Below are 72,089 nucleotides of genomic sequence, written 5' to 3'. Positions count from 1 at the left end.
TGTTATTTTTCACAATCGGCAGAAGCCAGAGTGCACAGCATGTTACGTATTTCAGATTAGGTCGTGTCTGGGCTGGTGCGTGCGATTCTGTGTGTGCGCATTGACTCACAACACAAGGCCCTGCTCTGAGGTCAACTCGAGTTACGAGTTTCACTCCTCAAATCACTCCATAACGACACAGTAACAGCAGCTATAGAGAATGCAGGAAAGGCCACCATGGAATCCACAGGGGAGAAGAACAAACGAAGGACGTGATAATACGGTCCCTAAACCAAAATATTAACTCTCTGGAAATGGAGAGAGATCAAGTTACAAGTTTTAAAAAAATAAAAGAAGCAAAGGAGAGGCCATCAAATGATTTGTCAGGAAGCGAAACATCTTTCTAAACATAATGGTCATTTAGTTAAATGTTAACTAAACCAAAGATAAATGGAACTAAATCAAAGATAAATCGATCGGGGCCGGAAGCTCCTGGGTTTCCCATTTTGTTAGTCTTGTGAAACACAAGAAACCGTCAGCAGACTGACGGTTATCCCTGCTACACCAAAAAGAAAAAATAAAATCGAATGCACGTATATCTCCACGGTCGGGCAGTTACAATCGCCATTAAAAATGCAGTGTATGTCAGCATAAAGGTTCTCAGCGAGACGAGAGCCTTTGTTCTTTGGGCTCCATGTATATGTAAAATCGTATCGTCTTTCTCTGTCTGACTTATTTCACTTAGCATAATACCCTCTAAGTCCATCCATGTTTCTGCAAATGGTAAGATTTCATTCTTTTTATTGCTTCATGATCGAACAAACAAAACAAAATAAAAACAGACTCATCTCAAAAACAGAGACCAAAAAGATGGCTGCCATATTGTGATAGGTTTGCACAGTGACAGATGAGTACTAGAATCAGTAGGGTGATCACATTGCAGGTATAAAAAAGTCAACTCGCTATATTGTGCCCCTGAAACTAATATAACTAATATAATATTGTGTACCAACTAAATAAAAAATTAAATTAATGACATTTCTATTAAAAAAAAAATTGAGAACCTTTGAAACAATCAGAACGTTTGCACATATGGGGCTGGCCCTTGATTTAATCCTTCAAGCCACTGTCCAGAAACTTGCCTGCCCTACTCTGGGTCTCGATCTCAAAGAATTGGCATCATTCCTTTTGAGAGAGCATCCCACTTTAGTCTGACTTTCGCTACCAATGCCTCACCATTCATATCCACCAGACTTTGGAATTCTGAACCCTCAAGAAATTGCCACCCCGCAGGAAGTTCTTGCGCCCTCCTACCTGACAGGCCTTCGGTTTGGGCTGGAGCTGGATGCCACATTGGTATATGCTGCCAGCCTCCTGTGGAACCTACTGAACTTCTTGGTTGATTCTTAAACTTCAACATCAGCTAGAGAACCATTAGCCCTGATGCTCCTGATGAGCAGCAAACTTTGCTTTTGTAGCCTTCAGTTGTACTCCCCATGTAATCCTGCGGCCACGTCGACGCTGAGCGTACTTGCTGAGTCCCTAGATAAACGTCTACGTTGGTCAAGGGACTGAACCTCAAGACCAGTGTTTCAAAATCTGAGGTAGGAAGTGGGGAGGGCGATGGAGAACGATAAGAATCACTTAGCTCTCAAGTGAGTTTGGACAGTGAAAGGGTTGAGAGCTAAGCCCTGCCCAGGGTAACGGGGCTTCGAAGACCTGTGCTCGGTGCTGGGCTTGTCCTACAGGAGAGGAGCGTCTGCCGTCGAGCACCTTGACTGCCAGTCCAGCTTCTCCCCCTACCAGCCATGGGACGGTGGACAAGATGCTGAACCTCATTGTGCCTCCCTTTCCTCATCTGTAAAGTGGAGGCAATAATTCTTATGCCTCTGTCCATGTAAGAATGTCCAAACCTGTAGATAATTTTTATAAAAATTTATTTGAGCCAAACAGTGGATACACCTGGAAGCAAGATCTCAACAGACAGATAAAATGCTTGTAAGAAAATGACCGTTTGAAGCTGCAGCTTCTTTTATGCATTGGGAATTAAAGAGGGAATCTAAGAAACGAATGGAGGTGGGAGAAAGCAGGGCAGGGATGGGAGTACAGGAGAGTTCACGAGATTACGCGCTTGCTTGAAGGCAGTTAAGCTGTAGAAGGAAGAGTCTGAAAGGCGACATTTCAAAGGTGTGTTAACCTAGATGCACAGACAGGATGGACAGGGCTTGCTCGCGGCCAAGGTAAACCTTTTCCTAAAGAAGTTATAGGCCTGGGGCGCGACTACCCACCATGCCCTGCCAGGTAGGAACTTATGATCAGATCTCCCTGAGAGGGTTACTTTCCCTAGAACCCCCTTTTTGTCCACAGCCCTATTTCTTAAACCGCCGTCTTTTTCTCTCTAGCTACTGCTTCCTCTCCACGCTCACATCTGAGAATGTACTGAGATTGCTCCAGGTGTTCTGTATAAACTGTCATCTCTCTGTTACACACAAGGAAGCTAGACTCTGAATAGTTAAATAACTTATTAAAATCAGCTCACCAGGGAAATGCAGAGCTGGGATTCAGATCTGAGCCGCCTGTCTCCAAAGTCCATTATCTTTTCACGAGGGTTATCTTTCAGTCCCTGGCCTGTTTCAGCCAGACTTCGAGCTTTCCTTTATTCTTGTCCTTGTCATTCCAATGCACTTGGCTGTATTTATATATTCTGGCCAGACCTTGCAGCATTCATAAGAGTCTGGAGAGGTTCCCTGCCCTGCACAGAGGATCCACACTTCATCCTCCAGCCTCAGGTGTGGAGTGGGCACCCTGGATGCAGTCAGGACCCCGCCGATCAGAAGGGTGACCTCAAACGTCCAGGAGAAAAGTTCAGCTGAGGCTGCGGGCAGCCGTAGGAACTCTGGCCCTTTCTTAAAGTTTGAGCCCGTGGACCTCAAACTTTGGTGGGCACATAGTCGCTGAGGGAACATGCTAAAGAAGTGCGTGCTCCATCCTGCCCAGAGAAATGCTGATTCAGGGGATGCTTTCTAGTGTTTAGTGTGGGAGTCGTGCGCTCAGATTCTACCACAGGGCTTCGATTTTAGTCCTGGCCTCACCGCTTCTTAGCTCTGTGACTTTGGACTGATTGCCTGACGTTTCTGTGCCTCGGTTTCCTCATCTGTAAGTGGAGATAGTACGAACACGCCATTCCTGGTTTTGCTGAGAGAAGTAATGATATTCATAACTAGGAAGCGGTTAGCGTGGTGCCTGGTACATAGTAAGCATTTGATGAAAGTTAACTGTTTTTGCCGATACAAAGTTCCTGAACCTCTTTCTTGGGCAAAAACAAAGCTCCCATTCAGACTTCATCTTCCCCAAGACCTGCAGAGAAGTTGGGGTTCTGAGTTCTCCCTCCCTGCTGCTGGCAACCATGCACTTTCCACAGGCCGCCAAATCAGTTATTTTTTGACCCAGTTCAGTCCCAAACTCTCTAATAAGAAGTTCTCTCTGAGAGCTGCCTAGGTAGAGAACCCCAAAGTTAAGGCAGAGATCCTTCACTTTTTAACATCAATAATTAGAGAACTCACAGTTCACAAAGATTCCAAGGCCACGTTCCTTATTCACAAGTGCCACATCCATTCGCCACTACTTACTTCTTTACTAAGCAATTCAGTTTTAAGTACCTGCTGTGCGCTGGGCTCTGTGCTAGGTGCACATGCATTGGTGAATACACAGACAGTACCCCTGCCCCACATGAATTTATAACTTAGTGCACTCTAAACCAGCATGCCGACAGAAACAGTGTAATTGGAAATTGCGATGAGTCCTACGATGGCTAAAACTAGGGGCCAGTGATAGGGAACAGTGGGAATCCATGCAGAAGGGGAATGAAGGGAGAGGCACTCTGAGGAAGGGACACCTGACCTGAAGGCTGAAAGGGGACCAGCCAGGCGACAGCGGTGGCAGAGGGCAGGAGAGTGAGTGTTTGCAGGAACTGAATGGAGGCTGGTGGGGCTGGAGCACAGCAGGGAGCCGAGCAGTCAGAAGTCTTGGTCCCAAGCGAGGCAGGCGTTGTCAGCTCTGCTAAAGACCTGGGGCTTTATTTTTTTTTAAAAGAAGCTTGTTTTTTTTGTTTGTTTGTTTCGTTTTATTTTTTTTGTTTGTTTGTTTTTGTTTTTTTATTTCTGTGCAAAGAAATCTCACCCAAATCTCACTGGTTCCCATGATTAAAGAATTCATGAACCAGAGGATAGAAGGGAGAGGGGAGGGGGGAGGTTGACGGGGTAAACGGAGTCAAATATGTGGTGACAGAAAGAAATCTAACTATGGGAGGTGAATACACAATGTAAATATACATCCGACTTACTGTTAAAATGTACAGCTGAAACTTATGGGATTTCATTAACCAATGTCACCATAAAAAATTAAAATTTAAATTAAAAAAAAAGTAAAACAAAAATAACAACAACAAAAAAGAATTCATGAACAAAACGCTTGCTCCATACTTCCCCCTCCCCTCTCCGCATCCTTTTAAAAATGGTGTCACCTTATCTCAGGCCTTAGCAGAGGAGGCATTCACTTACCCGAGGCCCTCATCCTCTGCCCCCAAACCATGCAATACAGGAAATCATTTTTCTTGGACTGTGGTTATTGGGAGTGTTCCACATTTTTCATTTCTCCCATTTAGTAATCATTGAACGTTTGCCTATGTAGTCCTCCAGCATCAAACCTACACTTCCAGGTAAAATGAGAGCCTGAACATTAGCTCAGAGTTTTGACTTCTGGTAAAATGGAACTCCCAGAGCCCTAAGTAATTTTTCTTCTCTCTGCCAAACTTAAAGACTAGATTTGAACATCTCGTGAGAATTAGGTGTGTAGTAAGGCTTTCGAAGAAGACCCGATGACTAGTTTCAGGCCAAGACATGGCAATGGAGACCCCCTGTGTTCATTTTGAGTAATAGCAACCACTGTGAATCTTTTTTTTTTTCTCCCATCTAAAGGCCAAGGTCATTCTCAGGAACTTTATTTTTTCTGTAATTGGTTGCCACCTTTCAAGAACAACTTGTAAACAAGAAAGTCAGCTGGAATTCAATGGTGCTAAGAAGGAGGACCAGTAATAAACCGTCTTTCCCTCGCCTTGGGCCTTAGTGTCATCATCTGTAAAAAGGAGTAAGTATGAACACCTTTCCTCACTGCCCGGGGGTCTTTTCCATTGTAAAATCCTAGGAGCCTGAAAGGAGAAATGGAGATCTGGGTTCTAGTCTTGCCTTTGCCTTGCCTTTGACTTGGGTGGTCTAGTCACTGACCCTCATCAGGTCTCAAGGTCATGGAAGAGGTGGAGGATTGAGTTTGGTGCTCTCTTGAGCACGTGTCAGCTACTTTAAACCTGTAACTATCAAAATTTCCGTCCAACTTCACATGCTTGACAGAGTCACCATTGCGACTTATCCAAGTCGATGGCACGCCCTGAGCTTGGCTCTCAGGCTGGTGTGGCTCCCATAACACTGTGGTCTCTGTCCCCCAAAGAAAGGATGTGAGTAACAAAGGCCAGTCAGGAACCAGAGAAGAAAGATTCAGACACGGAACCGTGGGATGCAGCTTGGGCTTTCAGACACCACGTCCTCAAGCAGCGCCGGGAACCAGGTCTGGGAGCTGCCTGCCACTACCTTTGCCTTGATGATGATACCCAGTCTTTACCTGCCAGAGATGAGGGGCCTCTGAGTGCCTTGAAAGCCTCTGAGACTTGTTAGTTTTTAAATTTCTGGTCTTCTAGCCAGTCCAGCACATCAAAATAGCTAAAATTTACTGGGCATTGAGCATGTGGCCAGTAGTGTTTAAAACACTTTATACGTATTAACTCATTTAATCTTCACTACAACACTCTGGAGACTCTCCCTATCTTACAGATAAAGAAATCTGAAGCCCGAAGTTAAACAAATGGTCTGAGACCACACAGCTCCTGAGGGACATTCGGGTCCCGGTGGTCAGCTCTGCACCCTGGACCCTTGCTCCACCTCTGCCCACCCCGCGGCCCCCATACCCTCACCCTCCACAGCTGCTGCAGCCTTGGGCACTCAATGCAGACACGTGGAATGATCAATGTTGAATTAATGTTTTAATATGTCAAAATGAAACTCATTTCAAGATCCCACTGGGCTCCAGATGCTCCTAGCACCTTCCCCTGCTTTGTGAACCCGAAGGGATTCGAGGCCAGCAGCTCTCTCCCCAGCCCCTGGATGGTTTTTCCCCTCTGTGACTACAGAGCAGTCCTGGCCACTATTGGAAGGGGGGCCTCACCCGCAGCTCCAATCCTGCTCGTTCAGACTTGACAGGTTTCTTTCCCAACTGGTGACAAACACCGGAGAGCCTGAGCCAGAGGACACTTGTGTGGCACTGCTCAGTATCGGTCTTTTGTCAAAGCACCCTATGTCCTCTTTCGGTGGTGACCCAGGAACTTAGGTCGCTATCCGGCCACACGCCTCAGCTCTCCACCCTAGAGCGAGCTTTGCCTTATGGGGCATGAACCACACAGCATTCTCTTCTTCTCCATCCACCTCCCCAAAGCAGGTCCAATCTCCACTTCATTTCCATTTCTGATGGACGGTAGGGAAAAGACAGGAACTGGTACATAGTTAGTCCTTACTATGGACACTACGCTAGCTACTTCGAATATCTTAATCTTTATACATGGCATTATTTGTACTCATTTTACAGGTAATGAAAGCAAAAGCGCCCAGAATGTCTGCATAACTTGCAAGTTTTAAGATAACCAGGGAGTAGCAGCACTGGAATTCGAACCCAGATAAGTCTGGGGCCAAAGTCCATGCTCTTTCTACCCGATGCTGTCTTGAAAGTGTTCACTTCCTGTTGGCCTCCTCTGGGCCCCCAGAATCACCGTTTGGGCAAGGAGTAAGAGGATGTGTTTTGGAAGGAGAAAAAACAGAAGTCAAGGACTATTTCTTCATCTGTAAAACAGGAATAAAAATAGTTCCTACCACAGAGAGTTCTTAAAAGGATCGACTCAAATAACCCAGATAAAGAACTTAGCACTGTGATTACAAAAAAATAAGCACTGAGTGCTTATTTGCAATCCCCCCAACCCCCTACCTGGATTGCAGGTGATCTCATACTGGGCTTCCCGCAGAGAAGCTGGGGGGAGGGCAGGCAGGCATTTGGAGGTTGGAGGCAGCTCAGCATACCCCCGTGGGTAAGAAAGAGGCATAACTTTACATCCAGATAGTCTTGGCCTCAAATGAACATAATTTAAAATCATATGCTGACAGCAAATATTTTCTGAATAGAGAAATTAATTACTCTGATTCAGATTTTCAAATAAACTGCCTGAAATCAAATAGAGAAAATGCACCAATACAAAGAGAAAGCAATAAATAACAAGAACACAGAGCACTGAAGACATTACGTATCACAGTAAATAGGCCTAACTCTTAGGCTAAATGCAAGCATTTGATTAAAAAAGTAAATGCCATAAAATATGTATTTCATTTTTCCAGCATATGACAGGCTATTCTGTGAAGGTAGGCATTTGCAAATTTATGTTCATAAAAATATGGTAAACCGGAAAGAAACATTCTTATTAAAGGTTTTTTTTTTTTTTTTTTTTCCTGGTTACGGAAAGAAATCTAACTATGGGCAGTGAACACACAATGCAATATATGAAAAATATATAAAAAATGACTTTAGGACCAATTTAATTTAAATTCAGGTTTAAATTCATCTGGCACATACTAATGGCTAATAATAGCTGGCATTTCTGAGCTCTCGAAATGTCAGTGGCCTTGTTCTAAGACCTTACTACTCATTTACAGTCAGTGCTCAATCAATAATTACCAAAGGGGTGACTGTATAACGAAGGAAGGAAGGAAAGGAGGAAAGAAGGAAAGAAGGAAAAAGGAAGGAAGGAAGGAAGGAAGGAAGGAAAAGGAAGGAAGGAAAGGAAGGAAGGAAGGAAGGAAGGAAGGAAGGAAGGAAGGAAGGAGGAAGTGACCTACAATCAAGATTTGGGACTTCCAGCATGAATTTCATTAATGTACCATTCTTCCCAACCTTGCTTCCCTACCTTGAGGAAAACTTTAAACCAAATTACTCACTAGTAATTGGAGACTAACAAAACCACTCCCCACTGCCTTCTTTCTGCATGAAGAAGCGTTATTATATTTGGCAAGGAGAATGGAATTTATATCGGATTACTCAGGTAATCATCATTAAATAATAAATATGTACGCCAAATTTAAATCCACCTCAAAAATTGATCGCTAAAATGTCTAAAGACTTCAACAACTCAGAACAAAAAGAACATTAGTTGAAACAAAGGGCGTTCACCCCTGCAGGCAAAACCAAGGAGTATTTCGCTGTCAGTCAGGTCTTATTTTTGCCCTTGGTTAACATGAGATGAAAAGAGGGACTGATAGTATGATTTCATATTCTCACTAGTGGAAAATAAAGAATCCCTTCTCTTCTGTATCTGTAGACGTTGACCACATTGAAGATGGAGATTAGCTGAAAAGAAAAGAAAAAATGGAAGCTCTCTTCTGACGTCCAGACCCTTTCAAAATGGTACTGAGCATCTTGGCAGATCTTGCACATGTCACCTTAAGACTGGAAATAGAAGTCTGCTTCTTCTTTTATTCCAACACTTAACCCTTTTTAAAATTGGGACTTACAGGGCTGTCTTTAAAAAGTATATGGGAAAGGGACCATGGTCAGAGGTCAGAAAAAAAAAAAGGAATTAAATGACTGATTCATATGATTCGATGTCATATGAGACTGCACCTAGATGTCCAACCTTTTACAGCTCTACCTACCACGCCACTGCCCTCCCCACTGGGTATAACTAGTCATCATGCTAGTTCCTCTTCAATCACAGTGTCTCTTAAGCCAGAAGGCATATATGGTGGGGCAGAGGAAGGCCCCGCCTCTCCTCTCCAAACCTTTTATGCTCTAACACAAATCATACGGATCCTACCTCAGCGGTTGACTCATTCCACCATCTTGCCCATGTCCTCTTTGATAACTCTCAGAACTGCAGACACAACCCCTAGGGATTCTTCACTGACCAATCTAACTAGCCTTTCACTGACCATCTTCACATCCAACTCTGTGCTCCCCACTCGGCCCAACTAAGGACTCACCTCTAAGTAAATGAAGCTTCCCAGGAAGATGGACTTCCATTCTACTGAGCTCTGTATATTGCCCTAAAGACCCTGGAATTTTAATGAAGATCCAGATAGATTAATTATCAGTAGTCCCTGGACACCAAAGTTTCAGCTAACCATTTCCCTGTTTCATTCCATCGCAGCACAGTATAATGTCCAGAAGTGCAGGGATTCACACATTTGGTTTATTGCTATATCCCTAGCATTTGGTTCAAGCCAGTGCCAGAACCTAGAAATGGGAAGAGAATATTCAAATGAATAAATAAACAAATGAATCAATATCTACCCTCTTGGAAATTCTGGTTCATCGATGTTCTACATTTTCATTTGACTGTTGAAGTCACCAATTGGCTCTAAGTAATAACCCAATTTGCCTTCATTTCACCAGAGCTACCTTGAAGAATATACTGAGATACTTTTTTTTATTTTCAATGAATTAACTCTAATGTCCTTGGTGCTAGAAGAAAGGCAACTTGGCTTCAAGACTTACTTGAAATACACACACTTCCTTTTACATACCTTTCCGTATTTGATTTCTAGACACTCACTGTAAACTGAATGCTTTCTGAGATAAATTCTGTAATGGTATTTTATTTTCTGAGATGTATCTGGTTCTGGTTTGGTTTGAGACTCAGACAATAGGGGCAAATCAATCCAGCATTAGAAGTGTTCGCTGCCTTCATCGAGATGCAAATAAATAGTTTAAATAGGGAGACTAAAGAGCAAATGAAAAGTTTATAGGAGCACAGAAATAACCTCAAAGCTAGGGTGAATTTTCCTAAATGTGCAATAGGTGCTGAATTGTGTACTATTCTTAGTTAATATATTTTAACACATAAGACATTAGATTTTTTTAAAACTACCTTTGGAAATCTGAAAAATATATGAAGCTTTATCCTTACCCTCCACCTGATACATTACTACAGTTTCAAATGCTTCAAATTCACACAAGTATAATCTGAGTATTTGTAAACGATGGTTAAAGTTTTTCAAAAAAATATGGAAGGAAACATGTAAAAGAAGTACACCTCACACTGCCAGATACCAGCCACAAAATTAACTTTCTCACATAATTAGGACTGAAATTTTTTTTACTATAATTAAGTATGAAGATTTGAGATAACACTGTTAAAATATACACTTCTTAATTTTCATTTATTTTTAAATTTTCATTTATCCACTTTCATAATTGTGGTTGAAATGTAGCAGGGAAAAAAATCTTCAAATAATTCATTATAACTTTGTGACTGATGTCAGGTTTTATGAAGACCAACAGGTTTTGGGGGTGAAGGAGAAACACAAAATTGTTTAAAAGCGCTCAGACTCAAACAATAAAAGAAGTCAGTAAGAAGCAAGAAATAATTTCTGAAGACAATTACTGTACATAATTACTGGTGAGAGAATATAATAGTAGAGAAACTCCCATTTACCGTATCAACTAAAATGAAAAACAAAAACAAAAACAAAAAAACACTTGGAAATAAATTTAAAATGAAATGGGCAATACCTTAGAGGAAAATCCTAATTGTCCTGAAAGACACAGGAGTAGATTTGAACCAAAGGAAACATTCTGTTTTGTATGGCTAACTCAACATTATAAAGATGTCAGTTCTCTTTAATTTATAAATTTGTTATAAAATAGCTTATCTTAATAAAAATGCCAAGACATTGTTTACAGAACTAGGTAAGAAGAAATCAAGTTTATATGGAAAAATAAGCATGCGAGAGCAGTTAGAAAACATTTACAAAGAAAAGCTACGACATGGGACGAGCCCGGCTAGACACTAACTCATACTATCAGGCCTCTGTAACGGATGCGGGTCAAGCACTGTGACGGGAGAAAACAGAGCAGGCGAGTGGCGTATCGAGTCTAGAAACAGACCCGAGCACGTCTGGAACGTGATGACAAAGCTGCTGTCTCATTCATTCATTCATTCATTTAAATAAGTGGCGCTGGGACACCATTTGCCATTGGTCAATGGATTTACCATTTGAAAAAAGATAAAATTAGTTTCATATGCCGCACCACAATGAGAGTAAAGTCCACGTGAATCAGGGATCTAAATGTAAAAGAAAGGCAGGAGGCAAGGGGAACAGAAGGCACCAGGCAAGTACTGCAGGAAAATACGTATAAATTCCTCCTTAACCTGCATATAGGAGTTTTCTAACAAGAACCAGAATCCGGTTTTTAAAAGATTGATAAATTTGACTACATAGAAAAGTTGTTTTTACTTTAATTGCAGGGGGAAAAAAAAACCCCACGAGGTCAAAAATCAAAAGACAAACGAAAAACTATTCATTTATTCAACAGATTGGGGAGCAAACCTACGTGTGTTTCTTCCCATCCTTTTGCAAAAAAAGCATTTGCAACATATAGCATAGATAAAGGGCTATTCCACTAATATATAATGAACTCAGAATTGAGGTCAAAAGGATCAAAACACCTGCTAGAAAAATGAACAAGATGCTCTGAACGTTCTGGCCTCACTCTTGGTAAAAGGCAATGTCCTCCCAGGCCCTCCATGACCCAGCACCCCACTCCTACCCCCCCGAACTCTCGCCTTCTCTGCCAAAGGCTCCCCTGCATGTCTGACACTCACCCCATTGCAGCCACTCTGGTCTTGCTCTCCCCTGGACACAGCGAGCTCTCTCCTGTTCTGGAGCCTTTGATCTAGATGTTTTCTCTGCCCGAACCTTCTCCTTGACTCCACTTAGCTGTCTTACTCACTTCCTTTGAATTCTTTGTACGTGTTATCACCCTGATCATGTTATTTCTCCAGGTGCCCCACCCACGTGCACTCTCCATTTCTGGTAATCTGCTTTTTTCCTCCATAGTAATTATTGCCTTCTATCATACTGTATGATTTATCTATTTATTAGCTTTATTGTTTATTGTCTGTCTCTCTCTGCAAGAAAGTAAACTCCACAAGAGTCAGGATCTTTGCTTTGTTCACTGATGTTTTTTCAAGAATCTAGAATGCTTATAAATGATAAGCACTCGATATTTTTTCAACGAATAAGTTGTATTGTGTCAATAAAAACAATATATATAATACCCATCACACATAGTTATATTTCAGTGCTTGGGAAACAAAATCTCCTAATTTGGAACACTCCATCTCTGGGCACGGTGCATAATTTGCATTTACATAGTGGGTAAAAACACTGAAAAATTCAGTGCCTGCGAATATGGCTAAAAATCTGAACATGCTAACTCTAGAGTGGGTTAGTTCAAAACCAAGTTCAATATGGCCAAATGAAAAATCTCAAAGAAAACTTTGAAGTAGCTGTAGGGGGATGATCTCGGGGGGCAGGGACATGGAGGAAGTCTGAAGAAAGATGAAGACCATGACCCGTTAGCCACAAGCTCCTAGAGTATCCTTATGGAAAATGGCTTGTTTCGAGGAAGCTCACATGTACCCTATGTCGCTCTGTTTCCACCTTAGTTCTCTTGCTTGGGGCGGGGGTGGGGTGTGCTCTGCCCCGTGGCTCCTAGGTACGGAATGAAGCATCTAGTGGCCCATTGTTTAGGTCACTGTTGCTGTGAAAAAAATCACTCCACACTTAGTAGCTTTAAACGATCATTTTATTTTGTTCACAATCTTGGGAGTCAGGAATTTGGGGAGGGGTCACGTGGGCGGGCAGCCCTGTGATGGCAGCCGCTTGTTGGCTGGGTCGACAGCCATCTGAACGCTTACCTGGGCTGGACATCACCTGGCGCACTCACATGGCTGGCAGTTAATGCTGGCTGTCAGCTGGAAGCTCTGCTCAGCTTCTGGTCCCAGGTGGCTGGTTCCCCTCAGAAAACCAGGTGGAAGCTGCATGGCACTTTTTGATCTGGCCTCAGACATTGTACCGTGTCACTTCAGCTATATGCTATTAGTGAGGCGCTAAGGTTGGCCCAGATTCAAGGGAAAAAAACATAAATCCCACCACTCTGTAAGAGGGTATGAGAATTTGCAGAAGAATTTGAAAACCACCAAACCCACCAAACATGAAGCTGCAAAGTAGAGTTGTCTTCAATTAAGTCTTAGGATGATCAGACACCCAGAACTAGCGGTTGCTATCTTAGAAACATCTCATCACGTCCTTTGTGTGCTTATCCTCTGTAACCTCTCTACGCTTTCCTCTGAGTGCTCCTTTTAGTCTCTGCAAAATGTTAACAGTAGCTGGGCAGGTGGAGTGGGGTGGGTGGAAATGATGGGGCAGGGCGTGACAGCCACTCAGTGGCTTCACTAGATTCACTCCCTAACAAATGCACGTTAAGTTCCTTTCCATTTATGTACAGAGCATCCAAATTGTACACATACAAGCACCGTTATTTATTAAGTGCCTGTTATGTGCCTGACACTGTGCTCAGTACTATCCTATATACAAATTTGATGTCCTCATAGAAGTTACAGGGAGGAAAACAAGAAATGTAGCTAGATAGGAGTAAGCAAGGAGCATCGCAGATGTCGAAGGGATAATAAGGGACCATTTTAGAGCTTGGGTTTCTGCTGTGAATGGGATGGGAGCTGTGAGGCTTTTGTGTACAGGAATGGAATGTTCTGAGTTGTTTTAACACCTGTGCTAAGATCAGGGAGACTGGGATACTAGGATGATTCGGTTGACGGTGGGCTGGACCACGGTTAATAGCTGAATGGTGAAAAGTGGCTGTATTGGGACGCATTTTGAAGGTAAGACCAATGGGCTTGTAGGTGTCTGCAAGCTGGCCTATGTTTTCAGGACACATTTGCAACTTGGGATTCATGTGATAGATTAAAAGCAGATGTGACTCCTGCAGCAAAAGATATTAGATGTCATGTCTGACAATAAAATACAAGAAATACAAAAGTACATTAAGAACTTAGAAGTACAGCCCCCAAACCAGTTAAGAATTTTTACACAAGTAAATCCAGAAAGGAACAAATTTCTGTTTAACCATCTGCTTTTATTTCTTCCTTTCTTCTTTTTAATACTACACAGGGTTAACTCAAACAGATGTTCCTACATAGTTATAGAAGTTGCTCTCCAATGAGTTCCTCTAACTCCAGGTAATGGCTCGCTGAAGTGCACATAACATAATTTTTTACGTATTTAGCCTAATATGGCATTGTCAAAGGATGGGAAGAAACACACGTAGGTTTGCTCCCCAATCTGTTGAATAAATGAATGAAATGCAGAAAAGATTTAGAGAATCCAAGGGCTGATAAAGCCTTCAAAGGTCGAGCAGGTCTTATGTGATGGCCACTGAGGATGTAGACAAAGGCTTGTCCCTGCCTTAGAGGCTCCCAATTGTGAACCAGAGCTCATTAGCAGGCCATTACCATGCATGCGTCTCAAGTCTCGCCATGTGAGTTAAAGCATGTGGTGGGTCCAGGAGAATGCTTAAATAAACTTGCAACATTTCAAAATATATTTCTTTCTATGACTTAAGGTACCTTGAATTAAACAAATCATGAGATCAAGCAAATTATGTTATCACAGAATTAACTAAAGAATCCACAACTATTGACCTGGTTGTTTACCTCATCTTGTCAAAACTTAAAAGCATTTTTTAATAAGGGAATGATGCCTGTAATACCAAATATTACAATCATGTGATTGGTTTGTAACTTTATTTGTTGGGCTTGATTTTCATGGTAGTGTCTACAGGCTATTGACTACTCTTAAATGTTAGAAGAAGAATAGATGACAATCCCTGTTATGAGGGCAGATTTAAGTAATAGTCCCTTAAGAATGTCACGAGTTCAACAGTCATACTTTAAAAGAGTGATTCCTAAGTTATTTCAAATTAATTAATTAATTAGCTTGATTTTGGGACACCCCTATGTTCTTTACTGTGAATTAATATAATCAGTTTCAGATAAAAATAAAGTTCACTAAGAGAAATTTTTTATAACAGTTTAAAATTACTTAAAATAGTAGAGTATCATAAAATACAGATTAAGGATCACAGCTCTTTAGACTATATGGGAAACAAATAATTGGTTTGTAATAAACTTGGCATTATGTCATCACAGAAGCCACATATCAGTGCCACCATTGATTCATGATGCCAGGAAAAAAAATAGTGAATAGAGTTCTCATGCCCCTTTTGATCTTAAGCTCTAGAGTGTGAGAAAATCTGCCACACTGCCACTGCTAATGGTATAAAGAAATTCCTATTACTTAATTTTCCTCTCGAATGTCCAATTCAGAATCTAAAATTTCTTCAAATATGAAAGAGCCAGATGGGAACTAGAAATAGGAGCGTGGGCTTTGAGGTCAGGCAGACCACTTCGGTTTTTCTCTTGGGCTTGACCTGAGAGTTATATCTCAGGCTCCATGCCCGTATTACGAATGGTGAGACCGAAATCAAGAAGTGGCCCAGGACGTCATGAGAAATCGCGCCCTCGGTATGAATGAGCTTCCTGAGGGATGGCTTGTATGGGAAGTGAAAAGAATGAGAGAGAGGTCTCCGCACAGCCAAGGGGACTCGGAGACCGAGTGATGGATGGGAGAGAAAGCTGTAACCCAAGCACCTGCATGACCGACCTGAGAACGTTTTTACAGATGGATGGTCAGCTTGGTGAAACCTAAAAAGGGAAGGTCAGAAACAAGAACTTGCTGCTGTGCTTCCACCTTCCAAGTGAAGAGACCAGCTGACTCTCCAGCAACCTCGGCGGTGACCACCTCAGGCTGCTGTGACGGCATCGAGGTCATCCAGCCAAACTTTCTTTCTGTGTCCTTGTCCTCTAAGCAGCCTTCCAATGACAACTTGGGTTCTACCTAGACTGTCCTACGGAAACTGGGGTCTGCTTGGCAGACAGAATTCTCGTTGTAAATGAATAAACTGGAATTTTATAAATCAAGACACTAAGATATGCCTTTTTATTACCTATTTATTCAAAGGAATAAATTCAAGTGTTGGTAATGCTGTCAGGATATTAGCAATAAAAATTTAAAAACTTACAATGTGCATATTCTTTGACCTAGTAAATCCCACTTCTAAGACTTTATCCTAAGAAAATAATTGGAAAAGTGGGCAAAGATGAACATAAAAGCATACTGAGTTTAGCATTTTTAAATGTTTTGTGTTTTAATTAAAATTACAAATACTCTAAAAATGTATAACCTAATTTCAACATGGAATTGGTGAAATAAGTAACAGTTTAGCCACATAATGGAACAATGGACTACTGCTGTGCAGGCGGGATTATGCAGTAGGTAAAACACACACGCGCATACCCCTACCTCAGTGGACTAACACAACGGACTTATTTTTCCCTCATGCAAAGTCCACTGCAGGTCCAAGGGATGGTTCAATGTCCCACTTCGCTATCAACATGTGCTTCGGGACCACTGTGGAAGAAACGGTTGTGGCTGAGCCTCTCACCTGCAATTAATGCTTCTGCCTGAAAGTCACCGGCTAAAGCAAGTCACATGGCCTGACCTAACCTCAAAGGGCTGGAGACTGGCAATCCTGGTCAGTGCATGCCAGGACGCACAGGGCTAACTACAAATGCAACGTGGAGTTCTATTTTCTGACATGGCAAACCTATCGAGTGGGAAAAAAAAGCATGGCCCCATTAAAAATATATCCCATAAGTGTGTGTTATATATGTATACATGCATTTAAAAAGACACTGGGAATATAGCGTTAAGTTTAACAGTATTTTCCCTGGGTGGCAGGACGGGAGATTTTTAAAAAATCATCTTAGAGTCTCATTTTTTGGTGAAATTTCCATGCATACTTCTATAATTAAAATGTTTTTTCTCTTTAAAAAATAACAATAAAATAAAAAAATCTTTTTATATTTTTTGGTATTGTCTTTTTATTTTCCTTTCCTTTTTATTATAATAAAAAACATTATTTTGATGATGAGAGAAAATAAAGCTTTATCTTTTTTTAAATAGCACGGTAAACTGCCATTCTGATTTCTAAATCGACTTCTCAGTTAAGCTGAGGAAGCACTTCTCCTAGGTCAGAACCACCCCATGTTGACAAAACAGCTGCCGAGGTGGAGACGAGGACAAGATCACGGGACCCCCTCGTAGCTCAGCACGCTCCGAGAACCTCCGAGAACCTTGGCATCCTGAGCAATCTGACTCCGGGACTTCACAAACTTCAGAAGAGAAAATACCCACTTTTCTTATATAAAACACTCATTCCACACTAGCACATTAAAGCAGGTGGTGTGGGGAAGACATGTGCTTTCAACTCAGACAGACAGACAGACAGACAGACAGGATCTTTCCTCTTGGTTTTCTCAGCTGTAAATGAGGACAATGATGCCTGGCAGAGGAATTGCTAGGATTGGATAATATAACATAGGTAGAGCACCCAGCACACAGAGGATGCTAAACACTTGGTGGCTACTATTACCGCCCTGTGTCCAGATCAAACACAACAAAAGCTAAATTAAGCAACAGAGTAACAAGCGAGGAACATTTTATTGTATGCATATTCTCAAAAAAACAAAACAAAACAAACAAAAACAGAACCCACATATAGGAGAAAAGGACAGTCTTCTAGCTCTCTAGGAGAGGCAGGGCACCGTATCTGATAGAAACACAACCAGTATTAAGATAAATAAATGTGCTAATCAACATTGCCCTGCTTCCCCAGTCAAAAAGGCTATAGAGAAAAACGCTTTATTGTATTCTAATATAAATTTGTTGCACAATTAAACTTCAACTTGCTCATAGAGTTACTGTATAATAAACTGCAGAAAATAGAGTTGGCATTCAACAATCTGCTCACAATTAACAAGTAAGCAATAGACACTGGAATAAATATAGCATGTATTACTTATTTGTTAAATCTCACATTTATAATGAGCAGATGGTTTACCATTAATAGTAAGTGACTGGTTTCTTACATTTTAAGAGACACCAGATCCAGTAACAGAAGTAGAAAGTAATTTAAAGAAAAATGATTTTAGAAAATATCTCCTTGGTCTGAGCCAGTATAATGTTTATTATATACGTAAGCCAGTTCAACAGTTTAAAAACGTGGAAGCTAGCAAACTGAATTCTTTAGGCGGAGAGCAAAGTGGCACATTCTAAAGCAATATATCTTGTTTATATCCTCTACGCAGCAGGACTGAGCTAGGGCATAGCAAACAGAGATGTAAAATGAGATAAATAATGTGTCCACTAACGCTACAGGGGTATTTCTATCATTTGCACTAAAAAAGGGCAATTTAAAAACATGTTCAAAATAAAAAAAAGTCATTTTCTTATCCCATACATACTAGATCTAAACACAAGGATCTTCTCTAACATTCTGTACTTTTTAATCCCTATTTGTACAGATCGGCGTAAATATTCAGGAATGGAAAACCCAGCAACTGTTACTTAAAGAACTATTTTAAATGACCCGTCTGGGAGTAATGCAGTCAAAATAAGGCAATAACTACAGGGCTAGCTGTACTTTCCTTATGTGCCTAGTCGGTAAAATTGAGAAAATAATTTTTGTCCACTTCTATAAAAAATATTACCCCCTTTGCTACCTAGTGTGTGACAGAGACAAGACAAGCCTGCCATGTGTGTTTTCAAACAGATAAATGATAAGAGGCTCGGATAGAGAGAAAACTACACTGAAACATTCTTTCCTTTTCTGCACACCACACTAAACAAGTCTTCGTTTCCCCCTTGATTTGTATCAGCTTAACCCCTAGGTGGCGCTGCAACAACCTTACGGTCTCTAAGGAATCCTGGGGTTTTTCATTAAAAAATTTTAAAAGTAAAAATGTTTGAAAGCTATGGCATATTCTTGGAAGCTGTGATGTTCTGCTCAGTCTATCACAGACATTAAACAAAAAAAATCACATTTTACAGAATAAAGGAAAACAAAACCACAGTTCAGCACTCTTCCACGTGGCAAGGAATTGGTCATATTCTATTTCCCTTTTAAGACCCCGTAAAATCCCCAGGATAGCACCTTTGTGTGGGCTGAATCAGTAACTGAACTCAAGCTGACATTCAACACTGCCATTTAAAAGTTACCATTGCTCAATTTTTCTTCTGGACTATGTTAGTAATGCACATTTTCCGAAAAGCACAGAAATTCTTAAAGGAAACATCTTTTTCAGGTGATATGACACAAAAATTATAAGGAGTGACAAAACCCTTGTCTTATTTCTGAAGGCAAGTCAACTTTTAATGCAGATCATTCTAAAACAGGATGTGACTGACTGACCGCCTTCCCTTTCCTTAGTATTTGTATCACTTGGCCATTAAGACATCTTAGTTTCATTGCCTGTCAAACGCTATAGTCCCTCTTAGCTGTTGTAAAAAAAAAAAACCAGTTGTGTCATATAAAATGACTATGTGGTCTTGATATGACCCCAACACAGTAATGCAGTAGTGAGTTTTTATCACTATCCATTAGTAAGACCAACAAAAATACTGTTGCTATTTTTAAATTTGTCCTTAAAACAAGTAGGCCGGTCTCCACTCCCTTACACAGTCCTAAAGCAATAGATACATGTTCTATTGTTAAAAATAATCACACGAATAAATATTTGAATATTAAAAGTAGGTTCTTCACTCCCCCACACACACACACACCTCTTCCCCATCCTGGTAGTAAGTGGCCAAAACCCTTTCAAACACCATGTGACACAACAGATTTTGCAAGTTGTTGTGAAAGCGATTCACCAGTTGGGAATTACTGTGCAGGACCTGGCTAACGATCGCTGCTCTGGGTTACCCACTTCCTTCTGTGGGACAGTAACAGTATCAGTTAGCCTATAAGTCAACATAATTTAAAAAGCTTTAGAGTTCTTGTTGGAGGGGTATATTAAATTGCCACAGTATCACAGGGGTGCATCTTGGACCCAGAAATACAATGTGTCGGTCAGGACGGGGCTGTTCCATGGAACAGACTGGTCATTGCCCGTCACACTCACGCTGGGAGCTGGGTTTCCCCTTAGTCGTTACTAACTGCCATGAGAAGAAGTCAGGCGGCTTGTGTGACTCCTGGGGTAACAGCACCATAAAAACGTTTTGTCTTTAGAACACATGTGGGGGGTTAGGAAGTATGTGGGCTGTCTCTGACTACACAGAAATGTCACAAGTCACAGCAACTGTGAGGGTCACCCATGGCAGACTGACCAGCAGAAGCAAGTGAAGCGGGCCAGACACTAACTGCAGGTAATGGCGCTACCTGAAGAGAACAGGTATCTTTAAGAAGTCTGTCATTAACTAAGTATAAAGCACAGTCACATTCTACCAGTACATAAGGGGAGACCTCTGGGTTCTTAAGTTCCTACTGCACCCCTCAAGAAAGAGAGAACGAGGCATCCTTCCCCCCATTCCTGCTCTGACGGCAGGGAGCACGTGGAGAGCCAGCGGGTCTTGGGGGAAGTGTGTGTGATCTGCAACCGCTTTAACAAAGTTCTAGGCATTAAGTCAACATTTCTTCTCTAAAACTCCCAAGAGGACAATCTTGGAGGACACGTTCGCTCGCTGTCCACGAGGAAGTTTCGCTGAAGGAATTCCGTTCCTCCCGGAACCACTACAAAGGGACCTTCTCCATATTAGTCACTCCCACAGGTGGTTCCACAAATGCCCGAAACACACCTTTCCGCTTTTTTCCTTTTGAAAAATGTTGCTCTGTGTTTAAGTGGCTCCTGCCGGTCCCCGTGACGGGGGCTGTGGCGCCACAGGGAAGGGCTGCGTTGGCTGCGGGCTGCCGCTGGGAAGGTGCAGACCTCACCAGCGCCCGGATCAGTGTGGAGAGAACCCGGTGGCCAGACTGCAGCCCACCACAGGCGTCATGTCCCAGATCTGCAAGAAACAAGATGCGGAGAAGGCAGCGCTGGTCACCCGGGCTACGCAGGGAGCCAACCTTGAGACAGATGTCAGTTTCACAGCTGAAGAGTGGTACTGAGTATAAGACAGTTACTTTTGGTTTCTGTTGTTAGCAGCCCAGGGACTTAACGAAAAAATGTGTGGTTACTTCTTACAAGCAGGAAGTCCTCTGCGCGGGATGCAAGGAGCATTAACATGCGAACGAGTGATCAGAGCGAGGGGTCAGCTAAGGCCCCCGCCAGCTGGGGAGCTGGAACCCTGGGCTACCTCAGCCGGACAGCGACAGGGGGGTGCCAGGCCCTGACGGACAAGGCAAAGGGAAATGCCACGGCGGTGAACAAGGCCGAGGGGAGGTGAATCACAAGCATGCAGTTTGTTATTCATTGCTCTCTTTTTTCTTTTTTTCACTCTTTCCTTTTTTGCAGAGAGAAAGGTTTATTAAAGTAAAATGATGCGCCAAGTGTTACTCAGAGTTTTCACCTGGTTATACTATAGGATGCTTATGAAGAGGGACGGCAAGCCTGCCAATCAGAGAGCGACACTGGACTCGAAATGTCTTATACCCACTACAGCGAGAAGACAGAGCAATCTACACTGAGATGCTAATTGAGACAATTAAGCAGGTTACCTTTACAACTCGATCGGTCCCACAGGTCACCATCAGTCCCCTAGCAACGTCCATGGACATGTGGGAAATGTTATGTTTTCCTTCATGAAAGGTTGCTAGAGAAGTTCGACTAACAAAGAGAAAAGAGACCATTTAAAACACCTGGCTGTACCTAGAGCTAAGACACGTTTCTTAGCAACATATACACAGCTGACCCCTGAACAACACTGGTTTGGATCCACTTTTACGCAATTTTTTTCATTAAATATGTGCAGTACCGTAAATGTATTTTCTCTTCCTTGCGATTTTAATGACATTTTTTTCCCTAGCTTACTTAATTGTAAAAATACAGTACATAATACACATGACATACAAAATGCGTGCTATGTTATTGGTAAGGCTTCCAGTCAACAGTAGGCTATTAGTAGGTTGTGGGGAAGTCAAAAGTTATACTCGAATTTTTGACTGCACAGGGGCTGGCACCCTTAACCACCCTCCTCCCCCCATTGTTCAAAGGTCAACTATACATATAATAAGTGTTAAAATTTGCTCCCCAAAATGTGGCTACACTTTTGAAAACTAGCTTTATAATTAAAGGATGAAGAAAGCATGACAAGTTGCAAGACTGTTTTATAAAAGATTTAAAAAACTATTTTTTTTTTAGTGGAAAGGTCATATGTCCCTAAACATGAAAACAGAAACCTTTAGCACAGAAGAAGAACTGCACTGTGTGAGATCATGCGGCGTGGGCCCAACATCCATAAGAAGGGGCCGGGCTTCGCCCAAACTTCTCTGGTGTCTAGGGAGCAGCGCTCTCCTGCAGCGCTGGCCCTGGCTCTGCTTCGAAGCCCACAGCCTTAGCCTCCATCGCAAGCTCACTGACCGACACCAATGGTGCCCTCCAGCTTTCCAACTCGGGCCTCTGCCTGGGTTTGCCCATCTACTACTTTCAAAAATGATTCAAAGGGAAGGAAAAGAAAATGATGGTTCTGCCTTGATGGATCTGCCTGAGTCAGGACGGAGTGAGGAGCAGACAGATCTGTCTTATGTACAAATAGTTATTTAAGAACAGATTGCTAGATCCGATTTTGGTGGAAGAAAAAACGTTGGTCTCTAGAGTTTTCCCAGTAATTGAATTTCCATGCATGTGTGAGCCCAGGTAGGAGCAAGGGATGCTTTTGGAGAGAGCCAGCTCAGCCACTGCATCAGTGTGCACGTGGCCTTGACCGTGCACAGCACCAAGTGACATGGGCTCAAGACGGTACACCTGACTGCTGGGCTGGTCCTACCAACATCATTCCTTGCAGTGTTTCAGAGAATTTTGTCTTAAGTCATGAAGTTAGGATGGAATTTTTCTTTAAAAGTCATTTATGAAATTGGGAAGAGACAACAGGACACCTGTGTTGTTTCTCAGGCTCACTCTTCCCATTTCAGACGCACAGTGAGACAGGAATGTGCAAACACTCACTCCTCCTCTTTGATGGAGTCGTAACAGGAATCACACATCCGGACCTGGAACTCGAAGCCCATGATGGGGTAACTTGAGCGCTTGCTGCTGCACTTCCCACAGACGGCCTGCCCGCATTTCCTGCAGTGATGCTTCCGGACCACGGGAAGGAGGAAAAAGAGGGGTTGAACTTCGCTTTAATGCACACGGTTTCCCTTTAGAGTAGGGGAGTGGGAGTGGGAGGGCTCGCCTTGAATTATAACCACCCCATTTCAACGCAGCAATCAGCACACAATGGTAGACAATTTCAACATTTGTCAAGGATTTACAAACAACATCACTTTATTAGTCAAGTACAGCTTTTTGTTCATGTTCTCTGTCGTGATGTCACAACAAACATTAAAACCAAGTTTAAGTTCAACCAGAAGCCTAAACTAGAGATTTGGGGCAGGAAAAATCTATTCCTATGTCAAAGAAAAATTTTGAAATGAAGTTTTAAATGTAATATACCTTCATTAAGAAACAAATATCCATAACCAAATGTTTTACTCTTTATTTTAGTCTTTCAAACTGTGACTCTGGAAATAAGGTTCAAGAACATTCCAAAGTAGTCCACTTATTATTACTTATTTTAACATATTTTTTGGCCACTAAAAGTTTAGTGGCCTGTACATTTCCTCTCACTCCTATTAACTCATAGGAGAAAAATTCATTTCTTTGTCTTTCCTTTAGAAGTAGGAATGAGTTTGCCCATCAATTACAACCCACTAGTTATCACCAGACATGCACTGTGAGAACTAGCTAATGAGAGAATTCAGGTGCTACTTCAGAGTATTAGCCTGAGTGCTACAATACTCCTGGCATTACCTACCAGTCTCATACTAGACCTTGTTGGAGAATAGCTTTGTAAGTAAAATCAAAGAAAGTTTATCAACACACACAAACTTTAGGCCAATCCTTCATAGAGGTATAACCAGTAATCAAAGGAATAAAATCGGCATTCTTTTTTACTTACCTGCACAAATTCATTTTCAACCTGAGTGAGTGGCTACCTTCAAGGCTGCTATAGAAATCTATATTTTTTGTAGAACTTTAGTATTACGTGAATACCTAGTGATAAGAGCATCTTTGAAATCTACAGGCTATTTGGGACATGTTTCTTTAATTTATAAAATAAAAAATAGTACTCGAAACATGCTTAATCAAGATATTCCTGGTGTACTTATATGGTACAATTTACGAATCATCTAAAATTCTTAGTGTCAGAGTATTCCAGGGAGGAATAAATCGTTACTTTCTGTTTGTGAAAGTGCAAGGCTTGTAATTATATGCCCTAATTCATTCTAATTTTGTGCTTAGCTAGTAGAAACACTTTAATAAGTAATAGTCATAAACTGAAAGATCCGTATCTATTTACAGACAGACTCTCGGGTCTTCTGCGCGTCCCAGCTCTCCCAGTGCGGGGTGAGCAACGGGATGGTTAGGTAACAGTCTCCCTGGCCCCAGGGAAGGTCTTGCTGATCATTAGTCACACGATGATAGTGATCAAAAAAAGCAGGAATGAACAGCAGTTATAGGGAAAAGTGATGTCAAACAAAATGAGAGATTAATTACACCAATAATAAAATACGTGATTAACTCGGTGTGAGTCACTGCGGGCTACTTACCTGCCGCAATCCCAGTGTCTTCGTGTCCCACATCTGCTTTATATTCCAGAAAAAGGGCTGCTCACATTTCTGACACGAATCACTTTCTAACCACTGAGGAGCCTGGGGGAAGGGAAGGGCAGAGCCAACATCAGTGCACCTGTACACCTATACTGATGTTTCAGAAATCATTCAGCGGTTCTAGACCTTGCTGGGGTTAGCATTTTTTTTTTAATTCCTCCATATAGTATCGCTGTTGCCATATTCAACACTGTTTGTGTTCTGAGTAATCTTTATAATTTTAGTAATGTTTACAGGATCGTTCGAGTTTTAATCAATAGATTAAGAGGCAGTAATTCCATTTTAATTGTGAATTCTTAGAGTTGTCTTTCTATATTTCTTTTTTCTGCTTTAAATCTATATTCAGTTGAGTAAAAACCTATTTCTTACAAAATCTGGTGAACTACCACTTAGGAAATCTTGTGAGGTCACAAGATAACTAACAAGAGAATTCTGGGTGGGCAGCATCGTGTCAGACAGATTTGCCACCGCCCACCTCCCAGCCCTCCCCAGTGGGGGCCCACACAGCTGGCCCGCAGACCTCATTCTAGCAGTGAACTCTCTGTACTTTAATTCTTTATGCACATTTCTCCCCCCACCACTAACCTATGGGATTCTTCCCCCCACCCTCCACTAACGTTTGAGTTATTCATTGGTCTTATTCACCTTTATATACATATATAGCCTGTCATACAGTAGGTTCTCAATGAATTTTGGTTGAAACAGGGAAACTGAAGTCTCAAAATTACTTTCTTGAAAACTCAGAAAATATTTCTCTAAATAAGACATTACAAATTGTACTTGATTACAAGATGAACCTGTCAAAAGCCTATTTAACCTCAATCACTTGTTATTATATACTTATTATATATGGAGAATAAAAATAGTAGAAAATACAAATTTCTACAAAATTAAACCAAATGAACATTATAAAGTAATTCATCTTCTCTTGATCTTGAAAGTTAACACTCAAGAAAACTATATCTGATAAGAGGGGACGATAATAGGAGAATCACAGAAACTGAATTATACTGACCCTTATAAAATATGCGGCGAAGATGGAAAACTTTACAGAGATCCAAAAGGGAACTCTGGTGGTTTAAAGCAGGGGTCGCCATCCTCCGGGCCACAGACCGGGTACCGGTCCGTGGCCTGTTAAGAACCAGGCGGCACAGCAGATGAGTGGCGGGCCAGCGAGCGAAGCTGCATCTGCATTCGCAGCCGCTCCCCAGCGCTAGCATCACTGCCTCAGCTCCACCTCAGATCATCAGGCGTTAGGTTCTCATAGGAGCACCAGTGCCTGGTGCCAAAAAGGTTGGGGACCACTGGTTTAAAGGATGAGTGCCCCCTCATTCTTTGTTTCCTATTGCAGCAAAAATTCCTTAGTATTTTAGATGTGTCGCTAGAAATATGTCTACATATGACAGCCATTACAAATGCCTTTCTTTTGAGGGGGACACTCGCAAATAAAAGGAAATGGGCTGACAGAGAAACGAGGTTTCTTTACATAACTGGGGCGATGCTGGGAATGAGAAGGGAGGATAGAGAGTGATGGAGATGTGTGCCTACGTGAGGAAGAGCGCTGTCCTGATGTGGGATTCTTCCTCATTTCTGTGATCGATGGGAGACGGGAGGTGGTTTGGGAACACTGCCCGTGACAACATCCCTGAGGGATACAGATGACGCGGCAGGTCCTGCTGCTAACAGCATGGGGGTGTTGAATTGCGGCGGGGAGGAAAGCAGGTACCACCGCCTAGTCTCGTGTCTGCGACACAGGCCAGCGTAACTTCTACAGTACCACATATACAGGGAAAAGTCACGTGGAACAAAAAACAGTGCGAAATGCACTGACAACAGCAATATTCGAGCATTAGTACACATCTCATAAGGTTGTGAGGATTAAATGAGTTGACACTGTAAAATGTTTGCATAGTGCCTGGTATACAGCAAGGGTCATAAGTGTCCAGGCAGTGTGCCGAAGGTTTTATAGGCCCATTCCACTTCATTTTCATCACAATCATAGGAGATACAGAGCAACATCATCCCTATTTTACAGGCAAAGAAATGGCTCGGGGACTGAAGCAACTGTCCACGGTGCGTTAGTGGATGGAGACCCAGGCGTCCAGACAGCGCCTCTACACTTGTCCACTGTACTCCACACAGATTCTGTAAATAGGTCCTAACCATTCCCACACGCAAGGGTCTCTAAACATGGTCCTGCGGAATGACGACCAAGACAACTGTGTCCGCCCTCAGGGAGCATAATTCCGTCTAGGGGTTTAGCAGAGAATATTACTTTGCTGAGCTGGAGGGCAGAGGGGCACATGGAAGAAATACACTTAAAAAAGTTGAGATAACAAACGAAAAACCAAAATCAGAAATAAACAGGCTTTTTGGCACACATTTTAATTAAGAAATACCCGTAAGTTTGTTTCTTTTAACAGGATTAAGTGTCATGCTGAAACTATGATGAATCATCCTATTATACACCTATTCCTTAGGGAGACTTTTGTTTTGTGCTGAGAAGAGCAAAAGAGAACATTAATCAAGTATTCTGATCCAGGCAAAGATGATGCGGCAAGAATCCACCTGCACTGCGAATCTACTTAGCACTAATGTATAAAATACCATCTACTCTGCCATCGACCACCTTAAAATAACATTCTCTAATTACTGTTACTTGTTCATTTGGGTTTCATGCCTACAACCCCAAAGAAACCCCTCTACTTATGATCTGGCAGAGAGGCGAACTTGCTGCCCACTTCCGAGTGTGGTGCCCACAGCCACAGCGGGTTGGACACGCCCTAGTCACATCTCCAGGGGACGTAGAAATTGGAGGCAAGCATTGTGGGGCTAGAGGATCTGGGGTTCATCCTCTCTGCCCTTGCCTAAAGAAGTCCTACAAATTGTACAAAACTCTAACTCAGAGTAGTCAAAATCTTATAGATTATAGGCTGCTTACTTTGCACTAATATTTATTCAGCTAATGAAAAAAAAACCCTACTAAATATGATGCATCTTTTTGGCGCAAATTGCTTTCCCACCAACACTAGCAACCATTGAGACAGACAAGCCAGTAGAGCAAAATATGTTCCAGGCCAGTACGCATGTGGTTTGAGGTAATCTTCCAAAAGCAACTAAAAGGAAGAGAACCGCCCACACAGGAAGCACCTTGAATGATAGAACTGTCTTTTCTTTCCCCTCATGTACAAATAAATTCCACAATCGGGTAACCTTGAAGGTAGAGATACTGCTTCTACTTTCTAACTATTTTTTCTAAAAGGACTTACCAAGGATAAGAATAGTGGATTGAAATTCAAGTTGTTAAACCCTTGGAAGAGCCACTAGCAGCCACTGGGCTCCAAAGGTCCCCTCTCTCCTGAGCTCCCCACTCCCTCAGAGAACTGAAACATGACAGGCCAAGAGTCTAGAAAACAGAATGGTCTACTAGCTGTTCCTGACGTATGTAACTAGCAGTTGGTAAATACAAAACAAAGTTCGATAACTCTTTCCAGAGAAAATATGACACATTCTGTACTATTAAGCCACTGTTACATATGTTTAATAACAAATTACTCTAAGCCCTACTAAAAGATTTTAGAAAATTCAAAAAGTAATTAACCAGTGAACACACGTAATCAAGATTTTCTCTATTCGACTTATCTGACAAGATCACTAAAAAACTAGCAACCAGAAGTTCTCCATATTATGGAGTGCATTTTATTATTTATAGGGTAGTATAGTTCCTTTACCAGATTACGAGCGTCTTGCAGGCAAGAATATTTGTGTATAGAACATGGTAAATATAAGACTGGAAGTGAGTAATGTCACTATTTTTTAAAAAACAGGTTAAACCCCCTTGATTACATTTTTGTGGTATGCAGGTTTATTCAGCTGGAATCAGACTCACGAGCAATCGGAGGCGACCCGTAGCAGGCATGCAGGGGACAGTGGCAACGGTGCATCTACTGCAATGCTGCACAGCGCGCTGACCTGCACACTGAGCAAACTATGTGACGTCAGGCAACACAGCATTGCAATGCAATGCAGTATCAATAAGCCGTTTTTGATGTATATTCACTAAGTTTCCAGATTTTATGGTCGCCCTGTAGGTGCTCAATTAATGTTTCTGAAGCTAAACACTAAGTCTTTAATATCGCTCATACTTTCAGATCTTCTCTGGAATCAACTCTTTTGCTATCTACGTCACAGGCTATCAATGCCATTTGGAAAAGAGAGATAACATCATTGCTAGCAAAGACGAGAATGGAAATTCTGACTGGAAATCATGTGATAACATCTATAAAAAGCCTTAAGAGTTGACATACCCTTGGCCCAAAGGGTCTATTTTCAGCAATTTGTCTGAAATAAATAACTGAATAATCACACAATGACAAGGTCAAGAATGTTCACTACGGCATTATTTAAAATAAGGAAAAAGGCAGATTGTTTGGATGATTAGAGTGCTTGTCTAAAGAACTGAAAGGACCTTAGAAGTCACGTCATTCAGCCGTTTCCCTTTGTGGAAGAGGGAACAGAGACTTAGGGAAATTGAGGCACTTGTCTAAACTAGGGCCCACAACTAGTTAGCAGCCCGAATAAGTCAGAGCTCAGATCTCCTGAAAAGAAGACTGTCGACATGGACTCTGAAACAGAACTCCGTGGAAAAGAGAAGAGAGACATATTTTTCCAGAAAACGCCAGGCACCCAGCTACGTCCCTGTGCTAGCCACCGGCGCGCCTCTCAGTTTGCGCACCAGCTGTGCTGTGGGACCACACGGTGCAGTCCGTTCCCTGGCTATGCTGGAGGCTGTCTCCAGTGTCCCCTCAGTGTACTTCTCAAGGCTGAAAATCAGCCTAAATGCTAACTTCTTGTCACTGGAGAAACTCAAATGAGCAGAGGACGCAATGCAAAGTGACGCACAGGACTGTCTGTACCGTGGTCAGCGTTTACAGCGGGCAGGGTAGAAGACCACGCGGGTGCTTGGAGACATCTCCTGGCCAGCCCTGCCTTGGTCTTTCTCTTACCTCCTCTCTGCTAACGTCCATGTTCCACACCGCAATCCCACCGTCCGACGAACAGGAGACGAGCTGCCTCGTGAGTTGAAGGTAACACAGTGACTGCACCCGGTCACTGCAAGCGACACACACAACAGTCACTTGTCTTGGTGGGGAAACCAGCAACCGTCTTCATTTAGGCTCAACTCTCTTTCCTGGTTAGAATCAGCCACTGGCATTTTATTGCTCTTTGGTATGGTAATTTGGATTCTAGCATAAACTACCTGACAGTCTACAACTTACTGTACAGAATAATAGTTTCTAGGAAGTAAACACTACTTTTAAGTCAGTCGTTAAGAGATGTAGTCAGAGATGAGATGATACTAGAGTTTTCTAGACCAATCACCATGATTCCCATTTCAGGTGTACAAGATTTACCTGCCTGTCAGAAACAAGGAACAAAGGAGGCCTAACTCCCTCACTGGCACACAGTCCTAGGAGCGAGTAATCACACACTGCGGAGGCTGCTGGCACACACGCACGCGCACGCCCCTGCCCACGCACACCGGTGGGGGGTGAGGGGAAGAGATCGGCCCCTCCCTGATGCTCCGCTGGTGCCCGCAATGCAGTCTCCTGACCTGCAGGCTTGTGTGGACAGCCCTTCCTTGGCTGCTCACAGTGACTGAGGACAGCCTAACCAACAAGGAGGAAAGGCTTCCTTTTTCTTTTAAGACTAAGTGGCACGAGCCTAATGTCACAGCTCACGAATATGACTACATCAAATCACACGTTACTTTGCAATGAAACATCTTTGAATTTAAGAAAATGAGTTAGACATCCAGTCCGAGGCTGGCTCAGTAGTGCATGACACGCAATCTTCCATGGTCAAAGTCGGCACCTGGGGTCCCTGACCCACGTCAGCCTTAAGCAGACGTTTCCATGGGGTGGCTCACTGGGATGGAAACGTGGACGTGCTCCTTGACTACGAAGACCCTGTGCCTTTTTTTCCCTTTCGCTACAGAACACCAGGCACTCAGGGCTAACAGAAAAACAGTCAATAGTAGACTCGTCAAATGGCCGTCTCCAAAGTACTAATGTCTCCCTTGCCTCGCCCAAACTCAGATTCTCCCCCACCCCCGTGACCAGTCACGCACTGATGGCCCTGGAGCAAGAGTGTGCGGCCTTTCCTTCCGCCGATGTCCCACATGATGATGCTGTTGTCAGAGGCTCCTGAAAAGAGCAGCCGTTGGATAGGGTCCCACCAGAGGCAGGCGATGCTACCTGGGGGTGAGAGGGAGACAGAGGTGGGGTGTTAACTATAACCGCACATTGGGACACCCACATTTGACAGCTAAGGCTGAACTGGCACCGGCTGAGTCTTTCAGTAAAACTGTATCTTTGTTGTACAAAGGCCCATTCAATGCTTTATCACGAGTCACAAAGAAGACACTGCACATTCATGATCCAGAGTTGTAAGGTTAGGATGTTCAGCTGTATATCAAACTGAATGCAAAGATGTTTAAAGAAATTTTTCCTTGTTTTGTACCATAAAACTATGAACAGCTATACATGAAGGGTTAGTTTAGTAAAAGCTTTTGAAAAAATAGCTGTTAATATTTAATGAGAAAAGGCAGTTAAGATTACTTCAGTCATCTTATATAAGATAAAAATCTAGCTTATTCCAGGTCTCTGGGACCTTGTAGGTGGTTTCACCCCAAGATGACTATGTTTAGGAAAATTAAATTGTGTCTCAAAAAAAAAAAAAAAATTTGTAGGTGCACCACACAATTATGCCAGAGAGTTTAGGTAAAAATCCAAATCTTACATTTTGTACTCTATATTGGCTAAACTTATTAAATTTGATACCCTTGAGAAATCTTTCTTTCTACAGATTTCTCTTCCAACAAATCTCTTCATTGTTCCATTGATTGTTGCTTGTCTATAAAAAATTATTAATAAACCTAATAAAATTGAACCAGTCACACAAGCTGGTAATATTTTTGGTGGTATATAGAAAATGGATGAAGCCATATTCAAAAGCAAACAACAGAACTGGTCTCTCACAGAAACAACAAAAGTGAATAGAAAAGTATTTTGCAAAACTGGCTTCAGGGATAATTTTGCATGAATCCTGGCCTTGTTTAATCCTGTGGCTCATACAGCCAGAGGCCTAAAGGCAGATAAAATAAACATGGTCTTTCTCTAAGAACTCAACTCAGTGGTTACCAGAACCTACTGTCCTCAGCACCCGGGAGAAGACTGAAGAACCTGGGTCATGAGACCATTAGTTACAGATGGAAACTGGTGTCTTCAAGGGCTGTGCTTTCTTGCCCAAATCTATTTTAACTTACTGTTCTTCCTTTTTCTCTTTTTCTCTACAAGGTCCCTGATATGACAGACTAGATTTCACCTAAACAGATTGTCTAGAAAGCATAGAGAGCATTTAACTTGTTAAACTTAAAACATTTTCATAAAAGTCTTTGATTATTTCAGTAAATCCTCAATTCTTCAATCTAAACCAGATGGCCACCAAGTTTCTCATTTGTTACCCAATACAGCCAGTTGAGTTTTAAAACCCTTCCACAGAGGCTCACCAACTCACTGCCCTGAAGAAACAATGAAATGCCACCTGGTCATTCTCTTCCCTCAGTCCCTATCCTGGGAGGTTTCTCAAGCTGAGGCTGCACCGAACCGGATGTTTCTCCTAATTGTATTGATCCACCCGGCCTTGTTCAGCACTCTTGAAACTAATCAATTAAAAAAAAAAGAAATAATAACAACAACAACAACATTCCTCTGAAGCTCTTACCATCTACAGGAAAATTTAAAGGCCTTCTGAATATAATTTAAATGAAAAAGGTCAACAAATTTGAAAGCAATCTGGAAGAGATCTTGACAAGACAAAACCCATCCGAACACCCTACCTTCGCTAAGTTTTCACTCTGTTTGAGATCTAAATCCCCCATCTCGCCAATCGAACTGAAATCTGCCAGATCATAAGGAGCTGATCATTCATGAAACCACGGAGCTGAGAACTAAATCTGGATGCCCAAATAGGTGGAAAACCTGTGGGTGATTACACAGCCTACCTTCATGTCCTTTGAGGGTTGTGATGACTGAACAGGTGTTCTGTTCAAGCTTTAGCAGTGTGATCTGTCCAGAATAATCACCGACGAAAGCATACTGGGTATCAAAATCATATCTGTGGAGAAGCAGTCAAGGATCTAAATCCATCTCAAAGTAGAAAATGTGTACTTTAACCCATTTCCCGTTTGCCCTGAGAACATTTGCCAGCAATGCTTGTGGCTGCAGCGTTTACCCCGAGATAACTCGTGGATTATAGTCCCAACATCACCCCCAAAGTCTGCCATGAAATATCTGGCTTTTATTATTACTTTCGAATCACTCTAGTATATCAATAGTTTTTGGAAACAAATGACATCATTCCATTTACATCATTCTGTTTTTAGTAGTAGTATCTCCATTGATAAAATATAGTCATTCTCGATCGCTGAAAATGTCAAATCCTAGGAAATGCAGCATTCCTGCGCGTGATGTTAACATTGTTCTGGAACAGTTGTTAGCTAAAGAGTCATTTAAATCCGATTTATGTACATATTTCTGTTACATTAGGATTAGAGACAAGTTCTAGAAATTGTTTAGAAATAACTCCTAGAAGAGTTATTTATGTTTTATTTTCACATTGAAAACTAGATTTGTTTCAGCCTCAAAGAGCATGTTTATGTAAAATTAAATTAACACTGGCAGCGAGCCATACTTTTTCTAAACGGGAAATAAGTTAAAGAGAATACGTGTAAACCTAAAACTGTGGAAAGGAAACTCCTAACTGAAAACTATGTAATATATAAATATTGAAGAAAAAATTGTAAGCTGGAATTATTGGAAAAATTATTATTCATTTGTTCAACAAGAATTCATTGAGTACTTGTTACTATCCTAGAACTTGGCAATAAAAAAGATAAAAGCTGATAGAAAAAGACATGAGAACAAGCAGTTATAATCAAATAATAATAAAGTGCAAAAAAGTAAAATAATAATGAAAAAAGCAAGAAAAAACAGAAAATGATTATTTATGAAATATATCTAGAAATAATATAAAACTGACAGCACATATGGACACGAACCCATCTTTCTTTTGGCTTAGATGATTCAGCGTGAAGTAAAAAAGATGGTTTACTTTAAATTGCTGTGAAAAGTTTCACTTTAATCATCCAAAAGACTCTTATTTGGGGCAGTAGTAAATTTCAATTTTAAAAATATATGAACTATTGCTAACAACTTATTACTTTCTCAGTCACTTTATGACCAGAGAAATTTGTGGCAAATCAGAATAGCATAACCACTATTTTAATTCAAAAACACAGGTCCGAGCGAACACCGCAGGCTGGGCCACGACAACTGTGATTCTTCTGTGCCATCTTCTCCTGATCTATATGAAAAGCCTAATACCTAACAGAAACAGTTCTTCAGCACATGATACATCTGAATATTTTCCCTTGTTTTATTCTACAGTGTATGGTACAATTTAAATGCTTATTTTATATATCTTATGTTGTGCATTCATTTGTAGTAAGCATCTGTTATAAAGGCTTTCAATGGAAAAAAATTTTTACTACAGCAGATGCCCAATTCTAAAAGAGAAACCACTGCGGGGTATTTGCCTGTTGCTGACAGCCTTGATCTTGCCTTCATTAAGATACACAGCCACCACAGATAGACTTAAGCAAGGGTGAGCTCTATATGAAACAAATTCTATTTAGTAGTAGAAAGTTTTTAAAGCAGCAATTTCTTAACATTTTGGGGGATGCTGAGGCATCTCTGAGAGTATTGTAAGGTTTATGAACCCTCTCCACATACAAAAAGCTATAAAACTCATTGTAGCCCAGTTATAAACTCCAGGGTAATAACCCTTATTATATTCTCTTGCAGTGTCTGCTAATAACCAATTACTAGAAGATCAATTAGTTTTTATTTCTTTTTTTATACAAAGAGTCTTTTCTTTCACTTTGAAATGTAATGACAGAAGGTTGCATTAATAAAGTTTAGGTTTTCCAGGATTTTGTATTAAAAATGTCATTTAATAATTATTTTCGATAAATCAATTCTATATCAAGAAAAGTAGATACAGAAATTCTTGGATTTTATGTGAAATATACAGGAATCATTCAGTCTTTGAATCTCAATTAACAATTTATGATCCGATTCAAAACTAACTATAGGGACAAGGAGGCCCAGGGCAGGCGAAGGGCCGGCCCTTGGAAGGATACTGTAAACACGAAGCCCAGGACGTGAAGAAGTGCCTCCCGAGCAGGTCCCCGTTCCGGGTGCACATCCAGCTGACACACTTGTCATGGCCGGTGCTGACCATCCACTCTGTGGCCAAGCTAAAGATAATCGCAGACACCCGGTTCTGATGCGCTGTAGGAACAGAAAGGAAAAGTCTGCAGCCTTCAGGAAGAAACGTGACCTTCAGAATCAGGTCCCGTGGGGTGAGAACTGAGGCTGAGCTTCTCAACTTGGGTGGCCTGGAGACACACGGTCTGCACAGCCCTATCGTGGAAATGCCTGCCTCTGTGAACAGTTTCAGATAATCCGCCCTACCCCAACTAGGGAACGTTACTTTGCTCTTAGAAAATCCTTCACCACCAATGACTTCCATATAGAAAGTCGCAGTCTCTTCTTAAAACAGCAAATTTTTATTGTTTATAACTTTAGTGTTTTGACCCTTTAGAAAATATTGGCATTGTAAACAAGAGCACTTACAATTTTCTGAAATTAAAAAATAGTGTAAGTATTTTGTTTCTGGAATAATTTGTGTGTAACTTTTTATTATTTATAAAGACAAAATATTTGTAAAGTTCTGTATTCCAAAATAATAGCTGACAATGAGAAAAGTATTTGATCTATGACCTAAATTGTGGAATATCTGTGTTTCCAGATCGACTATAAGGCACACTGGGGCAGTGATCTGTCTTCATCTGGTACAGGTCCTTGCATGCAAGCTGAAATAAATGCCTGGTCTGATGAATGAAGTCAGAGGCTAGAGAGAGAAGCCTCCGACCTTGCTCTCAGCTATACAGGCAGCTTCAGAAAAATTAAGGAACTCTTTCTTATAAATAAACCGTTAAGACATTACAACTCCCTGGGTATATGAGCAAATTCATGAACAGACACTCATCAAAGATGACAAAGGGTTAACGTTAAATAAAGCTTAAATCATTTTTAGCTTGAGAACTGTTATGACTATCAAACTGGCAAAAAAAACCCCACAAAGACCACTATTGTCAAGACTCAAAGAGCAGGTACTCTCAACCACTACTCATAGAGTTGTAAAATTTATACTATTGTGGGAAGGTGTTTGCAAAATACATCTAGAGCATTAAAAAACTTTTTAACATTTAACCCAGTTACTCCACTTTTATGACTCTGTCTTAAATAGATGTAGAGTCAGAGTAACAGTCAAGACACACACACGTATAAACATATATATGAAATACACATACATATATATACGCACACACACACATACATATACACTGTGTTTTTGTGTGTGCTATCAAAAACTGGGAACAGTACACATGTTCAAAAATAGAAGAATGGTGAAGTGTGATAGATGTACCCAATGAAACAGTATACAAGATTTTAAATGTTAATAAGCAGGAAAAAGATGGTAAATAACTCCAAAGAGGTGAGAGCCCCTCACATAACTGGGGTAACAAAACTAAAAAGTTAATTTGAACCTAATTTTTCATAAGAGGAGACGTGCTAGTTTTATGTATGCAGATCTATGTATAAATCTGCAAGTGAGTGAGTATTGTAATTACCTGGGTAGGTCTTGATAAAGTTCATTTTATTAAAATCTTCAGAAACGTGAAATTCCTAAAAGTAAACATATGCAACAAGAAAAACAATTATGGTTTGAAAAATAACAGGAACTTAACTTTCAAAACAAAGTAAAATACAAAAGTTGCTATCACCAGACTCGGGACTCCAGATTAACTATACAGCAACAATAATGTGGGATTGTTTCTTTCATCAGACCTGTCCTCGGGCCACCTTTTCCTTTGGGGACCAGAGAGCATTAAGGAAGCTCGGCATTTCTGTCCAGTTCTTCCTCCACAAGCGAGCACTTTGAATTCCCTCTCCTTCTAACTGCAAAGGAGGCATCTTGTTAATTTTTCTCTCTTGGCTACACCAAAAATTCAAGATGACATATATAAAGCACAATTAGAAAGACCCATTACTAACAGAGTTCTCAGCTACAGTGAAACATAGGGCATGTCAGTAATGTAAGGGGAGAATCATACATATTTAATATACAAACTCACAAAAAAGGCAAATGAAGAGACCGTGGGTTGTTTTCTTTTATACGCTTGTATTTTCCAATTTTTTATAGACTATGTAATACTTTATAACTAGGAAAAATTAAAAGTATATACTTCTTAATGAAAAAATGAAATTCAACATAAAACCATTGTTCTCCATCTTGGTTTTGCAAAGTATAAAAATGTATTAGCATTTTAGAGATACTAATCTTTACTGAGAGGAAGATCGATAGATCAATTGCTAACTAATGATAACTTGGATTTACATTGCTCCTTTCCACTGAGGAGCTATAAGAGTTTTGTATGCCATACTAGAACATATACCCTTGAACCAGGAGCCTCAAGAAGGGTCCCTAGAAAAATAAATGCACAACCACTGCCGCCACTGGAGAGGCTTGCACTTTGTGGCTTCTTGTTATTTTTGTGCGTATGTGTTACCATGATATTCCTATAAAATTTACAGGAGAATGAAAAGGAGAATGTTGGCATTTCCTGCTACATAATGTATTTATTTACAGCAGCCCCAAGCTGACAAGGCATGGGGCTCATCAACCCCTGGCCCCGCAGTCCCCAGTCCTCACCACCTGCCTACTGCTGCATGAACTGCCTGGGCAGAAAGCCTGTCTTTTGTACTGGCTCTTTGTTTCATGGCCCAGAAAGGCACAAACAATAAACACGGAAAATATATAATAAGTAAAGAGATTAAATTTGTACTCAAAAAACTTTCCAAGGTGAGAAACCCAGGACTAGATGGTTTCAGCGGTGAATTCTCCCAGGCTGCAAGTCTGAATCTCTTACAACTCAACAATTAAAATAAAATAAAATAAAATAAAAAATAAAAAAAGCTTAAGTGGGCAAAGAACTTGAATAGATATTTCTCCAAAGAAAATATACAAATGACCAATAAGCACATAAGATGCTCAACATAACTAGTCATTAGGGAAAGGCAAATCAAAACCATAATGAAATACCATTTCGTGCCTACTAGGATGGCCTAATAAAAAAAAAAAAACCAACAGAAAATAACAAGTGTTGGCAATGATGCAGAGTCACTGGATCCCTTACGCATTGCTGGTGGGAACGTACGATGATGGTACAGCCACTTTAGAGAACAGTTTGGCGGTTCCTCAGTAAGTTCAATACAGACTTACCGTATTCCATTGGCAGTTATATATGCCCAATAGAATTAAAAACTTTGATTCACACACAAACTTGCACATATATGTTCATAGCAACATTTTATAGGAATATCATGGTGATGTGCATGCACAAATACAACCAGAAGCCACAAACCGCAAGCTTCAAATAGCTTCTCCAGTGACGGCAGCAGTTGTGCATTTATTTTTCCAGGGACCCTTCTTGTGGCTCTTGGTTCAACGGTATATATAGGTTCTAGGATGGCATATAAAAACTCTTATAGATCTGCAGTGGAAAGGGACATAATAGCCAAAAAGGGATATAATAGCCAAAAAGTGGCAACAACCTAAATGTCCATCAACTGGTGAATGAATAAACAAAGTATTTTTACATTAAAAAAACAAAAAAGGAATGAAGTACTAATTCAAACTACAATACAGATGAACTTGAAAACATTAAGAAGTCAGACATAAAAGTTAATGTATATCATATAATTCTACTTACATAAAATATCTAAATAGGCAAATCTCTGGCTCAAAAAGATTGCCAGGAGCTGGGGAAAGGGGGAATGGGGAGCGACTACTAATGGGTTTGGGGTTTCTTTGGGGGAGGGGGTGTGATGAAATGTTCTGGAATTAGAGAGTTAATGGTTGCATAATCTTGGGAATATACTAATCTTGGGGAAATCACTGAATTCCATACTTTAAAATGAATTCTATCTCAATTAAGAAAAAATATACGTACATATACATAAACACACAATTCAATCCCCCAAAATCTCTCTCTCTCTCTCTCTCCTCCCTCCTCCCTCCCTCCTCTCCCCTCCTCCCTCCTTCCTGGTTCAGGAATGGGGGCTGCTACAGTCTCACATTCACTGTATGGAGACTGTGTTTGGTGGGCTAGCCTGAGCATTCAACCATCAACTATGACAGCACTGAGTTCCACAGAAATAGTTTAAAATTAAGCACTAATTTAAATTAGCCCATTTTAAGGTCTAATACCTATACTGAGTTCAACATTTCTTATGCCGATCAGGTATTCATTAGTAACTTTATTTAAACTGTCCACAGGGATGAACATGGAGGTCAATATAAGGAGTACAGTGTCAACATAAAGAATAGGTTCTGGAAGCTACCTACCATTACGGCTCCGTCATCCTGGCCCACAAACACCCGCCTGCTGTCGTGGTGGTAAGCCATGGCGGAGCAAGGAGCTGTCGAAGACAAAGACCACGTTACTGGCCAAGTTAAGTAGCCTGTCACTGTTCGAAGTATGTTATTGAAAACACCTACACAAGTTAGGTTAAAAAAGGGGGCGGGGGGGAATGTTTTATAAAAAAATAATGATGTGAATTGAAAACGTTATTAAAGTTCTTTCTGTTGTTTTAAGTTCTCATATAAAGTTATTTTTAAAGCTATGGATAAAGTGATCCGGCATAAAGTTTCATCCGACTGAAACTCCTACCTGTTTCTGGAAAGGCCTGGGCACCTAACCTTACGGTAGGTGATTTGCACCCCAAACTCAGCAAGTCATCCTGCCCCTGCCCGTCCTTCTCCATCACAGGTAAAAGAGAAGCTGGGATCTGAGGAAAGAGGAGTTCCCAGCACCAAAATTCCTATTCCAAGGTATGTGCGAGCAAGCTGGGAAAGCCACTTTGGAATTACTTTTTACCCCAATGTCCAAAAAAATGTTCCCTTCTCCAATGACACAGACAACACCGGTTTACAGTAAGTGGAGTTGTGAGGTACAGACTTGTTTTTTTGGTCCACAGTGGGTTCTACCTATCCTTCCAGAAAGCTCGGGTCAGAGAATGACTTTCAGAAAGGAGAATCTGCAAATCGTCTCCCACTGCTACAGATGAGAAAGTGATTTAGAAAATGGAACATTTGAGAAAAGAATTGTTGGGGTTCATTTCAATCTAAAGAATTTTAATTGACTATGGAAGAACCACAACAAGGAACTGCATGCCAGGAAACAAACAAACTTGATTTTACTTTGAAATAAAACTGCTCAAAAAAAGTAAAAGAGAAAAATCTTTTTTAATTATTTTTTTTTATTTTTTAAAGGTGTGATTGTATTTCAAGTCAGAAAATCAATATAATTGAAAAAAGTTATTTTTAGATTTTTTTTAAAATTAAAATTATTGGAGTGACACTAGTTAATAAGATCTACAATACGTTGTACATATACTGCATTGTGTGTTCACCAGTTAAATTTCCTTCTGTCACCAAATATTTGACCCCCTTTATCCCTGTCTTCCTCCCTCTTCCCTGCAAAAAAAACCCTTATACATGAAGTTACCGTTTAAAAATTGTTTAAAGGTCTCTCTCTACAATAGGCTGATATTCTCCACCAAAAGAAGAAAATAAACTATAATACTAGATTGTACCCAAATCAAAAACACAGCTAACTGCATGATCAGACCACAGAAAGAGACTGAGATGCATTCAAAGAAGGTAGGTACCGCAATTGTCTGTATACAAAACAATCAGAATTGACAAGAAGCCTATACACCTTTACCCACTTTATCGATGCTGGAGACTGTAAAGAGTGATCGTGTTTAAGAATTATAACCACAAAGATATACAAATCTTCATACGAACTATGTGGAAACTGCCCTTCAATAACCTTGCATAAAATTATCTGACAAATCAAATCATGCTTGGGTGATTTCAAAGATTCATTGTAATTATTTTTGTTTACTTTTTAGTTGCTACTAAATCTTAATGCTTTAGGGTTCTCTTCAATTCTTTTTAAGCCTAACTCTTAATCAAACTATACATAAGCATGTCAGATCCTTCTTCTGTGTAAAAGCTACAATGTGCTGAGTAATTTTATGACGCTAGAGAATTCTTACAGTTAAAAAAAAGAAAGCTTCCCTAGTTTATTTGTTTTGTATATAAAGATGTCCTGTCTTTTTTTCCTAGAATGGAAGTTTCTAGTGAGATGAGCTATATAATTAAAAAAAAAAAAAAAAGTGTGGATATTCACATAATTTGATAAACAAAATACAAATTAGTGGCCTTTTAAAAAGGCATCACTCTGTCTGAAAGTATATACTTAAACTCTAGTTTTGTAAATAAAGGTTTTGTTTTTTTGCTTTTGTGTTAAACAGCCAGGCTCTTTCTTTTATGCATTGTTTATGGTTGCTTTCATGATACAGGGCAGAAAGTTGAATAGTTGCTACAGAGATCGTATGGCCCACAAAGTCTAAATATTTACTGTCTGGCCCTTTGCAGAAAAAGTTCACGGACCCACCTGACTGCATAGCTTTGAGTCAGAGAGGCATGGATTAGAATTTCAGCCACAAGCAGTGGACTTAACCCCTCTGGTCTCAGTTTCCCCATCGATGAAATGGTGAAAGTATTATCTACCTTGCATATCTGTTGTGATGATTTCATATAATGATATTTCAAAAAAAATGCACGAGGCACATAGATATAGAAACTAAGAGTTTCCATTTTTCTTCAGCTAAAGCAGATTCGGAAAATTGTTTTTGTTAGGTGAGGTAACGTTATAAAACATATAGCAATCAATACACTAAGGTTTGGTTCCTTGCTCACTCGGTCAGGTCTCAGGAAAAAGTTTACATTGGTAGATGACCACTAAAATATCCTAAATTGAGAAATCTACAGAGTTTTTGGAACCAACGTGACACTTTTCTTCTCATATTTTGAATTTCATTTTAAAATAAAAGTCATCGTAAAACAGACAGTTATTTCTCATCATTCATTCATTCATTCATTCATTCATTCTTCTTCTTCTGGCAATGTTTCTGCAGTTTCATCAGTATATTCCACTCCAGATGAATGCGATAAAGAAGCTTCTGGAAGCAACAAGTTGAATTGTGTTAAGTACAAACATGAGGGCGTCTGCCACCAATAGCAGAGTCACTGTGCTCATTCTTTCCAGTTTTTACCAGTCTTTCCAGCCACCGCATTCTGGGAGCTACTTCCAGAGGGTACGTTAAACCAAGCTGGCGAGGGATGGCGACAGAGAGAGCCAAGTGCCAAGGAAGGGTGCTCACTTCTACTGCGAGGGTTTGGTGCCCTGCGACAAAAATCAATTACAAAGCTCTACTAAATATCTGAGGAAAATACAAGCCAAGGAACAACTGAACTAAATGTAGAACAAAATCCATATCCATCTCTCTCTCTATTCTAATGAGTATAAACTCCAAGGTGAGGACTCAAGGAGATTAAGCTATGGCCAAAATGTGAAGTGCGGGGGAAGTGAGGGATGGGAGGAAAAGAGCAATAGCTTTGTGGAGACTGTCCACAAAGATGACGAAGCATTCCCCAGCACAGGCATGAGCTGCTCAGGCTTTGCTACTTCCAGCTATGAGACTGATCACCAGGCCACTGGAAGTAAGGAGTTATTAGTCTAAGAGAAGCTTTTTTGTTTTTGGATCGGGTAAAGGGTGGGCTCAGAGGCCCAAGATGTCCCACCCACTCCCCCACCCCTCCAAAAAAAAAGAAAAATCCCAAAGTAATTTCATCAAATGGGCTGCACGAGCACCTTTTCAAAGATATCGGTCACCTTGCGTTTTAGAGGTCGGTCCTGCATCCACAGCACATGGATGACAGGAGACACTGCTGCTCGGCACGATAAGTTATGATTAGGTTCTCAAGCAGTCTTCTAATGGGCTCCAGATTTTAAAGTTTTATGGTTCCTCTTATAATAGTAATATTTACACCAGTAGTCTAAAAAGTCTACTTTATTTTCATTGATTATCAAGATAGACCAGTCTGCCCAAGCTGTCAGTGGAAGGTAGAACAAATAAAAATTCTGATAAACTGCTAATTTTTAAAACTAAAGACAGGATCTGAACAGTGCACGTACACTGGAAGAAGTGTGCAAATGAGAAAGTGCTAGCCAAGAAAGGAGGTGCCTGGAAGGAGGACTCAAACTCATGATATGGAATTGGCTGAATGAGTGGCTGTGCTGTGTTTATAACAAACTCCACTGTCTCTGGAAGAACTCGTAAGAAAGCTGACAGTGTCATCAGGGTCTAGAACAACTGGCAAGAGGTCTTCTTTGGAGAATTTCATAATGGTCTTCAGAAGTAAAACCATGAAGGATGCCCCAAAGCCTTTTCTCTTTTCCCGGGGGGCCTCTGAACACTGGAACCCTTAACTGAGGAAGATCCCTCATTAAGGACCAAACCACAAAGAAATTAGCAGCTCTGGACGCTTCTGTGTGGCCACTGGAGACAGAAGGATTCTAACCCTACCTGGGCCTAGGTGGTAATCAGGCATCCTCCGCAGGGCTATCTTTTCAAGAAAGATTAAGAAAAGAAGGGAGAGAGAAGGATGGGGATGCTGCTTAGATTCTGCACAAAGGGGTAGAATTTAAATGTGATTTTATATCACTACAGCTCAAGGCTGTTTTAAAATCTCAATGCAAAAAGCTCCACCTTCTACTAGATTGATTTTCAGAACAGACTTAACTACTGAGAAAATTCTCTACTTAGAATGTGCCGTACCTTGGACCAACTCTCTCAATAGTACCCCAAGGTCTGTGAAAAGGGTGGGCAAAAGGCCGGTTATGAGGGTGTTAAGTGGACAGAACCCTGTGTCGGTGTCAGTCCCAGCGATTACTAGGCACGAAGTCACTACCGAAGTAAGCTGGCAAACTGGAGGAAATCCAGGGGTGGGGGCATGCCCTTTTCCTTTTTCCCTTTCAGTTTTGTTCAAGCTGGCTTCAGTTAGACCAGCAGACACAACTTTCTTTGCAAAAGAAAAGTTTTCCTGCAGTTTGTCACAGCCTGTCAGAGCTATTAGGCAACTAAGACACTCGTTTTGAAATCTAGTAGCGCTTTTTAATCAGGCAGCTTGAATTTTAAATCATCGAAGACATTACAGACATTTTTCTCAAGTTTTATAGTTCAGCTACGTACAGGCCATCGTGTGGTAAATGCTGGGCCAGTACTGGCCACTGTCTCTTTTCAGCCATACTCGGATGGTTCTGTGGAGAAAGAAAAGAAAAAAAGAGTAGTTAATTTTATCTTTGCTTTTGTGCTCCTGTAAAACGTAATTGTTTATTTTATTTTCAATACTATTTCCCAACTGACCTTGTAATCCATTAGGCAAATGGGACAAATACATGGACATGGGACAAATACATGGGACAAATATTCATACCGTATATAGTATATTTATATACAGTACATATACTATAAATATATATACACACTTGTTACATATAGTATCACCATATATGCTAAGTTATGCAGTAGCTAGGAATCAGGATTTCAAATCATTAACAATACAGAAAATGCTCATTATATAATGATACACATACAAAGAAAACCGAGAACTATTAACTGCTTTTCTTGGTAAGACAAATTGAACTTGGTTGCTTGACATGTGAGCCGCATGAGGAGCAGCAGACGGAAACGGACTGACACCCGGGAGCTGTGATACACTCGGCGTCCACGCCCCTGCTCATCCAGCAAAACTTCCCGGTCTCCGCACCCCTGGGAGGAAACATTCCCCACCGGTCTCTGGGCCTCTGCTTTCATCAGCACACACACAGGGAGAGGACAAAATCTGCTACACAGGCAAGAAAAGGACACATCACTAAAACAGCCAAAATTTAACATTTTGGCTTATCGCCTCGGAAGAAGAAGAAAGAAGACTGTGACCTCTCTCTCCTGTTCTCAGAACCTCCTCGAGACCCTGGGCCTCTTCCTCTTCAGAATCCCCAGGACGCTCGCTGCCTCTCACGGCGTGGCCCAGCTCTGCCTCTGCGATGACTCCTAACGAACTTATTGTCCCTTATTGTCAGCTGTTAACATTCATTCCTGTATTTCTAACAGCAATAGAGATTCCGGCACACAGCCAGCACTAAATTACTGTTTACAATCTTGGACTAAAACATATTAAGACTAAATGCTGACACTGTATGTTTCCATTCTGACTGAAGTTCAAGATGAGTAAGACTGATCTATGAGGATAAAATCAGACTAGTAATCACCGCTAGGGGAGGACAGAATGCAAAGCAAGATGAGGGAACTTTCTAGGGTAATGGCAAAGCTCTGGGGAGTTGGTTACGTGGGTGTATGCATTTGTCAGAACTTGCCCGACTATACTTAAGATCCGCACAGATTACTGTAAATGATTAAATTGCAATAAAAGAAAACAAAGACTAGATGTTGACCTTCGTTCATTCAAATAAATAAATAAGATGACCCAGCAGCACAGTGGGTGTGATGCCATTCTGCATGTGAACTGGATACAGGCCTTACTGTAAGAGCAGCCATTTGTACAACATGCCCTGTCTTCTGGCCACCGCTTCTGATCGTAATAGAATCTTTGCCAAGCTGAGCCACTCAGAATTTTTCTTCACATCCCATTCTTGATCACAACTGGCTAGACCAGAAATGGCATCTGATCCTAGGTGGATAAATCAGTTCCTTCCCTGGGAAACTGGAAACCAGGAGCAAGAGAAAAACAGATGAGTATATCTCCAGTAGTTGAAATGGTTGTTTCTGGTCACATGTATTACAATTGGGAATGGAGAATATTCTATGCCCAAAAAAAAAAAAAAAAAAAAAAAAAAAAAAAGAGAGAAAGAATGAAGCAACGTATGGAGAAGCCGAAATGAGCTGAAGCCAGTCCAGGAAGAGTGCTTCGTGACAGTGGCTCATGACGCTGAGCTATTTCCCAAGACTTGGGTTCTGTGAGGCAGACACCCCAGTGTCCTTACCATAAACACCTTCAGCAGCTTAAGCCAGCCTGCGTTATCTCTGTCGTTGGCAATAAGCAGGGACTAATATACTATGTCTTCATGAGACACCAAGAGGAATCCCAAACACAGCCTCTTCGTTCAAACACCATAACTGCTTAAGCTCCTACATGGCAAGGTTCACAAGGCAAGAAATCAGGCAGACTTTTGTTTGTTTGCTTGTTTTTTGAGGTATTTATATTGTCACAAGTAGTTCTAGAAAGTAGTAGTTCAAATCCAAAATTAAAAGAGAGGAAGATTAGACTATAAAGCATGTATAACCAGATCTATGATTTTTAGTTTGTAATCTGACATCTTAAACCAAAATTTAAAATTCTTTGAGATAATGTGTAAACACTATTATTATTTGTGAGTTCTTGGTTACTGTTCCTAATTACTTGGCTTTCTACTCTCACAAACCTCAGAAGTTACAATTTTTCTTGATATGGCTCTTTCTAGTTTGAAACTATTTAAATCAAGTTGTAAAAAATATTTAATGGCATGGAGAAATATTTACAATATGATGTTAAGTGAAAGCCCTGTAGAAGACTGATAAGTGCAGTATAATACCAATTTCATTTTAAAATATAATCTGATCAAACCTCTAGATCCAACTACCAATTTATAGGAAACACAGAGGAACACAATAAACATCACCACGGGTGCATTCAGCAAAAATCGAGTTTGCAAGAAAGTCTATAGACAAATGACCCAGTTTTTTTTCTACAAATAAATTTACAAGGGGTAAAAAAAATAGAGATGGAGAACCAGCCGATGATTAAAGAGGTTCAAGAGACGTATCAAGTAATCACAATGCATAATTTATTTGGATGCTGATTCAAACTGTTGAATACACGTATATCATTATGAAACAATTGAAAATATGAACAAAAAATATGAACACTGACTAGATCTTTGATGACATTAAAAATACTGTTCATTTACTTAGGTGTGATAATGGTGTTGTATGTTTTTTGTTTGTTTTTTTAGGAAGAAGCAATAATTCCTAAATGAGATGCTGGCCCTTGTTCTCTGTTCTCAGCAAACCCACCAGGGTCTGGCCCTCGTCACTCACATCACAGTGCAGCCCCTTCTCAGATGACCTGGTGGGCTCTTCCCTCTGGTCCACTTTGGGCACGTCAACCACCAGCTACAGCATCTCCCCCAGGAGCCAGGCATCCCCGATGCTCCTGCATGCAGTGCCCATCCTGCATGCAGTGGTTGGTTGTCTCAAATCAGGGAGTTGACTGATCACTTAATGCCTGTGACCTCCCAACCCAGACTCTGCATCCCAGTGCGCTGTGATCCTCAAGTGGCCCGAATATGGCGAACTCCGGGTACGACCGAAGCCCTCCTCTCTCGCCACCCTACCAAGGGCGTTTCTCTCCAGGTACGTTGCAGGATGAGTACCGTTTCAGCATGACTCCCAGAGCTTATAATGCTGATGCTGAGGCCTGAACTACTAACACAATATTGGATTTATTGGTTATATTCTATGTTACTTAACATAGAATGCTTATGGATACATTTTGTAGCTTATGTTCATCATAGGGGATAAAGCCAAAGGAGGTGTAATAGGTGAAAGGCTCGCTCCCCAGCATTAAACGGGCTCAAGGATTCTACTCCATGTCCAGAGAGAGTAGCAAAGGCCAGGACATTTGAAGTTCAGGGCATCATGCAGTGCCTTGTCAAGTTCACTGGCCTTCATTCACACACGGGATCACAAAGGGGTTAAATCTGCTAGCTACCTGTTAGTTCTTTTTTTTTTTAACATTCTAAAGAAAAGAATGCTGATGTATTTTAAAACTCTTCAAATCAACCCCAAAAGTTGTAGGTTATGAATGTGCAGGTAGCTCAATGGAGGACTCAGCGGCACATGCTCTTTCCTGTGTCCTCTTGAAAGACAAGCAAATTCAGATAGCAGAGAAGTCCACTGTGAGTGGGAAACCTTACAGGCTTGTCTCTTCCAACCAATCACCTAATCTGAAAAGTCAAATTTTAATTTCATGCAGCGTCAGAATAATATTTAAACTAGCCCGGGGTCAAAATGGAACCCACCTAGACCCCAGCACTTTTGAAGCACAATATTATTTCCTTTGGGGGACAAACATTAGTACTATGACTTAGTCTGTACGTGGCTGACACACTAGGAAGTTAGCAAGACTTAAATGATCTCATGCGGTGTTTCATTCGAAACTTGTTTACCACATCCAGGCTGAGAGAAAACCATCCTCTCTGCTTGGGAATCAGGTTCCAAATTAGGCACCTGACCTGGACAGTCAGCTCTACCTCTCACACCTTCTACCTGGGATTCCCTTCCTTCTCTTTTTCAAGACATATTCTTTCCCTTCCTTAGACAATGCATTAAAATCTCCTACATCCAAGATTAAATCAAAACAACGTTAAGTTTGACCCCTAACACTCCAGCACTCCTAAGAACTGAACAAAGCGGTATAATTTCTATTAAGTAATACAGGAATTTGTTTTGTATTGTCTTAATACATCGTTTAACAAATGGTTATAAAAACAGGCTTAAGTTGTGCTGCTTATTAAAAAGTCAACAAATTCCACAGACCAAAAAAATTACTATTCAGTAAATTGGAAACAAAATCTACTATTCAATAAGTTGAAAGCAATGCAATAATAGAGTTTCGTTAATTTACAGGAGCAAACTATTAAAAATTCCAGGATGATATTAATAAACCATACGAGCACTACAGTGTCAAGATCAGATGGTTTTATTTTCACAAAAAAAAACACAATATTTTCTGCCTAGATGAATATCTAAGCTGTTCTCTCCACTATGATAAAATAGCTTAACTTTTCCTTTAATATTGTGACTTTACACCCACTCACCTAAACTCATTTTATGTTTTTCTTGCTGCTTATACGACCCATTTTTCTAGTGGATGAATTTTTTTTTTTTTTCCGATAGTTCAAGACCATATCAAACTGAAAAGAAGTCTTCTCTTAAAACCAAAACCTTAGAACCATGTTGATTCTTTGCCAAGCTCTATTTTTAAGTTAAGTTAAAAACAATAGTCTGATATTTTTCCAAAAGGTACTTAGAAAGGAAATGTGTCATTTCTTTCAGAGCCTACATAATAAATGTTTTCCAAACTTCCCTACGCTACTGAAATCCTTGTGAAGGGCTCTACCATCAATATTCTTTGGCCTTCTAGTTAGAGAAGCACAGACTCACATAGTTCTACAATATTTTCCATGGAAACACAAAAAAAAGGAATCTGTATGTAAGGCAGTAATGTGTGATTTATACATAACTACGAACTTGTCTACCCATGTTTGATGTGGTAGATGACCCATTTATTTTTGAGATAAGTGAAATGCCGAAGTTGGATCGTAGTTCTATATTTTAATACTTCAAATTGAAACATTTTAAAAATGTACTGCTGTGCAGGGATAAACAAAGGAGTAGCTGAAAACAATAATAAAGTGCTATTTTGCAGGTTCTCGTAATTTTTTGCCAGCATTGTAAATTAGAACTAACTCTCTGGCAAGAATTTTGCTTTATATAGTGAGAAACATATTTCCCACCTAATAATAATAATAATAATGACAATGACAACAATGATAAATTGATTTCCAGGCTTGGCAAGTTATTCTGAAGAAATTATTTAATAAGAAAAAAAGGAATTACACATTAAACAAAATTCATATGAGTATTATTCAAAGGAATAAAAATTGGGAAAATGTTAAGTGATGAAAGAGGTTAATGACATATAAATTCAATAGCTCATACAGTCATTAAAAATAAGATGAAGAGTGTGGAGCTATGTGGAAAAAGTTTTGAAATGTTAAGTTTTTTTAAAGCATAATATAAAATGATATAACTAAATTCCATAACTATGCTGAGTCAGTCTGGGCAGGGCAGGTGTGGAGGCTGATTGGGACAGGTAGGAGAGAAGGTAACCTACCTGAGAGGCAGGCTCCTTTGGCTCCTCGTAGGGGCCCCGAGAAAAAAAGACTTGGAGCTAAGCTGAGAAGGAAAGAAGAGCAGGCTCTCTGTCCCCCACCCAGTAAGCATTTACAACAAGCCAACAATCAAACACCTCCTCATGAGCCAGCGGAAGCCATCCTCCACGAGCTTGTAGCCAGCTAACCCCCAAACATGTGAAAAAGACCAGCTAAGATCAGCAGGGCTGACACACGTATGCGTGAGCCTGGCTGTGACCAAAAAGACTGTCCAGGTGACCCACAGGCTCATGAATATTTGATAATACTTGCTGTTTTAAGCCACTGAATTTTGAGGTGGTTTGTTACATAGCAATAACTAACTGATACAGTGTCATCTGTTACAAATAGTAAACCTTTAAGAATACTTAGGAATCTGAACTTAAAAAATTAAAAATTGCCTTTGGCATTTACTGAATGCCAACGATTTCAAAGTACTTAGCAAACAAATAACTCTACTTAAATATTAATTGAAATGCAAGATCCTCACTTTGCGCAGATGCTAACTTGAAGGCAAAGAAACTGAAGAAATTACTGTAAAAGCATAAATGAATTATTACTCAAACGTTGTTCAAGATTTTTCATCCTGTTTACCAAGGATAATAATTCTGTATGTTCTCTTATTTTACTACAGTAGATAGATGAAAAGCAGACTAAAACCCACAGTTCTTATTTAAAATGCAGTATTTATTCCAGGAAGATTGATCTTTGATCTGCTCAGAGATATGTCTGATGATCAGAATAGGCATAGAGGCTCCTTTTAATTTCCTACAGCCCCTTTGTTGAACTCCCTCAAAGACTTGATTATAAGGAAGTTAAAAATATACTTTAGGGAATCACCCAATTTATAAAGCCTCATCTACTTAAGCTATAATACAGTAGGAGCAAAGAGAGATTCAAAGCAAGTACTTTCTTCTGAAAAGCACTGGTTCTCAAGCCAGGAGGCATCTGTGAGAGTCACGATGTCATTTTTAAATCTATAACTCCATGAGAACTTACATTTAGGTTCAGTTCATGTTCTTGTCCAGTATAATCACCTTGAAAATCATGCCCACACTTGGACAGATAGATTCTAATAGCACCCAAGTGTTTCTGCAAAATCACGAGGCCAAATTCTACCCCTCCGGACATATCAGCATTCTTAAAACCAGAACTCTTTAAAAATGTCTCAAAAAACAAACTAATCAACCCCAAACAGCTAAATTAAAGCAATTTAACCATCTTTAAATTATAAACTGACATATAAGGATTATTCAATTAATCAAATAAAAAGAAAATAGAGTATGGCATACATTACAAATTAAGCCCCAAGGCCAACTTTCTTTTAAACTGTGAGCAATAGTTTAAGTATGAGGAAATCTGATTTTCCGGTCACTCTTAGGGCTGCTGATACTATTTCATATCTTGGTAAATCTCCAAACATTTCTATTCTCTACAGAAAAGGATATTTTTCCTACTCTGACACCCCCCCCCCGCCAGGGGCTACAGACAGAAAAGGGGTAATTCTGATAGCCTGGATGGTTTCTATAACACTGAGATGTTAGCCTGAAATGAAGAGGAACAGGCAGGGTCATTAGTGCAAACTTTTTTAAAAAAATTATTAAACGTTATCAAACAAATAGCAATTTCCTTGCAGCCAAGTCTCCTGAACTCTGCCCTCTGAGTTCCTGCTTTGTTACCAAAGCAGAAAGAAGTCTTTCTGCTTTGGTAACAAAAGGGGAAAGCATGAGATTTTTACCAAATTAACTAAACTGAAAGGCAGAGCAAAACCAGACTCTTTTTATAGAGAATCAGATTGGCTGAAAAAAATTAAAATTTCCATCCCTTTCTACAGAATAGGGAGGAATGCAGGACAGCCTCAAGGGTCCGTGACAATGCTGACGCTTAGACTGCTGATTTTGTCACAAGCAGATTTTTTTTTATCCCTGGAGCAAGGCCACTTTTGTGGCATCTGCACCAGAACCTAAAGGAATGTGCCTCTTCTGAAGCCAGACGGCTGCTTTTCTACCTGCAGATGTTTCCTTTCTGCTCAAAAACCATCCTGCTATCTTTTCACTTAGCAACAAAATGATTTTCTGTGGTCTCTGTGCCACAGAGACCAGTAAAACCATCGGCCTCTGAAGAGCAGTAGTCATCTGGACAGGATGGAGTTAATGCAGGATTTATGCAACACTCACTGTTTCTTAATTAGCTTAAAAAAAAAAAAAAAGGTTCAAACTCTAGCCATAGCTTGAAAGTCTTGAAACACAAGGTGAAACTAACCTCGAAGAGGCAACAGTTTGACACAGAAAGGAAGAGTAGTCTGTTTTTTTTTTAAACTTCCACGTCTACTGCTTCCTTATTCCTGCAGGATTATTTATCGATTCACTTAAATTAACCTTAACATTTGAGAGACCACTGAACGTCGCCTTTCCTTCTAGAAATATGGAATTTTGGCAAGTGCTACAGAGAGGGTGCCTGCGTGATCAGCTGCCCATGAAGACCCTGGGTACTAATCTCTCATGAGCTTCCTGGGAGACCACCTCACACGTGGTCAGAACTCAGTGCAGGGAGGAAGGACCCACCTCCTGTGTGACTCTAAGGGGCGAGGACTCTTGGAAACTCCGGTCTGGTCTCCTTGAGACTGCACAGGTTTTGTTTTGTGTCCTTTTGCTATGATAAGTCATGACAGTGAGGACGACCATACGGTGGCAGTCCTAGTGAATCAACGAACTTGGGGGTGGTCTCGGAGCCCCCTAACACAGCAGGGCAAAGATTTTATAGCGGAAAACTAATGACTGATGTGACTTGTGAGTGAACAAATATGGAAATGATGAAAAGGCATGACTCAACGACAGGTCTAAGAACTTACGTCTCTAAGCACCCCCCAAATGCTACTGTGTCTTATTCAGACAGGGCAATTTTTATTTTATTTGCACACACACAAAGACATACACAAATATACCCAGTAAACAGAGACATCTTTAGCTTTTGATGGGACTGAAATAATTACATGGAAACTAAAAGAGAATGAAAATAATAATAGCCGAAACACCAGTGCTTTCTCTGTGCTGGGTGCTGTGCTATGTGCTTTACGTATATTAATTCATGCATTACTCACAAACCCCTATGAGCTAGGTGCTATTATTATCTCCATTTTGCAAATGAGAAAACTATGATACGGAGAGAATAAGTAACCTGCCTGATGTCACATGGCTGGGATTCAAACTCGGGCATTCTGGGCCCAGAATCTGTTCTTAGCTATGCTATAAAAGGAAAAAGTTTGTAACGACAGAGGAATAAAGGCCGCCCGGGCCGCCGCCTTCTCACTTCTTCACTCATCAACACAGATTAAGAGTCCACTTTTAGGCACTGCACGACAACAAAAATAAAGCAGTTAGCACCCTGGTTTTCTGGATAAACTATTGACTTCCAGCTATGCCAGGTTTCCTAAGCATCACACTTAAAAAAAAAAAAAGAACAACTTGCTTATTTAAGATTGTTTCCCTGTGAACAGTTAGTAGATATACAACTTTCCCCTCAAACCCTCTTATGTTTAGAAATGTCTTAAGGAGAAACAAATATATTAAGGTATAACAACGACAAAAAAGATGATGCTACCAAAATGGTTTTAAAGTTGGTTTTCTGTAATCTTTATTGTTTGCCAGCCTAAGTAAAACATCGTAAGATGTTTTAAAACACACAAGATGTCTCTGTTTGACTTAGGCCAGGTAAAATTGAGTTTCTCGCAGAAATCAATCTTGGCTCTGAAGCAATAAATAGTATAAACACTCTCATCTCCAAACTCTATTTTCCAAAAACGAAGACAGCAGGCCTATGGCCTTAACTTATTTATAAGTCTTTATAACAAAGTTTTCGCCTTTTAAAAGTTCTATCCTTCAACCAACTGACGTATAAATTTGTGGTGCATTCCACAGGAAAGAAGTTCAAAAGGCAACTGTGCCTAGGGAATCGGTTCCTGCTCCGTCACCACATTTCAGTTCTATTCTGAAAGCGGAGTCTCATTTTCTGTTTCCCCATTGGGAAAATGACGGCTACAGTTCAAATTCTGCAACTTACTATTCAGGTTATTTTATTTTTACAGTTTCCTGGCTAGAATATAGTCATACTTTGTTGAATCCAGAATTTGTTTTTAAACTTGACAAATTTATCATTCTTACGCTTTGCATGTTTAAATACTCTAGTTCCAAAGTGCAGGCAACTTAAAACTAAAGTTAAAAATACTGATTTAGGTTTAGTGGGAGCACAAAGTTTAAGCAAAGGAGCTTAGGGCATTTATTAGTCCACGGGATAGAAATGAACGCATACAAAAGATCAGCGCCCCACTGTCACCCCGTCAGAGCACAGAAACCCTGAAGGTTTCTGATTAGACCCTTAAGCTCCCTGCCCAAACCATGACCAGTAGACTCCAGGTGTGATGGAATTAAGCTCAACAGTCCCCAGTGGTGTAATACATTTGGGGGGATTATTTGTATTTAGGTCTGTCATATACAGTTTGGTTTTACTGGGAAGCAGGTGGGTACATGCAAACTCCAGGTAAATATATCCCAGAAGCTGACAAAACAAGTGGACAAAGTGTAAACAGTTGTGTCTCCTAGTGGGTCTACGCAGGCAAGCGCAGTGTCTAATCACTCGCCTTTTTTGTAGAGCAGTGGTTCTCAAAGTGTGGTTCCGGGACCAGCACCATCAACATTGGCATCCCTGGGAACTCCTCAAAAGCACAAACTCTCAAGGCCCACCCCAGACTTACTGAATCAGCACCTTTGGGTGGGGCCCAGCCATCTGTGTGTTAACAAGACCAATGTGATTCTGATGCTCGCTCAAGTTTGAGAAGCATTTTTAGAGATGAACAAGTGCACTGGCCCAGACCACGGTTTCTCAGCCTTGGCACTACTGACATCTGGGGCTGGAGAATTCTTTTTATAAGGAACTGTAATGTGCATTATAAAATGTTGAGTGGCATCCTTGGCCTCTACCTACTAAGTGCCAGTAGTATCTTCTTCCAGGAATGACAACCAGAATGTCTCCATACTGCCAAATGTCCCCTGGGGGACAAAATCCAGGCTGAGAATCACTGGCCTAGAGTTTAGAAAAATGGACACTAAATTCAGGATGACCCTCTCATTTTTCACTTTTCCGTTCACAATGCTCTCAGCTAGTTCTTACTGCTTTTAGTTTTATAAATGAATTAACTTCAGCTGGACTCTACTTTAAAGGTTAAAAGTTACTTTTCTTAGCATTAAAAAAGTTGTAAAGGTGAAAGCCAATTTTCTTTAGCCCTGAAAACTAGTATAAAGCAAGCAGTATATATGATTCATAGCAAAAAGTGAATCCTAATATTTTACTTACTGCCAGAGTAGTCGATCACTGACTGATACTGCCCAGGCTCAGTTTCTCCAAATATGTGGAAAAACTGGACGCATGGCAGAAAGAACTAAAGCCTCAGAGCCAGACCTGGGATCAAAATCTGTCCTATTAGTTACTATGGACAGTTACTTCAATGGCTTTGGTGCCTCTGATTTCTAAACTGTCAAATGTCCACAAATGTGTAGGATATGCAGACTACACATTCCATAACACTCCCAGCGAGACCTGGGACAGCACCTGCAATTGAATGCATTGCTATTCCTGCAGAAAAACAAATATTCATATTGCATGGAATAAACAAAGATTATAAATATCTCACTCAGGTCAAGTTTTAGCACCAATGAGTTTTCAGGCCCAATTTACAAAAACAAACAAAAAACACTTTTGACTTTTAGAATGTACTGAATTTTGGAACTGCTGTTAAGGGAAGGTACTATACCCACCTAACGGGGACATATAGGACCGGATGCAGTAACATACGTAAGGTCTAATTCTGTACTGACGCAGAGAAAAGATTTTTTAAAAGTTAGCTAGCTATTGTTATTTCTAAAGTACAAATTAAATTTTGATCATGTCATCTGTTTGCTTTGAACTATGATGGTTCCTCACTGCCTACAAAATAAAGACCAAATTCTCAAGAGTGGCCCACAAAAAAGGCCCTTCCAAAACTGGACACTGGGCCTTCCAGCTTTCATTACTCTCTCCTGCCATGGCCACCATACGCGTTGGCTTTGGTCCCCTAGAAATAACTGGCTCTTTATTCCCTCCTATTTTTTCCTCCAGCTGGAACGTGGATGCACATCCTCCTTTTTTCACACAGAAGTCTCCTCTATCCGATGGCATCTTCTCTAGGAGGCTTTCCTTGAACCCTGGTCCTCGCCCAAGGCCACTCGGTGTCTTCCCAGCAACCTGGAAGTGGACAGCCCTGGGCCATCTCTTCACTATACTGTCTAGCCCTCTGGAAGGTGATTTCGGAATCAGGTGTCTTTCCAGCCCACAAGTCTAGCAATAAATACTTGTTTGGTGAAAAAGGTGGTCAGCGTTCTATTTGTTCAACATGTTGGTTCTGTCAGGTACTTGGGGGCCACAAAAATCACTGAATCAGAAGTTATACGAGGGCAGGTACTATGGCTTTTGTTCTCTGTTTTTCTCAGGGGCCTGGTACTCAACGAGCACAGTATTTATAAATATCTGAATGAGTAAATAATGAATGATTGAAGAGTATGACACATACTTATGACTGTAAAAACAAACCACCACGATCAACAACCAGAAAAGCCCCATAGCCATATGCTTTCATTAATCTCATAAAATGTGAAAAAGGATGTCTTACCTTCAATGAAGTTCCATGGGCCTGAAACGTAATTTAAAAACCCAAGGTGGCAACCCTCAGTCATCTGCTAGGGCACCGCTGTGCCCGAGTGAAAAAAGGAGCACATCTAAGGCTCCCCGAGAACACTTTAGTCCCAGAGCAGCTAAGTAATCACGTCCCACAAAATATTTATCAGCACTGCTCCTGGACAGTAATCTCAAATAGCCAGCAATTTACCCCCACAAGCATGAGTCATGAATACAATATTCTTCTGGATAAACACAAAAAACTTTTATAAAGTGTTGTCCACATCTATGTTCATATCATGCAGATTCTGAACTTCGCCTCTTTTCCGCATTCCCCTCTTCTCCCGGGGCGCCCCTCTCTCTCGCACTCCCTTCCTGCTTACACACACCAAATCACTCCCTACCTCGTTTGAGGCCAGAAACTCGTAAAGCAGCAGCAGGGAGAGGCCACTGCCGGCTCACAACAATCTAATTTGGAAGCAAAGTTCAGAGGTCAAACAGGCACTGCGGGCTTCAGGTTTTCTTTTCCCATTCAGGACAGGCTCTCAAAGTTACTTATTTCCAAAGAGATAATTATGAAAGGCTGGTCACTATGCCTTCAGCTTTAAGAGAATATCAAGACCTTCCACATTCCAGAAAGGCTTTCGACTTTTGAATATCACCATTTAAGACCGCTCACTGTACCGAGGAAACAGTTCCACTCAATAAACATCACTCATTTCCTCCAAATTCCCACACTAAAGCACTAAGCTTTTAAACGTTTAGGGTTTTAAAAACGCTAAAATTTTAAACAAATCTCTCTCCAATCAATTACAGAGTCCTGAGAAGACCAGATTGCTGCAGTGGGGAGTCCTGGGTTGCCCTTCTGGCTTCTCTAGTTTCTCTGTAACTCTTGGGTAAAAAGAAAATCGGATCAGGTCAGCGTTTCCCAAAGTACAATGGGCATTCAGTGCAAGACCTTAGTACAAGAGATGACTTCAGATGCACACAGATTAACATGTTTAGCTATCAGTTTAATTCGTCATGGCAAATGATATTGGTTTTCCATTAACGGCGGAAATATAAAATGTTCTCTAAAATATAAGCATCTAAGACTTTTTTTAAAAAAAAAATGGGTCGCTTTTATTAAAAAACAACAACAAAACAACAAAAAATAGTAAATAAGAGTTCAGGTGGTTCTAGTAGCTGTGGAAAAATAAATGATCTAGAGACCTTGGTGTTGCGCAAGAGAGGTAGGTGTACAGCCCGGAGGGAAGAGAGCGAAAGCCCTAGAGGTTTGCTGCTTAAGGGGACCGGGGCACCGGGATGCGCGGTAACTGGCCGCACGTCCTCCTGGCTCTCAGGGAAGGGTTGGAACAGGGAGAGCCGAGAAACCCCCCAAAGGTCGGGACGCCTCCAGCTCTAGGCGACATCCCACAAAAGAGAGGCCCGGGCGGGGGTCCGGCTGAAAGGGGCGAGGGCGGAGCTGGAGGGGCGCGGCGGGAAAGCGAGTCAGGCTAGAGGGGCGCACTGGGACCGAGGGATGGGGCGTTCTCCGGCTGGCAGGGTGCCGGGGGTCAGGGGTCCAGGACTGGAGGGGCGTGGCAGGGACCAGGGTCCCAGATGGGAAGGGAGAGGCAGGGGTCGAGACTGGAGGACTTGCGGGTGGAAACTAGGGGACCCAGCCGAGAGAGGGGCGCGCCCAGGGGGCCGTGGACGCCCCCACGCAGAGAGGGACTGGGCCGCGGACCCTGCCGCCCTCACGGCCCGTCGCGGGCGGGAGGACTGGCTGCCCCTGTCGCGCCTTGGCCCGCGCTCGACCCGCCGGCCCCACCTGTCCTCGCTGGCTGTGATCACGCCGTCTTCCTTGGGGATGAGCAGCGCGGTCGTGACGGCGTCCTGGTGCCCCTCGATCTTGCTCAGCAGCACCGGGCGGCTGCTCTGCGGCCTGGAGTGGATCTCGGCCGCCATGTTCGCGCGGCGGCGGCGGCGGCCTCCCGGGCGGGCGGCCCATCAGCTGACGGCGGGGCGGGCGGGGACGCGCCGGTTTCGCTTGGGCTCCCGGGGCCGCGTGGGAGCTGCGCCGCCGTAAACTCCCGAGTACTGCCGCCGCCCGTATTGCCTAGGGAAGCCGCGCAACTAAATTTACGTGGACGGGAGAGAGCCACAGAGGACGCCTGCCGAGAAGAGGGGGAAGTTATGAAGGTTGAAAAAGCATTCACCCAAGAATAGATTGAGCAGTTGGGGAAGACGAATTGTCCCTCAAGCCAGAGCCTTCAGAAAATAATTATAATGATTGTATTCATCCTAAGAAGCCATTATTTGGAAGGCGTCTCCATTTCAGAGCTGTTAGTGTGAAAAAATATAGTGCAATTTAGAATCTTTGAAAGACATTACGTGACACTCATTGAGTGTTGACTACATACCAGACATACCAATTGCTTTACGTGGATTATCTCTTCTAATACTGATAACCTTAAGAGACGGAGAGATAAGTGATCTCGTATTCTTATTTTCGAGATAAGAAAAATAAACTGCAGAGACATTAAATAACTTCCTTAAAGTAACAGAGCTATGAGAAAAAGAAAAGTAGCTCTTGACTTCCAGGAGCTGGCCTGCTGTTATCAGCCAGGTTTCCGTGTTGCTAGGAGCCGGCTGCTTGCTCTCAGCTCATTCCTTTGAAATGTAAACACTAAACAGGGCGACTTCATAAGCATATCTAAACACAGCCAGAACATGAACATTGTCCAAACCACAAAAATGACCATTATTCCCCTATTCTGGCTAATATGAGTGACTCCTGTTTCTTTTACCAATTACAGCGTTAGCCTCGGTCTAGTCTTCCTGCGTCTAGAGAAAATTTAAGACATCCAATCATAAATTACACTCACTTTCCAACAACATCCAGCCCAGAGGGAAGCCCTTCTTCCTTAAACACTCCACTAAATCACCTAACACAAACCTAAATCCTACAAGTCCCTTCTATCACCGACTTTCCCTAGTTCCCATTATATGCTTTCTCCCTCCAACAACCGATTAATTCCACTTGTTCAACTACGAGTGTGTTCCTGGTGGCTTTTAGCTAGAGAACATCAACAGCTAGTAAGTTAAAGACTCATGATTGGGACCCAGGATGTCACTGACTCCTGAGACCTCCACTCTCCAAACTACCCCCTGCTCACAAACGTTCTATATTATTTTGACTCTTGAGATGCAGAATTGCACTAGAACTGTGCTACCCACATGTCTATCCATCACTTGAAATGTGGCTAGTCCTACTTGAGATGTGCTGTGAGTGAAAAATTCATACCAAATTTTAAAGACTTAGTACAGAACAAAAAGAATGTAAGATATTTTATAAATAATTTTATAATGATTACATGTTGAAATAATAAATTTTAGACACATTGAGTTAAATAAGATATTAAAATTAATATTACCTGTTTCTCCTTATTTTTTAATACAGCTTATTCATTTTAAATTACATATGTGGCTCACATAGTATTTCTGTTGGATAATACTGTACTAGTACTTTCTTATGATGAAGTTAATACTATTCATTCATTATTCATCTATTCAACAAGTGTGTATTGTACACCTACTATGCGCCATGCACTGACAAGATGAATAAGACGTGGTTCTTGCAAGACTTGTACAGTATAATGGCTAGACAGGCTATTGAACTGTTTGTTTGTTTGTTTGTTTATTTCAAATAACAAATATTTATTGAGTGCCTCTGGGAGCCTGGCACCATTCTAAATGCTGCTGTGCTTAAGCGAGACAAAATCACTCTATCATTAGAACGTCCATTCCAGTGAAAGAACCAGATAATAAACAAAATAAATAACTAAATTACATAGTATATTAAAAGATGTTAAATGCTGTGGAGAAAATAAAGCTGGAAAGGGTGATAGGGACTATAGGAGTTGTTGAGCTTTTATGTAGGATAGTGTGATAGATCCGAGATATACTACACAGATCCACCTTCGTGGAAGGAGGGCAGTCAGTAATCTCTAGCTTTCACCTCTTTCAGAATCTACCTCAGCTTCAGAGAACCACCGTGGCTCAGCCATCCCTCCACTGGACAACCGAATTCAGTAACTAGATGAGACAGGAATATAAAGGCCTGGCCATTTCAACCTGATCAAGGACACACTGATGGGCAATACTTGCTCCAGATCTCTCTCCTGGGTTCGATAAGGCTTTGTGAGGCCTGCATTGCAGCTGACTTCATCTGCCTAGTCCTGTTACATCTTCCTTCCTTCCCAGCTATTGATTCCTAATAAACACCTTGCGTGCCAACCTCTGTGTCAGCATCTACTTCTAGAGAATGCAACCTGAGACAGGTGGCCAGGGAAGATGTCATGGAAAAAGTGACATCTGAACCAAGGAGAGAAAGGAGTAGGCTATGTAAAAATATGAGTGGAGTACTGTCCTAGAAAAGTGAACAGCAAGTGCCAAGGCCCTGAGGTGAGAGCATCCCTGGGAGTTTCTTAGAGTGGCAAGGCAACTAGGGTGGCTGGAGCAGAGTGAGTGAAGACTACAGAGAGAAATGAGGACAGAAGGGTCACCAGACAGACCACGTTGAACGTCGAGGCCACGGTAAGGACTTGAATTATTACTTTGAGATGGAAAGCCATTGGAGGGTTTGAGCAGGCTTAATCTGCCTTCGATTTGAAAAGTAGGGGGTGTCAATCAGGAGGCTAATGAAATTGTTGAGCTAAGTAGTAACATGCTCAGGTCTGTGTTTCAGGGAGATAAGTGTAGGTGAACAGTGTCCAGTTAAGGGAGAAAGCGATAACACCTGTTTGGAGGCTGATTACAATAACCTGAGAGAGAGATAAGGCCAGCGATCAGGCAGCTGCTGTGGAAATAAATTGAAAAAGGACTTGGCAACTGGATAAAAGATGTTTGTGGAAGCAGGAACAATTGAAGACATAGGAGCCCAATATGGGTGATTGCAGGGGACACTGATGCCCTTAACAAGTAGAGAGATCACAGAGAGGTGCTCCTCTGAGGGATTAGATGTTAAGCAGGCAACTCAAAATTGAGAATTCAGGCAAGTTTTCCTTTGTAAATTAATATTAGATTTTTTAAAAGCTATATTAACCTTTTGGTAGGAAAGCAATATGATATTGCTAAAGAGTGAGAGATAAAGAAAAAAAACGATTTATAATTCCATTATTCTCGTTTCGATGTATTTTTCCCCAGTCTTTCTTTTATGCTTTAAAAAACGTTTGTACTGTTAGATTGTTTTTAAATAAAAACTTTAATGTTGGATAAGTCAGTATTTCTTATTCCATGGCTCCTGAAAGAAAGTCTTTTGGAGACGTGCCTGGTAAATATTTGCTCATAAACTGGCTGCATCGATAGTCTGAAACTAAAACTAAACTATAAGTTGACAAGTATTTTCTTGAGAACTAGTATTTCCTTTAAACTGAACATGAAACACCTTTTTTTCTGATTTAGTGAGAAAGAAAGAAACAAGAGAGCAACTGACAGGGTGAAGCAATTTGTTTCACAAACTTCTGGATTCAAACGTCCTTCATCCCCCCACATTAACGTGCGCGAACTAGGTTCAGCAAGAACAAGCGTTCGCGCACGCGCAGTAAAACCCAACCGCAGCCGCCCCGCCCTCTGCATGCTGGCCCCGCCCCGGCCTCGCTCAGCTCCCCAGTTCCGGGGGAACTGTGTAACCGCGACACTGTTCCGACTATTTTTCCTTCCGTCCTCCATTGCTTTCTCCCCTGCAATGGCATCCGGGCTGGTGAGGCTGCTGTTGCTGCGGGGGCCTCGCTGCCTCCTGGCACCGGTCGTCCTCACTTCCGCCCCGCCGGTTCGGGGAGTGAAGAAAGGATTCCGCGCCGCCTTCCGCTTCCAGAAGGAGTTAGAGCGGTGGCGCCTGCTCCGGTCCCCGCCGCCGCCCGTGCGCCGGTAGGAGCCGCCTCGGGGAGGGGTCGTGGTGGCTTGGCCCCGGGGCCGCCTCTTGCGTGGCATCCGGCCGGCAGCGTCGGGGAGGGTAGCTCGTCACTGATGCGCTCCCGGTTTGAGCCTAGGACGTTTACAATATAGAAGCCATGTGACGTGGGCGGGTGGACTGAGGGTTAGAGCGCGGTCTGTCCCCCGACGCTTCCGAGCTCCCACTTAGAAGCCTGTCAACCGAGAGTTCTGAGAAATGAGGCCGGCTGGAGGGTCACCTTTATGTGGGCGTGGGTGTTGTAGCCCGTTTTGTAATGCCTGAGAATTCGTTGGGTACTGAGAAGGAAGAAAGCACTTCACAGCATTGTGATTTAGAGGAAGAAAAAATAATAATAATAAGTGTATGCAGCCACAAATCCGCTGTCCAGAATTAAAGGGAAACAGTTCAACTTTAGATTTTTGCCCTAACCTTGTTTCAGCAGTAGAAGGAAGGTCTAGCAGAAAGAGATGCAGATCTTTATAGCTTCAAATGAAATCTTACTATACATGAGGTTTTGCGTTGTCAGCACGTCCAAACCTGTAGAGAATTTTTATGAGTTTGAGCCAAAGTGATGACAGATGCTGGAAAGCAAAAATCTCAGCTGATTGAGAAAACACTCCAGAGAATGGCAGTTTATGGCTTATTTTATGCATTAGAATCAAAGGAGGAGACTTAAAGAAGATTCCATGAAATCCATTTACCAATGGGATGTGGGAAAAAGCAAAGCGGGGGAAATCTCCAGGATTGGATAAAAAGTCAAATGGAGAGACATACTTTTACATTACTGGGTACAGGATAGTTAATAATGAACATTTTCAGCACATAGAGATGGTATGCAGGCTACAACATAACAATGAGGGTTCTGTGGTCACATACTTTGATGCCTGATTATACCCTCAGGGTCTGGAAGAGATTACTCTGACATTTCAAGAGTTTGTGATCTTAGATGCAAATAGGCAATAGACAGCTTCCCTTAAGATAAAGTTTGACTTCTGTCAAGGAAGCTCCAGGCTAGGGTGTGACTATCCTCCATGACTTGCTTTTAGGAATTTTTATGTTCAGACCATCTATGTGGTTACTTTTCTGTCTCTGAGTTTGTATTGCCACCTTCCCTGAGCTTGTCAGGGTTAGCATGTGGCCCCTTTTCATCCACAGCATTTTTTATCTCTTTAATGTGTCTTTGATATGTGGTCATGGCAGCACAAATAGATGCACTTCACTCTTGTATGGCTCCATTTATGGGTATTTGAGTTCCATGTTATTGTTTTTACAGTGTAACAATGAATAGCTTTGAAGTTATTATTCCTTTGGAGGTTTAGTATGAAAATTTGATAGCTACTTTAATATTGCCCTCAAAAAAAAGTTAATTCAGTGTATACACCTACAGGTAGGACTATACATGTTCATATTCTTATACTTATTTTTAAGCAAAGAGTAATAAGTTCTTTCACTAATAAGCAAAGAAAAGTAGAATTTCTTCCTAATTCATGTTTCTTTGATTATTGTGAGGATGGTCATCTTAGGCTTTTATAGTTGGAAGAAACTATGGATTATATAGATTGTATACATTTTATGATTTATGACCTAGACTTTTGTACTTTTCTGCCCGTTTTTTACTTGAACAAGTTTTATTTTGGATTTATTGTCTTTCTTTAAAAAAAAGACTTTTTAGTAGTTCTTGGGAATGATTATGACTTTTAACCCATTTATAATCTTGATGCTGAACTGTTTAATTGCTTATTTAAATAGATGTTTTCAAAACTTAAGAGATTGTAAGATAAATACAATTAATTGTTTATGGCTTGAACCTGTCAAATTATAGATCGTATTTCACACCTAGGTATTTAAGTGTAGTTCCATTATTAGAGCAAAAATGAGGAAACTAAAAGTTAGGATAACGGGTTAGTCTCTGATGTTGAAGAACCACTTCAGCGTGGCAGTTGTTCAAAGGGAAAATTAATTCAACAATAATTCTAGCAAAGAAAGGTAATCCAATTTGAATTTTAGCTTAGAAAATCAAAGCCTGGCATTAAAATGAAACTTAATCTTTTTTTAGTTCCTTTATATAATTAATTAAATTGCCTCGCAATGCAAAATTTTTGCAATGATGCCGCGCTGGGCGAACCCTGCCCCAATGTGCTGCACTCAGAGAGAGGGTTCCTCACTGGGCACAGGAAAGAATTCAAGTGCAAGCTAGAGTTAGAGACAAAAGGAAAGTTTATTACAGAAGGAATGCCAGACGCGGTCTTCTCTCAGAGACAGAGAATGAAGAGACCTCAGGTGTTCAAGGAATTCAGTTTATATGTGATTCTTAGTTTCTGTGAGTTACAGTTTAAAGACTTTGTTTCCCTGTTTTATGGGATGAGTATGCATCGTTAAAGACATGTTACTGATCTCAGCCTGAGTTCTATAGGTTCTCCATGGTCTGGCAGCACATTGCAGGCTTGGAATACAGCTTGGGTGAATATTTAGTCCATTTTTGTAGTTCTCATGCCTCTTCTTTATACCTGTAACATCTCGTTCTCTTGACAACCTCTTACTGTCTTCTTTTTTACATTTGCAGTTCAGAGAAGCCCAACTGGGATTACCATGCTGAAATACAAGCATTTGGACATCGGTTACAGGAAAACTTTTCCTTAGAGCTTCTCAAAACTGCATTTGTTAATAGCTGCTATATTAAAAGTGAGGAGGCCAAACGCCAAAAACTTGGAATAGAGAAAGAAGCTGTTCTTCTGAACCTTAAAGATAACCAGGAACTCTCTGACCAAGGGTCATCTTTTTCACAAGCGTGCCTCACACGGTTTCTTGAGGACGCATACCCAGACTTGCCCACCGAAGGCGTTCGAAGTCTTGTTGACTTTCTCTCTGGTGAGGAAGTCGTGTGTCATGTGGCCAGAAACTTGGCTGTGGAGCAGTTAACGCTGAGTGCAGAATTTCCAGTCCCCCCGGCTGTGTTACAGCAGACTTTCTTTGCGGTAATCGGAGCCCTGCTGCAGAGCAGCGGACCTGAGAGGACTGCACTTTTCATCAGGGTAGGTCACTAACTGCAAGTACTGGGACATACTTGAGGTGCACAGAAGGAGACATTTCTTTTAGTGATTCATTTCTGTGCTATATGACCTTGGAAGGTTACATGTGAAACTTTCTTGCTACCAAAACCAAGAAAGACCTAAAGCTTTTTTATGGTAGTATCTTAATTATTCCAGTTATCTGTTACCGGGGGCATCATCACAGATGAATATTACATGCTGGGCTGTGAGTTTGTAAGGACTACAAGCAATGTCTCTAGCTTTAACCTCCTTTGGTACATGAATAGTGCCTTCATAGTAGATGCTCAGTGGATGTTTAGTGAATGAATGAGAACAAAGGACACCACTGGAGGAACTAGTGTGCGTAGGGACCTTTGTGCATCTTGATTCAGACATTTGAATGTTGGGTCCTTTAAACCAGCGTCCCTTGGAATCTGTTCATTTAGTTTTGTTAATAAATTTGATCATTTTTATAGACAGTGATGTCTGTATTAACCAATACTCGGGCATCGTTCACAGATAAAACCTGTCTTCTTCCTCAACTAGGGCCTATAATAGATGGGTACCTGTCTGCCTTTGGGAAGCAGGTATGTTAACTGACCCCTCTGGAGTGGGAGCTCAGGGAAGGAGACGGAAAATGAGCAGATTTTTACTTCATGACTCTGCGCCGGCGTAGTGCTTTCTGAGCCTGGTCGATGTTGAAAACACACTATTGGGCATCCTTGCTGGAACCTTCCAGCCATGTTCCTTGACATGGCTGTTGGCTGCTCCTTCCTTTCTCAGCTTCTGGTTTCCTGGAAGGATTTCTTTAAAAATGACATCCCTTCTGTGAGTTCCACATCAGGTCGTAAGGATTTTTACACCCTTGACATCAGTTGCAGACTTCTGCCCTAGTACAGGCAGCTTCTGCCAGCCTACTGCCTTTAAGCCAGGAGTGTGTGTTAGCCGCCAGTAGACTGTGCATCCCTCACCCCAGATGCAGAGGCCACTGCACCCCGCAGCCCAGGGCTTGGGGATCCCTGTCATAAGGCATCTCTATCTCTGAAATTGAAAGATTCAAAAGCTAAAATAGAGGTCTGATGCTTGAGGAAGTGAAATTAACTCTACTTCTTGAACTAAGAGATCTTTTTTAATTTCTGCTCACCAGTGTCATTTACTTATCCTGTTATATACTGTTTGTTAACATGAGTTAAATGCAGTGTATTGTGAAAATCAGTGTTCCCATATTTTCTATACAACATAATTTTTTATTGCCAAAAAGAATTCTCTTCTGCTTTGAATATTCATAATTTGTTCTTCAGTTTTTTTAATCTTATTAAATGAAAGTATTATCAAATCATAAACATTTTTAAAAGGCGGTTAATGTGAAATTATTTAAATGATTTTTTAAAATCATGAACTTAGACTAAGAAGCACTTAGTGCTTTTTTTTTACAAGAGTTTTTGCCAGAAGTTATTACTATTTATTCATTAATTCAACTCTATTTAAAAATATTTTTCTTATTGATAAGAATGTATTTCTAAATTATAAAATAGGTTTCACCTTCGACCACTATTTTTATAATAAAATTTAGCTGAAAAAATTATATGAGCATGAAAACGAATATACATTTTTTAAAATTTCTCATTGTTTTTAATTTCTGTTAATAATATACTTATTTTCTTTATACTAATTTAAATGTATAAATTTTTTTTGTTTTTAATGCAGGACTTCTTAATTACCCAAATGACTGGAAAAGAACTCTTTGAGATTTGGAAGATAGCAAATCCCATGGGTCTCCTGGTGGAAGAACTGAAGAAAAGGAATATTTCAGCTCCGGAATCTAGACTTACTAGGCAGTCTGGAAGCACCACAGCTTTGGCTGTGTATTTCGTTGGCTTATACTGGTTAGTAAAACCTTAATCACAACTTCATAGTATTGATTGGAAGCCTTAAAAACTGACTTTTTATAATTTCTTAAGAGAACCTCTACTTGGATTAAAAGATTTCTAAAAATCTCGTTTCCATGACGATCTATTTACTACTTCCTTTCCTGCTGGTCATTCTTAGGGGAAGGTAAATAATCTACGATTTGCTAATAGTAGCTTTTGATAGCCAAACTATGCACTATAGAATTTCATGGACATTTCTGTAGAAAAATAAAAGTTTTGACTCATGAGTTTTACAGATATAACCCTAATCCGTACTTGTAACAGCTTTAGCCGAGCCTAGAACTGGAAAAGGAAGAGTTTAGTTGTCCAGCAAAATGTATAAATCAACTTATATTCAGAGCTTTTTTAGTTTTCTCAATAAACATTTGACCTGCCTCAAATTGATTTCAGGTGGATTGAAGTGTTAAATGTAAACAGTGACTATCTAAGATAACTAAGAATTTAGGTAAATATTTTTCTACTCTTTATATAAAATTTTATAGGTATTAAAGCAATGGAAGACATCACAAAGGAGAAAATGAATAGTGTTGTAAAGTTTCATCTTTAGTTTTAATTAGTGCAAAGCAAAACAATAAAATAGTCTTGCTTATCTGATTGGCAAACCTTAACGCACTCTTTATCGGCAGTTCATACACTACTGCTGGTAGAAAAATGGTACAACACTTCTGTTACTTCTGCTGGATGTTAGTGCCAAAATGAGATTTTCAAGGCAAAACTGATTGTGGACTGCGTTTTCTGATGCACGGTGTAAGTCTGGGCTACTGTTGGGTTTTTTTTCTAGTGATAAAAAGTTGATCGCAGAAGGACCTGGGGAGACAGTACTGGTTGCAGAAGAAGAAGCTGCTCGAGTGGCACTTAGGAAACTCTACGGACTTGCTGAGAACAGGCGGCCCTGGGACTACTCCAAGCCCAAAGAGAATTTAAGGTCAGAGAAGACTGTCGCTGCCAGCTAACCAGCCAAAGATGTGGGAACCTGAAATTTGTCAGCATAGCAATGAGACAGGTGTCAAAGATGTTCAAAGCTGGACATTTTTCAAATTGTAGAGAAGTATATCTTATTCTTAAAATTAAACAAGTATTCGTGAGATCACGTTTGTTTTTTTAAATCACTTCTGTTTTGTCAAAAAGTTTTTTGATGTTTTCCCAATAATTTTTTCCTAGAGTCCTTGATTTTATTATTGTATATAACTCGTACAATGTTATTTCCTTCTACTTTGAGGTATCATAATTGGAAGATATATTTTATATTTATATTTTACTGTAATACCAGTAAAAAAGTTACTTCCTCTAATTGTTTCACTGTAGTTTAATTTGATATACCCAGGTTGGTGAACTTTGCTTCTCTAATACAATTTTAGCTAAAATAGTAATGTTATATAACTCTTAACTTTTAGAAGTACAAGGTACAAATTCTAACAATTAGGTATTTACATGATCTCTAGATTGCTTCTAGGTTTAAAATTCTGAATAGTAGCTACATAGTTATTCAATTTTTATAAAACAAGTGGCAGAACAGGTACATTTTAGGCTTTTAAAGGAAAACATGAAAATCAAAAGCAGCTAAAATGTTGATGCTGATGCTAATGGAAGAGTAAAGTGTATATTTGTCAATTTAATATTCCACAGTCATAATCGTAGCCACTGTGGCAAGCACTGTTCTTAGTTACTGTAACACGTTTAATTCAGTAGAGAACACATCTTGAGAGTGTGTCCTTCTGGTTCTTTAACCCTTTGTGTTCAGTTCAGTAATTCTCCAACTGCAAATTCCCTTTGATTTATTTCTTTTTAACTTTTCAGCAACAGTAATAATTTTTAGTTTCAGTCTGCCAATAGTCAATTCCAGGAATTAACACAAAGAGTAGGAATTAAGAGCTTAGAATAGAAAAGGTAATATGTTTAAACTGACAGCACTTTTGCCATGCAGTCTTTTTATAAAGGAAGATGAAAGACCTTTGAAACTCCTTTCCTGAGACTGGGTAGGAAAGTGGAACTTATATGTAAGAGGTTTACAGCCATCGGAGCTAATGCAGAGACTGTTTTTGGAGTGGAAGTTTTGAGAATTACATAGTTGTTTGAATTGGTAGGTTAAATGTAAGTGTTGTCACCTTTCTTTTGAGAGTTAACTTCAATTCCTGACACAGAGGACTTAACACAGTAGTAGAACGCCACACTTACGTGTGTCATTCACAACAAGTAAACATTTGATAAGCGTCTCATTGACACCAGAGGAGAAAAGAGATTACAGAAGGTTTCTTGGAAGCAAAAGACAGTAAATGTCCTCCAACCACTTACTCATCCGGCATATGGAAAACGTCAGATTCTATCTAGAGTATTTGAATTTTATTTTAGGTAAACAGTTTTTTAAAGATTTTTAGAGAATTTAGTTGCAAAGTCAATAATCTCTACCCCCATTGATATTACTGATAACGTGACCCCATATTTCTCCTGCTTAGGGTGGTTAGCGGGACCTTAACCTACCAGGTTGGAGGGAAACAGTCCTCAGCCTTAGGTTTTCAAGCTCCTAAACCTTGAGAGCTTTTAGATGTGCATGTGGAACAGATCCAGCTCCAGTTCGTAAACACAGCTTTGCAAGTAAAGACATCCAAATCCCTTATAAAGAATGTGATTTCAACACATTTCTAAGTAAAGTCATCGAACCTAAATTAAGTTGCACTTTTTAAGAGCATCCGTGAAAATAGGATGGGCTGGGATGCAGAAAACAAATTAACATACTTTTGCTGTTCCATATGAATAGTTAGAAACTTGGAACCAACCTGGACAGCTAATCTGCTCTATGAGAAGAAATCCTGCATAAGTTTGATGTGTGGGCAAGAGGAACATAAAGGTTATGAGAATATTGTCACAAGGGGTGTGTAACCAAGAGCATTCAGTGATCATTTGGAGGACTGGCTTTTCGACTAAGGTATACTTCATTTTGAGAAGACAGTCGTTGACGACTATAGAAGTTGGTAGGATGTAAAAACACTGATACTTGAATTGGCACCAGAGAAAGACATTAGTCATTTACTTTGAAATTCTGACACCTTTCTCACCTTTTCCCACTCTCCAGTTCCCTAAGCCCAAAATACAATGGCACCAAAAAAGTTCTTAGGCCAAGATGTAAGATTGATGGCTACAGATTCAATTAAATAAGCCTTGTTCTTTTTAGTAAATATTACGTTTTTATTATATGTGTATATAAAATAGGGACTATGATTCTCAAAGTGTTTTATATGGTCATGAGAAAGTGAACTATTAAATTTCCAAGTAAGAATGGGATAGGGGCTGTTCGTTGTGTTCAGAATGTTATAGATTTTGGCCACAAGATGGTGTCCTAGTCCCACTTTAGAGTTAAGTAGCGTGCAAAGTGTCTATGGGAGACACTGCCTTTTCTCCCTATACAGGAAAGATTATGTATGAATAGGGCATGTGATTACAGTGAAACATGCCTTTTCTAGGCCCTTTACAGCTCTAATATCCTATGACTATGAATGCAGAAACCAGCTCATCTGTCTTCCCTCAGCATGTAAGGTTGAGAAGTTCATATATGAACAAGTTACTTCTGGTGCCAAGGTCTGGATGTTTGAGCTCTTTTATCTTTACTGGAAAGAGTGAAAATAGTGGAGCTTCCACAGATAAAACTTTTAAAAGATTTTTTTGCTACTTCTCACTCTTTTCACCTTTTGATGATGGAAGAAAATGCACTGCAGAGGCAAGGGCATTTTAGTGTCTATCTTGACAGTTTATAAAACCAGATGTGAATATTCTCAAGGGGGTAGGGGGAGGATCAGCTCACAACCTCCCTCGGCTGAGGAGTCCCCATCTAAAATGCCCAGCTGGTGTCATGCTGCCCACGTCCGCATCCTTAAGCACATTTCATTTTCCTCTCGGCTGACCTCTGCAGTCTTCCCAAACCTCAGTTTGTAAAGGCTATCAGAATGTTTGAAAGCCGTGGTTCTCTCTGTAGTATACCAAGAGCGATTGCCAGATTGAGTCCCATCTTGCAAACTAAGAATTTTTCCAGGAGGACATTTGTGCAATCAAAAATCACAATCACAAGCACATATGCTCCTGAAAAACAGTTGTTTTGGCATTGGTGCTGTCTGCGTTTCACTAACTCTCTTGCTCTTGTTCCTGGATCTGGCTGCCTGTTAATTAACGATCACTAACAGAAGACTGAGAGTTCTAAGAAAAATTTCTGAGAGAAAAACAATTGAGAAAATTAAAAACATTACCTTAGTCCCTTTTTGAGAAAGAGCTCCATTATTTGATTATTTTCAGAATATCTTTCAACTACATCTGTTGCTCATAAAAATTCCAAAGTGAACTAATAAGTTTGTTCTAGTGAGTTTTACAGAAGAGATAAGTAATAAGGTCATTGACAGCTAGAGAAGGATGTTTTTAGTCAGAGGATGTGAGAATTCCCTGATTTTCTGATGATGCTTCCTCTACGTGAGTTATGGTTTTCAGCATCTCCACAGCAAGACACCATGTCGGTAAAGGCCAGGAGATAATTAGCAGTAGACAATACAGTTAAAAAAATACAGGCAACAATCAGCAGACTGTCCTTAGATTAACTAACCTGACAATGATGTCCATAGGGCTTCTGATAGCATGCCACTAGGTCTCACTTC

General features: G+C 40.8%; 2 protein-coding genes across 2 annotated transcripts; one reads left to right on the top strand and one right to left on the bottom strand.

The window, feature by feature from the left end:
* Window positions 1–17,527: 17,527 nt before the first annotated feature.
* On the bottom strand, window positions 17,528–58,590 carry WDFY1 (WD repeat and FYVE domain containing 1). Its single transcript, XM_039855701.1, has 12 exons — window positions 58,371–58,590; window positions 44,052–44,119; window positions 39,292–39,365; window positions 36,515–36,569; window positions 34,958–35,108; window positions 32,759–32,871; window positions 30,824–30,950; window positions 29,700–29,805; window positions 24,634–24,735; window positions 22,988–23,118; window positions 21,541–21,649; window positions 17,528–20,888 (listed from the first exon to the last, which is right to left on the bottom strand). The coding sequence occupies exons 1-12, from the start codon at window positions 58,505–58,507 to the stop codon at window positions 20,829–20,831; spliced, it is 1,233 nt and encodes a 410-aa protein (XP_039711635.1). The 5' UTR covers window positions 58,508–58,590; the 3' UTR covers window positions 17,528–20,828.
* A 3,655-nt stretch (window positions 58,591–62,245) lies between these two features.
* On the top strand, window positions 62,246–68,542 carry MRPL44 (mitochondrial ribosomal protein L44). The gene is made up of 4 exons (XM_039855703.1): window positions 62,246–62,470; window positions 65,059–65,527; window positions 67,232–67,410; window positions 68,237–68,542. Exons 1-4 carry the CDS (start codon window positions 62,289–62,291, stop codon window positions 68,406–68,408), a joined length of 1,002 nt encoding a protein of 333 aa, XP_039711637.1. The 5' UTR covers window positions 62,246–62,288; the 3' UTR covers window positions 68,409–68,542.
* Window positions 68,543–72,089: the final 3,547 nt, after the last annotated feature.

Source organism: Pteropus medius, unplaced genomic scaffold (assembly GCF_902729225.1).
Source record: "Pteropus medius unplaced genomic scaffold, Ma_sr-lr_union100, whole genome shotgun sequence".
Taxonomy (NCBI): domain Eukaryota; kingdom Metazoa; phylum Chordata; class Mammalia; order Chiroptera; family Pteropodidae; genus Pteropus; species Pteropus medius.
This window is presented reverse-complemented; position numbering and strand designations above follow the sequence as displayed.

Bases quoted from the DNA above. Each gene is read 5' to 3' on its own strand.
- WDFY1 (XM_039855701.1), bottom strand. From the start codon at position 58,507: ATGGCGGCCGAGATCCACTCCAGGCCGCAGAGCAGCCGCCCGGTGCTG. The intron at 36,570-39,291 runs GTAGGTAGCTTC...GTTTACTTTTAG, and splicing joins AGGATGACGGAGCCGTAATG to GAATTTCACGTTTCTGAAGA. The intron at 30,951-32,758 runs GTAGGCTGTGTA...TCTCACCCCCAG, and splicing joins AACCCTCAAAGGACATGAAG to GTAGCATCGCCTGCCTCTGG.
- MRPL44 (XM_039855703.1), top strand. From the start codon at position 62,289: ATGGCATCCGGGCTGGTGAGGCTGCTGTTGCTGCGGGGGCCTCGCTGC. The intron at 65,528-67,231 runs GTAGGTCACTAA...TTTTTAATGCAG, and splicing joins GGACTGCACTTTTCATCAGG to GACTTCTTAATTACCCAAAT. The intron at 67,411-68,236 runs GTTAGTAAAACC...TTTTTTTTCTAG, and splicing joins TATTTCGTTGGCTTATACTG to TGATAAAAAGTTGATCGCAG.